The 72,089-nt window shown below is 43.1% G+C and overlaps 1 protein-coding gene and 1 long non-coding RNA gene across 2 annotated transcripts; one reads left to right on the top strand and one right to left on the bottom strand.

Moving 5' to 3' along the window:
• Positions 1–20,921: 20,921 nt before the first annotated feature.
• LOC119088599 lies at positions 20,922–32,809 on the top strand. The gene is made up of 3 exons (XR_005092263.1): positions 20,922–21,102; positions 31,652–31,767; positions 32,719–32,809. It is a non-coding gene; the product is annotated as an uncharacterized LOC119088599 (long non-coding RNA).
• Positions 32,810–48,887: 16,078 nt separating this feature from the next.
• Positions 48,888–51,602, bottom strand: LOC119088598. Its single transcript, XM_037208831.1, has 3 exons — positions 51,224–51,602; positions 50,195–50,375; positions 48,888–49,331 (listed from the first exon to the last, which is right to left on the bottom strand). Exons 1-3 carry the CDS (start codon positions 51,325–51,327, stop codon positions 48,990–48,992), a joined length of 627 nt encoding a protein of 208 aa, XP_037064726.1. The 5' UTR covers positions 51,328–51,602; the 3' UTR covers positions 48,888–48,989.
• Between the last annotated feature and the right edge of the window lie 20,487 nt (positions 51,603–72,089).

Genomic DNA, 72,089 nt, shown 5'->3' with positions numbered 1-72,089 from the left:
TAAAAAATGCAAAATATAAGGCAGAAAACATGGGTTTTTAATTTTTTTAAAACAAATGCTTGCTCTGGAGAGATGGCGCAGAGGTTAAGAGCACTGACTACTCTTCCAGAGGTCCTGAGTTCAATACCCAGCACCCACATGGTGGCTCACAACCATCTGTAACGAGATCTAGCACCCTCTTCTGGCCTGCAGGCATACATGCAGATAGAACGAATAAAGAAATTAAAAACAAAAAAACATGAACTTCGAAGAAAGGTCAACCCCCCGGCAGCCAATATGAATTACCTGGTGAGAAAGGGTCCGGCGTGCTATCCAGAAGATCTAGTGTAAGCAGGAGAGGGCTGGCTCATCAATCGTCTGTCTGTTCTTTTTGTTGAATTCTCATTTTTGCTGAATGATATGTAGCTAATTGAGAACACCAATTGAATGACCAAAGTGGGAGGAAATTGCCTGGAAAAACTAACATTATATAAACTATTTGAGGGGATGGTATGTGAATCATTGTATATAGGATAATAAAACTAAATATAAAAAGAGATTTGTAGTTTGTTGCTAAAACTTTCAGTTTATATATTTCTAATCTCAAGAACATGAGGCTAAAATCTTTTTAGAATATATATTAGCCTATAGAAAAATGTCTGCCATAAATCAAACAGTGAAGGGGAAGATGAACAGGAATCTCACTTACACAACTTAAGTAAAACATATCACTCTGAACAGATGAAGATAAGTTTCTTCTGTATCCCAGAATCTAATCAATATTTATATGTATAATTCAGCTATTATTTGGCTTAAAAGGGCTTACTGGAAAATGTTATCATTTTTACTATTTTCTACAGAGAAAACATATTCCTGTTTCCAATAACCCTGGACTTTTGAATTAAAACCTGTTTTTTATGTAAAAAAAATACAAATTCTCTTTATTTGTATTTTGATATTTATTTGTGGGAATGTGAGGCCACCTTCTCTGTCAACTTGACAAGCTGGAGAGGAGCCTTGACTGAAGAATTACCTCCATCATATTGGCATATAGACCTGTCTATGGGGAATTTTCTTGACTAATGATTGATATAGGAGGGCCTAGTCCACTGTGGGTGTGCCAACCCTAAGCAGGTAAGCCTGGGCTGGCTGTATAAGAAAGGTAGCTGAGTAAGAACATGAACCCTAGTCAGGAAAAAGCACTCCTCCATGGGCTCTGTTTCTGTTCCTGCCTTGAGTTCCTGCCCTGAGTTTCCTCCTGGATTGTGACCTGGGAATTGTAAGATGAAATAAATGCTTTCTTCTCTAATTTGCTTTTGACCAGAGTGTTTAATCACAGCAACATAAAAACAAATTAGATCATTGTATATGTTGGGGCAATGAGAGTCTCTCTCTCTCTCTCTCTCTCTCTCTCTCTCTCTCTCTCTCTCTCTCTTTCTCTCTCTCTCTCTCTCTCTCTCTCTCTGTATACACATCCCATAGCTTACTTACTTATGCTGGCTAATTTTAAGTCCACTTGACACAAGCTAGAGTCATCCAAGAGAAAATAGCCTCAACTGAAAAAAATATCTCAACTGAAAAAAAAAAAAAAAAGATCAGGATGAGGAAAGCCTTTAGGGCATTTTTCTAATTATCTATTGATGTGGAAGGGCCCAGCACATTGTGGGTGGGGTCACACTGGACTGGTCCTGGTTTCTACAAGAAAGCTGGCTGAGCAAGCTGCAGTGATTGAGGCAGAAACTGGACCATCCATGGGCTCTGCATCAGCTTCTGCCTCCAGGATCCTGTCCTGTTTGAATTCTGGTCCTGACTTCCTTTAGTGATGAACAGTGATGTTAAAGTGTAAGTCAGATAAACGCATTCTTTTTCAACTTGCTTTTAGTCAAGGTTCTTCACTGAAGCAACAGAAACCTGACTAGGACACTGTGCATGTCTGAGGACATCATTCAGGAGTTGGCTCTCGCCTTGTACGTGTTGAGACTGGTCTCTCCTGTTTCTAGGATGTACTGTGTATCCTAGTCCAGCTAGCCTTCCAGCTTCCAGGCAATTTCCAGTCTCATCCCCACATTACTCTGCTATGAGTGAAGAAATCACAGTCTATTGTGGGGGTATCTTTGTGGATTTCTGTGGGCCTCTCTAGCACTTTGCTTCTTCCTATTCTCATGTGGTCTTCATTTACCATGGTCTCCTATTCCTTGTTCTCCCTCTCTGTTCTTGATCTAGCTTGGATTTCCCGTTCCCCCAAGCTCTCTTTCCCTCCACACTGGCCCTTCATTACCCCTACTCACATCCAGGCTGTTCATGTAGATCTCATCCATTTCTCCATCATTGGGCGATACCCATATCTTTCTTGGGGTCCTGTTTTCCAGGTAGCCTGCAGGGAGCCGGGATAATCGCCATTATAAGATGGCGCTGACTTCTTTGCATTCTGAAGATTTATTACTTTTAAGACAATGCTTTCGACGAAATACGCGCCTCAGCTTTGCACATGCGCAAGCTATATATTGGTTCCTAACCAATCCTGTGGTGCCTGGTGGTGGCAAGCTAAGTTCAGCCAGCGATTCACGCCTCTTTTCCCTATATAAAGCAGCCGCTTTTACTGCTCGCCCCCTCGCTTCCAGCTCTCCCTTAACCAAAGGCTCTCCAATAAAAGTGTGATCTGAGAAGAATCCTTGAGTGGCGGTCGTTCTTCCTCGCTGGCCGAGGAGCGCGCCGCAGTAGCCTCCCTGGTGATGTGAGTAGCAGTCCAGTCATCCTTATTCCACATCTAGTATCCTCCTCTGAGTGAGTACGTACCATATTTGTCTTTCTGAGTCTGGGTTACCTCACTCAGGATGATTTTTTTCTAGATCCATCCATTTGTCTGCAAACCTCATGATGTCATTGTTATTTTCTGCTGAGTAGTATTCCATTGTGTATATGTAACACATTTTATTTATCCATTCTTCAGTTGAAGGGCATCTAGGTTGTTTCCAGGTTCTGGGAAGACTTGCCCAACTTGGCCCCAGGTTCTGGCCACTGGGCAGGTTCCTTTCTAGCCCTACCAGGAAGGCTCCCCTTCTCCAAGTCCACCTGCAGACCCTGCAATCTCCACGCTCTGCCCCCACGCCCATGTGCCCGAGACCCCAGCCACTTCCTGAGACTTAGAGACTAGCAACTAGCTCCCATCCTGCCCCCCCCCCCGACTTCCCATCTGGACAAGACTCCCATCCTGCCCTGGACTTCCCATCTGGACAAGAGCTCCCATCCTGCCCTGGACTTCCCATCTGGACAAGATAGACTTCCTGAATCTGTCAGCTCTATCTGGACCAAGTGCACTGATAAGACCAAAAATGAACCACAAGGAGATGGGCAGATATCAAGGCAGAAGTATATACAAAAAAATGAAGAGCAATACAGCATCACCAGAACCTAGCCCGCCTCCAGCATCTAGAACTGATCATCAAAAATTTGAAGAAGCAGAAGAAAACACCCTTACGAATAACATCATGAAAAAGGTAGAGGCTTATATAGAGGAAAAGATAAACAAAAATGGGAAGAATGCTATAAACAACTAGAGGAAAGGACAAATAAAGTAGAAGAAAACAATAAAGCCCTGAAAGAAAACAATAAAGCCCTGGAAGAAAATCAAGAAAAAGCAATGAAAAAGATGAAGGAAACAGTCCAAGACCTGAAAAGGTAAATAGAAAAAATGAAGAAGACACAAACAGAGGGAATGCTGGAAATAGAAAATCTGAGTAAACGATCGGGAACTTCAGATGCGAGTATAACCAACAGAATGCAAGAGATGGAAGAGAGGATTTCTGGCATTGAAGATACAGTAGAAGAAATAGTTTCATCAGTCAAAGAAAACACTAAAGCCAACAAAGTCATGACCCAAAATGTCCAAGAAATTTGGGACACCATGAAAAGACCAAACCTAAGAATAATAGGGATAGAAGAAGGAGAAGAATTCCAACTCAAAGGCACAGAATATATATTCAACAAGATTATAGAAGAAACCTTTCCCAACTTAAAGAAAAAAATGCCTATGAAGATACAAGAAGCCTATAGAACACCAAACAGACTAGACCCCAAAAAAGTCCCCTCACCACATAATAATTAAACAACTAAACATACAGAATAAAGAAAGAATATTAAGAGTAGCTAAGGAAAAAGGCCAAGTGACTTATAAAGGCAAACCCATCAGAATAAAACCCTGTTTCTCAATGGAGACTTTGAAAGCCAGAAGGACCTGGACAGATGTAATACAGACACTAAGAGACCATGGATATCAGCCCAGACTAATATACCCAGCAAAACTTTCAATCATCATAGATGGAGTGAACAAGACATCCCAAGACAAAGCCAGATTTAAACAATACTTATCCACAAACCCAGCCTTACAGAAAGCACTAGAAGAAAAATTCCAACCTAAGGAAGTCAGATACACCCTCGAAAACACAGGCAATAAATAAAGCCACAGCAGTAAACTCCAAAGAAGAGAAGTACACACACACTACCACCAAAAAATAACAGAAATGAACAATCACTGGTCATTAATATCCCTTAATATCAAAGGACTTAATTCACCTATAATAAGACATATGCTTACAGAATGGATACGAAAGCAGGACCCATCTTTCTGCTGCATACAAGAAACACATCTCAAATTCAAAGATAGACACTACCTAAGAATAAAAGGCTGGGAAACGACTTTCCAATCAGATGGTCTTAAGAAACAAGTGGGTGTAGCCATCCTGATATCCAGCAAACTAGACTTCAAACTAAAATCAATCAAAAGAGATCAAGAAGGGCATTAAATCCTCATCACAGGAAAGATCCACCAAGATCAAGTTCTAGTGCTTTCTGAACATTTACTCTCCCAATACAAGGGCACCCACATATGTAAAAGAAACATTACTAAAACTCAAACCACAGATAAAACCCTACACATTAATAGTGGGAGACCTTAACACCCCACTTTCACCACTGGACAGATCTCCCATATCAAAACCTAGCAGAGAAATAAAGGACTTAACTGATGTCATGACTCAAATGGACTTAATAGATATCTACAGAACATTCCATCCTAACAAAAAAGAATATACCTTCTTCTCAGCACCCCATGGAACTTTCTCTAAAATCGACCACATACTTGGCCACAAAGCAAACCTCAACAGATACAAAACAATTGGAATAACCTCCTGTGTTCTATCAGACCACCATGGTTTAAAGTTAGATTGCAACAACAACAACAACAAAAAAAAAACTACAGAAAACCTACAATTTCATGAAAACTGAATAATGCTCAACTGAATCACCAATGGGTTAAGGAAGAAATAAAGAAAGAAATTAAAGACATCAACGAAAATGAAGATACAACATACCCAAACATATGGGACACTATGAAAACAAGACATTTTATATAAGCACACTTTAAAAGCATGCTATTAATAAAAAGTGCTATGAGGAACCCAAGAGCAATCCTAAATACATGCAAGACCTTCAAAGCTGATGTTCTGAAAGAACCTAAAGACTTAAAAGAATGGAGGTTTTAAGGGTTTTTGGGATAAGTAGGTAATAAATAAGGTCAATTTTGATAAATTAATAATACTAATGCAATAGATATTGAATTAGAAAATGTGAATACCGTATATCACCCATTTCTGTGGAACTTAATAAGGTGGCCGTAAATGTTCTATTATTGAGCAAAGGATAATTTTTAAAGTGGAACAGGCAGGAATATCCAGAGATAATTGTAAAAGAGTAAAGTAGGGAAGCATGTCATATTAGAGAGAAGCATGACATATGAGATAAAAATAAAAAATACTTTGAGATGTGTCAGTAGTGGGTGTGATTGTTAGAGTTAATGCTGCAACAGATTGCAGCATCCAGAAGTTTGTAATTGTTGAAAAAAGGGGCTACAGTCTGGAAGGAGAAGGATGGATATGACAGCATGCCCTGAGAATACAGCAAGTGTTCTAGTTAGCTTTCTATTGTTGTGATAAAAGTCCAAAGAGACAATCTGGGAAAGTGAAGGGTTTATTCACCTCACAGTTTGCAGATCCTCATCAAGGGAAGCCAAGGCAAGATCTTAAGGGAGGGGCTTGAAACCACAGAGAATGCTGTTTACTGCTCTGCTCGGCTAGCTTTCTTCTGAGGCCCAGGGTCACCTGCCTAGGAATGGCAGTACATACAGAGGGCTGAATCATCCCCCATTGGTTAACAACAAGAAAATGCCAAAGAAGCATGCCTGCAAGCCAGTGTGATGGAGTCAAATCCTCAACTATGTGTCAAGTAGACAGCCAAGTTTAGCCATCACAGTAATCCAGAAGGAGAAAATATAAACCTCAGCTTACTGCAAAGAAAAATGACCTTCCATGAACAGGATTCTATGTCCATAGTGAAATTTCAAGTGTAGGAAGAATAATTTTAAAGGATTTATGTCAGAAATGAAATAATCAGTAAAACAATGAGTGACAATAAGCCCAAGCCAGAAAAGAAAAGTTGGTAAATTTGACTATTGAAGCCTCTTCTGGAGGCTACAGATGGACATGGGAAGGGGCTGTTGGTTGACGGCACCTTTGGCCATTCTTCCAATGTTTTGGTGGAGGAGTTCTTATCAGAAACCCTACCCTTTACTACAGAAGCTAGGTCCCAAATATAAGCCTGAATCATCAACTGCATGTCAGAGCTTAGGTTCTAGAGAAATGGAGGAGTCTATTCTGCTTGATGATTTGGGGAAGGTTCGATCCCATTTTCAGATCCATGGATGTTGAAAGCTTCTAAAGCAGCAACAGGCACATTGTCTATTGTAATTATTCTTGGTGACACACACTGCAGTGCCCATACTCATCATGCTAATGTCAGTGGTGAGCTCTGTAACATTATTTAAATCTGCAGTATGATTTGTTTCCTATTTCTGCTGTCTCCATTCCTGCCTCTTTGACCATCAGAGAAACTTCAAATCTTTTTTTTTTCTTTTTCAGAGCTGAGGAACAAACCCAGGGCCTTGCACTTGCTAGGCAAGTGCTCTACCACTGAGCTAAATCCCCAACCCCGAAACTTCAAATCTTTTTTGAAATTTTATTTTATAATTTAATTTTACATATCAGCCATGGATTCCCTTGTTCTCCCCACTCCAGCCTTCTCCCCAGCCCACCCCCCATTCCCATCTCCTATCTCCTCCAGGGCGAAGACTCCCCTGGGGATTGAGTTCAACCTGGAGCAAGCATCAACCAAGAAAGCATCAGCAAAGGTCAGTTTGGAAAAGTTGGGCAAGACAAATGTTGGGGAGAAATTTCTGTGAGGATTTCCTCTTCTAGGGAAGAAAGTCCATGGTCCCGAGAGACATACATTTATGAGACTGTGATTGCTCCAAACCACAGAGGAGGCACACAAAAAAATGTCTGCAGGGAACCATGACCTGGGTCTTCCAATTTAAACAGGGGTTTTTCCTTTCTGGGAATGCATGGAGTGAGCAAGATGTGTTCTGGAGGAGCAAATTTGAAATCTTCAAAAGGATGATGGGACCCACAAAGATTATTCCACATGGACTGTAAATTGTAAAGCCATTAAGCTGATTAACACCACCAAAATATTGACTTTGGACTACAAACTACTCAGGACAATTTTGAAATGGCTAGCTGAGATAATCCAGCCTGACAGACTACTTGAACAAGGACTTGAAACAAGCCCTGTACTTTCTCATTATGCAGCGACTGGACAATTGATACAGGACTTGACAATTAACCCAAAAATTTTCTTTTCAGGACCCCCTAAAGATGTCTTCACCCCCAGAAAGCAGGAAGTAATTTTAAGAAAACGACGCCCACATTCCAAAGAAGTGGGATGGGAGGTTTTTGGTCATTTAATGAGTTTTGGATATTGTCATTGTTTACAATGGTTGGTTACAAGTTGTTAATTGTTAATGGTCAGGGAAAAAGCTGAAGAAGGATATTAGATTCAGAGTTTTTGTTTGAAAAAGAAGAAGGAAAAAGAAAAAAAGGGAATATAGATATGAGATAGATCATCGAATCTACTCTGAGAAAAAAAGATAAAGAAATAATAGGATAAATGGGTAGATCATTGAATCTACACTAAATCAAAAAAGGGGAAGATATAAAAATGGCAAAAGGTAGATTTCTTTTTTTTTAAATTTATTTTACAACACCATTCAGTTCAACATAATAGCCACAGATTCCCCTGTTCTCCCCCTCTTGCCCCCTCCCCCTCCCCCCAGCCCACCCCCCCATTCCACCTCCTCCAGATCAAGATCTCCCCCGAGGACCGGGGTCGACCTGGTAGACTCAGTCCAGGCAGGTCCAGTCCCCCTCCCAGACCGAGCCAAGCGTCCCTGCATAGGTCCCAGGATTCAAACAGCCAACTCATGCAATGAGCCCAGGACCCGGCAACAACACACAGCTGCCTCCCAAACAGATCAAGCCAAATGACTGTCTCACCTATTCAGGGGGCCTGATCCAGTTGGGGGCCCCTCAGCCTTTGGTTCATAGATCCTGTGCTTCCATTCATTTGGTTATTTGTCCCTGTGCTTTATCCAACCTTGGCTTCAAGAATTCTCGCTCATATAAACCCTCTTCTTTCTCACTAATTAGACTCCCAGTGCTCCACCAGGGGCCCAGCCATGGACAAAAGGTAGATTTCTGAATCTATGATGAAAAGAAAAAGAGAATATGAATATGATAAGATAAAAAAGGAGATTATAGAATCTACTTTGAAAAAGGAACTAATATTTTTAAATAGGATAAGTAATGAATTTTTTTGTCTGAGTTTATCAAATGTTACTGGACTGGACATTCTTAATATATGGAGTTTTTGTCTGAATCTGTCAAATGTTAATGGACTAGACATTGTTAATTTAATCTTGACTGTGTATATTGTATGTACTTATTGGATATAATTTTTCTTGTATTAGTTATAAGCTTTTTTAATTTTAGAAAAAAAGGGGGAAATGTGGAGGTATTGTGTTCCCCAAAATATTGTGCATGCCAATAAACTTGTCTAGGGTCAGAGAATGGAATAGCCACAATATTAAACATAGAGGATAGGCAGTGGTAGCACACACCTTTAATTCTAGCATTCCAGAGGCAGAAATCCATCTGGATCTCTGTGTGCTCAAGGATAGAGCCAAGCATGATGACTCATGCCTTTAATCCCAGAAAATGAGCCTTTAATCCCAGGAAGTGATGGCAGAAAGCAGAACTGTATATAAGGCATGAAAACCAGGAACTAGAAGCATTTGGCTGCTTAAGTTTTAGGCTTTTGAGCAGCAGTTCAGCTGAGATCCATTTGGATGAGGACACAGAGGCTTCCAGTCTGAAGGAAACAGGATCAGCTGAGGAACTGGCAAGGTGAGGTAGCTGTGGCTTGTTCTGCTTCTCTGATCTTCCAGTGTTCACCCCAATACCTGGCTCCAGGTTTGATTTTATTAATAAGAACTTTGAAGATTCCTGCTACACACACCTTTTATTCAAATCTTTAATCCAGATGTAATTTGGACAATTCCTTTTGTTTGAAGGACTTGGAAGAATGAAGCTCTTACTCTTTCTTTGCCTGCTCTTGCCTTGTTAGCACAACCATTCCTTGACTGGCCTTGTTAGCACATCCATTCCTTGACTAGCATTAAAGCCTACTTCTTTAAGATTCCAGCATATACTGCAGACCAGCTGAGACATCCAGTGTTGTGGAGTGAGCATCTACTGGATTCTTGGACTTTCCATTCACAGCCAGATATTGTTGGATTAGATAGAGCACTGCCTGTAAGCCATTCTAACAAATACCCTTTCCATAAAGAATCATTATATTACTTCTGGAGAATGCTGGCTAAGACACCAGGTATGTAGAGAGGACATTCTAGAGCAGTTAGGGTCTCATAACAGTCCCAGCTCACTTACAAATTCCTAATAGTCACCTTCACTTACTTAACCTTAGTCTTCCTCAGGTGCTTGATCACGTCAGAGAACTCAACCCTCCTCCTCAATGATCATGACCAAATTCCTTGGCATGCTTTATTTTTCATATTATTGGGTATGGATGTGAGGAGGATAAGTGCCAATTTTAGGCAGGGTTTGTAAACTGAGACTTCAATTCCCCATGGGTGAATTACTGAAAAAATTCTTATGAAGCAGAGAGAAATCTCTAGCTTTGGAAGGAGGAGGTGCTGAATGACTTCCCCTGTGTCACAAGAGAGACTCCTGAAAAGGAAACCACAGCTTCTGGTCAGTTCATGGAGAACTAATTAGCAAGGAGGCAAAGGCTGTGCCCCATGACATCAGCAGACCCTTTGTTGGACATTCTGTTGTATCCTGGACAGCTCTTGGAATCCCAGTGATGTCACTAGTGTTGTAGCAACACTGACTGCCTTGAGGTCATTTGTTCAGTGACCACAAGCTTGGCCTCTAGACATGCTTTCCAGACTCAGAGGTCTGCTTGGCAGAGGGAATGGACAGCATGGAGAGACCAGAGTGAGGCAGAAGGAAGCTGGTCCTGGGTCTCCCTGTAAAACATGGAGAAAATGGTCCTGAGGAAGAGGCAGTGAGTTTTGGGAAGTGGCTGGGGAGGTTCTGGATGTGGTGGGCTTCAGCTTTCCACAGCGAGGGCTGAAGAACTGGGAACTTCTTGGAAGGAGGCACAGAGGAATTAATGAGATTTCTGTACCATGACTGTGTTTCACAGCCACGGGAGTCCTTTAGATATGTGCCAGTGATAACAGGGAAAGGAGAGTACCCTGGAAAACCCTGAGGTTCTCATACTTGACATCACTGTCACTAGGATGGCAGGAGCCCCCAAGTGTTGCTGTCTTCCAATGACCCCTGAGGTTTCTGAATTTCCAGCTTTTGATGGCACACAGGTCTCCAGTTCAGCCTGAGAGCTGTTAGATTCAGTGGACCTGGACTGAGACTGTCCCCTTCCTGCCAGCTCTGGGTGTCCTGAACTGTTAATGAGGATGACTTTGTGAATCTGTTGACTATGTTTTGCCCCTGCATGGCTTTTATATTAACATGAACTCTGAAGCACAGAGCAAGGGACTTGGGCTTCCCTATACTACCAAAGTGATTATAACAGTAGCAATTACCTCCAGGCTTCTGAAAGTACATGGCTGAGGGCTCTGCAGCCAAAGTGCATCCTCTACAGCTGTAAGTCTTAAGAGGTTGTCCACTGGGTCCTCTTGTGCAGGGAGACAGAGGAAACCAGCTGACTTCTGAGACAGCCACCTCCCTATAGAGAGATGGGAAACTGACACCCACAGAGAAGGAGACTCAAGTCTGAGCTTTCAGAACCTGCCTGGGCAAAGTCTCATCTGTCAGTCACTTTCTGTGCATTCTTCAGTGTGTAAGGATTAACTGATAAGAGGTAGTGTGTAGGGCAGGTGCTATGCTTTGACTTCTAGAATTGGGTATTACTGAGATAACTCACCTTGTCTAGCATGACTTGTCAGTGTGATATGACATCTGAAAAGACAGTTTCCCTCACGTCACTCATTTGTTTTGGGATCCACCAAGTATGCTTCTGAAGCCACAGTCCAGACTTCTGGTGAATTTTCAATCCAGAACAAACAGGGTGTTAGTTCTTCATTTCAGGATTGTCAGTAAATTGAAAAGTATGAAGTGGGGCTCTGGGAATGGTCTATGATAAAGGAGACCTAATAATCCGTCCTCTTGTGTCCTTTGCCTGCCTCTCTCATGCTCTGATGGATGTTGTAATTTAAGCTGGCTGTGTCACCTTTCCTTAGGGCATGTGCACTGTCACAGGAGGCTCCAATCAAAGCATTTGGCTCTTGTGTAGCTCTGGGGTAGCACCACAGCAGTGACACACTGCATACTATCCCCATGACTATGACATATTTGATTTTCTATAAATGCCTTTGCATATCTGTGTGTAGCTTCTCAGTAGCCATTCACCTTTCCTCAAACTCCAGTGCAGGAATGGAGCCTTACACTTGTGCAAGTCTTTGCTCTTGTGTCTGAGGTCTCCCCTGGGGAACTCTGGTTCTTAGTATCCCCAGCTAGACATGTCACTAGGTGATGACACTTTTGGTATTTTATGAGGGCTAGAATGTACTCTGATGATGATTTGGGATAATTTTCCTCATTGACTATGGGACTTATCTTTTTTCTGACAGGGCACCCACAATCTCCTCCCACACCCACATACTGTAACAGCCTTGGGGATTCTCCACAATGTGCTTGTTTACATCAGGGGACTGATCTTTCCTCCCCTCCATCCTGACCTAATACCCTAGCAACCTTTATTTCTTATGTTATTAATTAGAAATCTGAGGAAGTGATGAGCCATTTTGCCAGATGTATTTGGAATAGAGACTTCAAATTCCCATACTTGAAGTAGTAAAAATATTCTAATGAATCAGAGAGAGATCATTGGATTTGAAATGACAATGTACTGAAGTTCTTCCCTTGTGTTTCTGGAAAGGCTCCTGAGAAGGGCAAAATGGCTTTTTGTGCATTGCAGAGGAGCTAGTTAGTAGGTAGGTGAGGGCTGTGGAGGTGACCCTAGTAGTCCTTTCTCTGAAATTCTATCTTGTCCTGTAGAGCCCTTGATATTCTCTGTGATGTTACCAGCATTGTGGCAACACCACATGCCTGTGGGGTATTTGTTCAGTGCCCATAGACATGTTGGCAAGACTGAGTTGGCTGCTTGGGAGAGAGAATAGAGAACATGGAGTGACCAGAGGAAGCCAGAAGGAAGCTGGCCTTTGGTCTTTGTATAAAGCCTGAAGAAATAAATGGTTTTGGAGAAGGCACAATGAGTCCTGAGCAGGGGATTGGGAGCTTCATGGAAGAGGTGAACTTGAGCTGTCCTTCCAGGATGGGGCTCATTTTCTGGGAGCTTCTGGGAAACAATGGGCTTCTTAAGAGCAGACCTAGATTCAAGAGTCTCTGATGGTGAGTTTAGGAGAGCCATGAATTATTCAGGCTGCAGCTGCTTTTCTGGGAACTCATTCATTTCATTCAGACTGGCAAAGAAGGACAGGAGGAACAGATGGACTAATGAACTGTTCCTCAATGAGTAGCGTATTGCTTCACTTCATCCTAGAGTATTCCTACAGTTTCCATGGGAATCTGATGCCAATAATGAATGGAAACACATGAACTATGAACCAAAGGCTGAGGGGTCCCCAGCTGGATCAGGCCCTCTGAATAGGTGTGACAGTTGATTGGCTTGATCAGTTTGGGAGGCAACTAGGCAGTGTGACCAAGTCCTGTGCTCATTGCATGAATTGGCTGTTTGAAACCTGGTGCTTATGCAGGGACACTTGGCTCAGTCTGGGAGGAAGGGACTGGACATGCCTGGACTGAGTCTACCAGGTTGATCGAAGTCCTCGGGGGAAGATTTGCCCTGGAGGAGGTGGGAATGGGGGTTGGACTGGGGGTAAGGGGAGGGAGTGGGGGGGGGAGAATAGGTGAACCCGTGGCTGATATGTAGAACTGAATGGTATTGTAAAATAAAATAAATAAAATTTAAAAAAAAGAAGGGAGGGAAAATCCCCTCGCTATGCACCAAAATCTCAGACATTCAGATGCTTTGGTCCTGGGCAAGTGTGATCAGGCCTTGGTGCTACCAAGTTCTAGGGACAACAGGACTTAGCTGCATCACATCAGATATGAGCTAACACTGTCCTCCAAATCTACATGGCTTGGCTAGCTTATACCTTCCAGGGTCAGGAGACTGCAGTAGGGAGGGAGACACATGCCTAGCCATGGTGCTTGATACTGTAGAGGGGACATTTGGAGTGGCTATTGGCTGCCAGCAGCTTTGACCATCCTTGCGGTGTTGTGGTGGAAAAGTTCCCATCAGAGGCCCTGCCCCTTACTACAGAGGCTAGGTCCCAATACAAGCCTGAGTCAGTCATCTGCATCCCAGATGCTTATGTTCTAAAGAAATGGAGGAGTCCATTCTGCTTGATGGTTTGGAGAAGGCTCCATCCCATTTTCAGAATTATACATGTTGCAAGTTTCTGAAGCAGCACCAGGCACATTGTCCAATGCCAGTATTCTTGGTGACACACACTGCAGTGCCCATGCTCATCATGGTGGTGTCAATGGTGTCATCTCTGGAGTAGGATTTGCATCCTGGTGCTATTGCCTGAAATCCCACTTGTATGACCCTAGAGAAATTTCAAATCTAAATGAATCTTTTTTGCTTTGAAAGCAATAGGATGCATCTAGCTGTTGATGACAATGAAGACCACACAGAACTCATTTTAGTCCTTCCTGTTTTAGGAAGGAGACTTTTTTTTTCCCATCACAGGATGTATGGAGTAAGCAATACATGGTCTGGAGGAGTTCAAGTCAAAATTCACATGACCCGAGACACCCTCCTCTTTCTGACAGGTCCAATGTGCTGTCATTTTAGGGCTTTCTCCTTTTCTTTAAAGAGCACCCATTTTTTTTTTTTTTTTTTTTTTTTTTTTTTTTTTTTTTTTTTTTTTTTTTTTTTACCTATGGACACTTTTTTTTAACCACAGTTACTATCAAACAAAACATAATTATTTGAATTTCAGATCTTCAATTATAGAGAAAGACCAGATTCTTAAAGTATTGGGTTTCTAGCTGTTCTCCTCTTACTCAAGAAACCACAGACTGGTATATCATCCTATTTTAGCCATGCATGGTCATAACACAGCCACTGAGAGTCATCATGACCATGAGATCTACAGCTGATTCCCATGTACCTGTTGATTATTGCCACTCCTTCCTTTCAATCTCTGATGAAGCCATTTGCTCAAGAATGTTAATAGATAGGATTAAGACTTTGATGTCTATTTTTAGTTGTTAACATGATGGTATCTGGGAGTAATATAACCCAAAAATAGAGGGAACAACTGTGGTCTATTTCTGCTTAATTTAATGTAGGAAGGACTACTTTTTGTGGAACATTGAGGAATGCAGTCACACCTTTAATACAGATCTTTAATCCAGATGTAATCTGAACCACTCCTTCTGCTGGAAGCCTATAGAAGGACATGGAAAAGGAAGCTTTTCCTCTTTCTCTGCTTGCTCTCACCTTGTTAGCACATCCATTTGTCACTGACATTAGAGCCTACTTCTTTAACATTACAGCATAATATCGCAGACAGCTGAGACATCCAGTCTTATGGACTGAGAAACTACTGGATTCTTGGATTTCCATTCATAGCCAGCCATTGTTGGATTAGCTAGAGCACAGGCTGTAAGCCATTTTAACAAATCACCTTTCAATATAGAGATTCATCTTATAACTTCTGTTACCCTAGAAGCCTGATAATACACCAGATACGTAGAGAGGACATTCTAGAACACTTTGGGTCTCATAACAGTCTCAGCTTACTTACAAATTCTCAATGGCCATCTTCCCTTAACCTTAGCATTTCTCAGGTACTTTCTCACTTCAGAGAACTCAACGCTCCTCCTCCTCCACATCATCCTGATCTAATTCCTTGGCATGCTTTATTCCTCATATTATTGAGTATGGATGTTAAGGAGAAAAAGTGCCGTTCTTTGGCAGTGCTTATAAAGTGAGTGTTCAACTCTCCATGGGTAAAGTAGTGAAAAGATTCTAATGCAGCAGAGAAAAATTCCCAGCTTTAGAAGGAGGAGGTACTGAATGGCTTCACCTGTGTCACAGGAGAGACTCCTGGAAAAGAAATCTCAGCTTCTGGTCAGTTCAGGGAGAATTTATTAGCAAGGAGGCAAAGGCTGTTCCATGGGACATCAGGAGTCCCTTCTCTGGCAATTCTATTGTATCCTGGAGAGCAGAGCTCTTGGAATCCCCTGTGATGTCAATAGTGTTGTAGCAACACCAAGTGCCTTTAGGATATTCGTTCAATGCCTATACAGTTTGCCTATAGACATGTTGTCAAGACTTAGGCATCTACTTGGGAGAGAGAATGGATTTCATGGAGATACCAGAGCAGGCCAGGAGGAAGCTAACTCTAGATCTCACTGGAAAGAATGGAGAAATCAATGGTCGTGGCGAAGATGCAGTGAGTTCAGGGAATGGTCTAGGGAGCTTTCTGGATGTGATGGGCTTGAGCCTTCCAGGGCCAGTCAGGCACTGGGAGCTTCAGAGAAGCAACAGGCCTATTCTGCTTCTCTGGATTCCTGAAGAGCAGACCCAGATCAAGGGTTCATGATGGTTAATATGACATAGTCAGGAATTGACAAGGATGTAGCCTTTGTGCTGGGGACCCTCTGCTCTCACTCTGAGTGGGGAGGAGACACAGAGGATTTTTTAGATTTCAATACCATCATTGCACTTCACCCCCACTGCAGTCCTTAGGTTGTGTGCCAGCAATAACAGGTACAGGATTGTGCCATGGCAAAGCCTGAGCTTATCTTACTTTATATCATAGACACTAGCAGGGATGAGGCATCAAGTGCTGCTTTCTCTCAGTGACACCCTAAGATTATGACTTCCCAGCTGTAGGTGGCACACAGGTCTCCAGTTCAGTCTGAGAACTGTTAGATTCCTTGGACCTGGACTGAGACTGTCCCCTTCCTGCTAGCTCTAGGTGTCCTGGGCTATTAGTGAGGATGGCATTGTGAATCTGTTGACTATGTTCCACCACTGTATGGCTTCCTGATTAACATGAGACTCTGAAACATCATGCAAGTGATTTGGGCATCCCTAAACTACCTGAGTGCTTGTGAGAGTAGCAATTATCTCCAGGATTATGTCCAGGAAAGGACATGGCCGAGGGCTCTGAAGCTTGTGCATCTTCTGTAGCTGTGAATAAGCCTTAGGAGACTGTCCTCTAGGTCACTCTGTGCAAGGAGACAGGGGAAGCCAGGTATCTTCTGAGACACCCACCTCCCTATAGAAAGACTGGAGAACTGACATCCACGGAGGGAGAGACTCAAGTCTAGTCTTTCAGAACCAGCCAGGGCAAAGTCTCATCTGACAGTCACTTCCCAATCATCATTTAGTGTGTCAGGATTGACTGAGATGAGGTAGTGTGTAGGGTAGGTGTTGTTCATTGATTTCTAGATTTGGGCATTACTGAGATACCTAACCTTGTCTAACATGGTTGTCAGTGCGCTATAACATCTGAATGGACATAGTTTACCCTACATCACTCATTTATTCTGGGGTTCACCACGTACATTTCTAAAGCCACAGTTCAGACTTCCAGTGAATTTTCAATCCAGGCTGAACATGGTGCTAGCTCCTCATTTCAGGACTGTCATGAAATTGAAAAGTGTGAAGTGGGGCTCTGAGAAAGGTCTGGGGCAATGGACCCGAATTATCTCTCATTCTGTGCCCTTTGCCTGCCCTCTCTCATGCTCTGGTGGATGTTGTAATTTGAGCTGGCTGTGCCCCTTTCCTAAGGGCATGCACATTGTCACAGGAGGATCCAGATGACAGAATTTGGCTTTTGTGTAACTCTAGGTGAAGCACCTCAGCAGTGACATACTACATACTCTCCCATTATTATCATAAATTTGATTTTTGTGTTTGGGGATTTAGCTCAGTGGTAGAGCACTTGCAAGTGCAAGGCCCTGGGTTCGGTCCTCAGCTCTGAAAAAAAAGGCAAAAAAATATTAAATTTGATTTTCTGAAAATGCCTTTGCATATCTGTGTGTGGCCTCTCACTAGCCATTCATCTTTTTTCAAACTTGAATGCAGGAATGGCCCATCATTTGCTCTTGTGTTGAGGGCTCCCAAGGGGAACTCTGGTTCTTAGCATCTCCAGCATGAAATGCCATTAGTTTACAACACAGTTGGTATCTTATGATAGCTGGAATGAATTCTGCTGAAGTTCAGGAATTTTCATCAACTACAGGACTTATCTTGTTCTGACAACACACTGAGTATCTCCCACCACACTAACAGCTTTGTGGATCCTCCACAATGTGCTTGTTGTCCTCAGGGGACTGAATTTTCCTCCCTACCATCCTTACTTATTTACCTAGAACCCTTTTTTTTTTCCTTATGTTATTGACTAGAGGTTTCACGAGTTGGATGAGCCATTTCCTGGGATATGTTTGGAAGAGAGTCTTCAACTTCCTATACATAAACTAGTGAATATATTCTAATGAAGCAGAGAGAGATCCCTGGGTTTGTAATGAGGAGGTGATAAAGGTCTTGTCTTGGGTTTTTTGAAGTCTCCTGGGAAGGGCAGTATGGCTTCCAGTGAATTGCAGATGATGAAGTTTGTAGGTAGGTGAGGGATACTGCTGATAAACCCAATAGTACCTTCTCATGACGAGCTATTGTATTCTGGGGAGTCCTTGGCCTTCTCTTGATGTCACCATTGTTGTGGGAACACCAGGTGACTGTGGGGTATTCTTCCACTGCCCATAGACATGTCAGCAAGACTGAGAAGGTTGCTTGGGAGGGAGAATGGAGAACAAGGGAAGACCAGAGAGAGGCAGAAGGAAGCTGGGCTTCAGTCTCAGTGTAAAACATGGAGTAAAAAATTGTTCTGGGGAGGGCACTGTGAGTCCTGAGCAGGGGTGAGGAGCTTTCTGGAGGAGGTGGAGCTTGAGCTGGGCCTTCCAGGATTGGGGCTCAGCATCTGTGAATTTCTGGGAAGCAATGGACTTACCCTGCTTCCCTGGGTTCCCTAAGAGCAGACCCAGTGTAAACGATTTCTGATGGTTAGTTTGAGAGAGCCATGGATTTTCAAGCCTGCAGCGGCTTTTCTGGGGCATCCTTAATCTCATTCTGAGTGGAAAGGAAGGGCCAGCAGGATCAAAGTGGTGACTAATTAGGTGTCCTTCTCTAGGTAGGGTGTTGCTGCACTTCATCCTAGTGGATTCTATCAGTTTCCATGGGATTCTGATGCCAATAAGAAGGGCAAGGGAAACTCCCCTGGCCAAGCACCAAACTTTCAGTCATTCAGATACTTTGGTCCTGGATACATGTGATGAAGACTTTGTACTGCTAAGCTCTAGGGACAATAGGATTTGCCTACACCACATCATATATGAGCTGACACTGTCCTCCAAATCTATATGGCTGGGCTATCTTATGTCTTTCAGGGCCAGGGAACTGCATTAGAGAGAAAGGCACATGCCTATCCATCGTGGTTGAGGACAGATACTTAGCTCATGGGTACCAATTTGAGGATAGCTGGCCTACTCTTTGGGGCCCTCAGTGGGTCCCTGACATTTCCTCTTCCTCGGACTTCCTCTTGGGACTTGCATGGATTCTCCTGGCCCTATGCCATTCAAGTATACAAGTTCACTTTGCTTTGTCTTCCTGCAGGGACTACCAGGAAGACACCAACCCAAGCCTCCACCTCCACTGACCAGGAGAAGCAGATGACAAAGTTGGAGAAACACACACTTCAGCTACAGAGTATAACATACAAGCAGGTTGAACTGCATGGAATCCTGGGCAGTTATATAGACAAGGATTTGCAGAACAGGTAGTCATTATGTGCAGTTCTCTGCTGACCATCTTGACACCACAGTGTCTACCTAAGCTTTCCTGAGGAATAGGAGGCTGAAGCTCCATGGTGTCCTGGTGCTTAAACAAATTTTCCTGAGTGCACAGAATTTGGAACCTCGGTAGGTGTGAGATTGGGACACAGGCTATTCTTATTCATTCAAATGATAAGCAGAGCCTATGGCCTGTATCATAATTTTGGGATAGGGACAGTAGTGTGTGACCTCTCAACATGCATTTCAAGAGGCCTTGGCAGGTGTTGGCTTGTGGGAGATGCTAGGTCCTGTGAGTTTGTGGTGAGTCTTTGTACTTGATCAGCGGATGATTGTGTGCTGAAAACTCCTGGAGGGGCCTGGTCCCATACATCCATCTCAGTTTGTGGCTGGAAGGCCTGGTGCTTATCATTGCTTCTCTTTTGTCCTCCTCCTTATACTCTGAGGCTGTTCCAACTCTTTGCATTTCATGGGCATCCTGACTATATGTGGAATGTTTGTGCATGTGGGAATTAAAGGCCTAAATCTATTCTTGGCTCCTCCTTATACTCTGAGACAGTGCAAACTCTCTGTATTTCATGTGAATCCTGATTTTTATGTGGTGTGTGTGTGTGTGTGTGTGTGTGTGTGTGTGTGTGTGTGTGTGTGTGTGTTAGAGGGCAGGAGGGTGTGTGTGTTTGTTAGAGGGCAGGAGGGTGTATGTGTATACTCCTGGGTTTCTAGGGTCTGTGGCAGGGCCTGAGGATTTGCCATTTTCACATTTTCCAGGGGATGCCAGTGATGACGCCAGAGAGCTTCACTTTGAGAAGCTCACATCTTGGCAACTCTTCTTACTTTGGTGGAACATTGGAATCCCCTGTGAAGTTTATAAAGCCTTCCTGAAGTTGGGAGGAGTCCCAACTTCAGGAACTTGGGAAAGACTGATTCTGCCATCTTTCTCTTTGACTCAAAGTGAGGGCTCTGGTTCTTGCCTGTCTGCCTCTTAGCAAGCAGCCTGACATGTGGTCCTTGGCCTTGTGCCTCTTGGACTCAGTTTTGCTAAGTATGAAAAGACACTGTTCCCCTCCAAGCAATGTCCTGCCAGCTTCAGGAGCCCCTTGATAAAAAACAAATGGTTTGCACCATGAAGGGAGTGTCAGGTATCCTAGTACTTCTGGGGCTCTGACCAGGGCTTCCCAGAGCTGGTTTCCATAGTAGCCATAGACAGAATTGATTCTGGTTGGGGCATCTTCCCTCATGCTGAGAGTGTTTGCCCTCTACCTGCTGATGCTTTCCCAATATCATGAACAGGTAAGCACAGATGTGGGCTGTACCCTGTTCTCAGAGGCACAGGATCCCTTTTGGCATCAGGGTTTTCAGAAGTATTTTGAATCTTTCTGGAATTTGGTTACTCTCTGGATTTGGCTTGCATCTGAGTGATGCTGCTTGGCTACTGAGAACTCCATTCTTGGGCTTTCTGGGGGTCTGGGACTTTTCAGCGCTGGTGGTACTTGGGGGTAGGAATGGCAAAGGAGGCTGACTGGGTCTCACCATGTTTTGGTGTTTGTTCAGTTACCTCCACGGCCAGGTCCTCCGAGATTTGACTGAGCTGAAGGAAAATATACATGTTTTAAGACTGAAGAACAGACTGCTGTGGGAAGAGCAGATTGAAATCCAAGAGTCCTGTGAGGAGCTGAAGAGGCTCTTGAAGGAGGCTCATGAGGTCATCTGTGACCCTTCTGCTGAGCAGCAGCAGGTAAGCTGAGGCAGCAGGGGCAGGTGCCCACCTGTCCAACCATAAACATAGAGACACTCATATACCATCCACACTCATCCAGTCTCCCACCTATATACTATCCAACTGTTGATTTCGGTGATCATTCCCGAGTCTTTCTGGAGAGTTAGCCTCTTGCAAGAATCTGGATAATTGGCAAGCAAACCCTCCTGCTCTGCTAGAAGCTGCAGTACATTCACAGAGATGGGTCAGTCACATATCACACACCTACATGTCATTATGATCAGAGGGCTGCTATGCAGGGAGCTCCTTAGGGAACAGCACAAAGCTTTCATTGATGATATCAGTGGCCTGTGGCTCATTTGCTTTGCAGGGGACATGTGAGATCATAGGTAGGAAGCAGCCTGCAAGGACTAGAGCTCATTGCCAGTGCCAAGTGAGTGGTTCTCATTGTCAATGTCTTGTGTGGCATGTGGTCTTCTCCTTAATTCCTGCATCCCAATGTGTTCTCTTCCTTTTGCCAAGCTCTTGGTTCATAGTGACAGATGCCTGAGTACCACCTTGTCAGTCCTTTTTCTAGGCATGGTGCTGGACAGTTCTCCCATCTTGGAGCTTCCAGTCTGGAGCTGACTGGATGACCATAGATGTGGGAGGCCTTTGACAGGCTGAGGGTTGGGGTGACAGATTTGAAGCTTCAAGAAAACATTTTCTCCTATCAACTCAACATAGCATGAAGAACTTGTGTGCTCTCTTAGGAATTTTTAGTCTCCAAAGGATACACACAACACTGGATAGCAGTGTTGTAGGTCTCAGTTGAAACACCTGATGTGCATATTTTAAATTCAACTGTTCCTACAGCATGATGTCCTTGCCATTGTTTTCTGCTCACTTCCTATTTCTGTGGTCTGTGTGTTATCTATGCAGGCCTGTGTAAATGTGTACATTGGTTTGTAGGTTCCGAGGCTACATAATGAAATCCCATGTTGTCATCTGTTGCTCACTCCCTTATTCCCTTAGAGCCCAGGTTTTCATTGAACCTAAATTTTCTGTTCGGGCTAATGTGGCTCCCAGCTCTCTTTAGATCTCCTGTCCTCCAAGGTAGACCTTCTGTCTTGTTTTGTCTTATCCAATGTTACAAGTTTAAATATACCCAGAAAGAGGAAGGATATATTTGCGTTCTCTTTTGTTTATTTACTTTTATTGTTTTGATACCAATGTGTTTTCTAATAGATAACAAAATCAAACAATACAGCTGTTTTTTTTTTCATTTGTATTTTTTTTGTGATATATATTTTTTATTTTACAGTATCATTCAGTTCTACATATCAGCCATGGGTTCCCCTATTCTCCCCCCTCCCACGCCCTCCCCTTACCCCCAGCCCACCCTCCATTCCCACCTCCTCCAGGACAAGTCCTCCCCCGAGGACTGTGATCAACTTGGTAGACTCAGTCCAGGCATGTCCAGTCCCTTCCTCCCAGACTGAGCCAAGTGTCCCTGCATAAGTTCCAGGTTTCAGACAGCCAACTCATGCAATGAGCACAGGACTTGGTCCCACTGCCTAGTTGCCTCCCAAACTGATCAAGCCAATCAACTGTCTCACCTATTCAGAGGGCCTGATCCAGCTGGGAGCCCCTCAGCCTTTGGTTCATAGTTCATGTGTTTCCATTCATTTGGCTATTTTTTTTCAATAATTGAGTAAAACTGAAATTTATTATATGCCACAGTCGTCCTAGGGACCTCCATGCTATATATATAGCCTCTATGGTTCTATGGGTTGTGGTCTGATTGTTCTTTATTTTATATCTAGAATCCACCAATGAGTGAGTACATACCATAACTGTCTTTCTGGGTTTGGGTTACCTCACTCAGGATGATTTTTTCTAGTTCCATCCATTTGCCTGCAAATTTCATGCTTTCATTGTTTTTCTCTGCTCAGTAGTACTCCATTGTGTATATGTACCACATTTTTTTCATCCATTCTTCCGTTGATGGGCATCTAGGTTGTTTCCAGGTTCTGGCTATTACAAATAGTGCTGCTATGAACATAGCTGAGCATGTATCTTTATGGTATAAATCAGCATTCCTTGGGTAGATGCCCAAGAGTGGGATGGCTGTGTCTTGAGGTAGTTCGATTCCTAATTTTCTGAGAAACCGCCATACTGATTTCCACAGTGGTTGTACAAGTTTACATTCCCACCAACAGTGGAGGAGTGTTCCCTTTGCTCCACATCCTCTCCAACATTGGTTGTCATTGGTGTTTTTGATCGTAGCCATTCTAACAGGTGTAAGGTGGTATCTCAGAGTCGTTTTGATTTGCATTTCTCTGATGATTAAGGATGTTGAGCATTTCTTTAAATGTCTTTCAGCCATTTGTAGTTCTTGTTTTGTGAATTCTCTGTTTAGCTCTTTAGCCCATTTTTTAATTGGACTGTTCAGTGCTTTGATGTCTAGTTTCTTGAGTTCTTTATATATTGTGGAGATCAATCCTCTGTCAGATGTGGGGTTGGTGAAGATCTTTTCCCAATCTGTTGGCTGTCTTTTTGTCTTATTGACTGTGTCTTTTGCCCTGCAAAAGCTTCTCAGTTTCGAGAGGTCCCATTTATTAATGGTTGTGCTCAGGGTCTGTGCTGTCGGTGTTTTATTTAGGAAATGGTCTCCGGTGCCAATGCGTTCAAGAGTGCTTCCTATTTTGTTTTCTATTAAGTTTAGTGTAACTGGATTTATGTTTAGGTCTTTGATCCACTTGGACTTGAGTTTTATGCATGGTGACAGATATGGATCTATTTGTAATCTTTTACATATTGACATCCAGTTATGCCAGCACCATTTGTTGAAGATACTTTCTTTTTTCCATTGTATAGTTTTGGCTCCTTTGTCAAAAACCAGGTGTTCATATGTGCATGGATTAATGTCAGGGTCTTCAATTCGATTCCATTGGTCCGTATGTTGGTTTTTATACCAGTACCAAGCTGTTTTTATTACTATAGCTCTATAGTAGAGTTTGAGGTCCGGGATGGTGATGCCTCCAAGGATTGCTTTATCGTATAAGATTCTTTTAGCTATCCTGGGTCTTTTGTTTTTCCATATAAAGTTGAGTATTTTTCTTTCCAAGTCTGTGAAGAATTGTGCTGGGATTTTGATGGGGATTGCATTGAATCTGTAGATTGCTTTTGGTAAGATTGCCATTTTTACTATGTTAATCCTACCTATCCATGAGCATGGGAGATCCTTCCATTTTCTGATATCTTCTTCAATTTCTTTCTTTAGGGATTTAAAGTTCTTATCAAAAAGGTCTTTCACTTGTTTAGTTAGTGTTATCCCAAGGTATTTTATATTATTTGTGGCTATTGTAAAGGGTGATGTTTCTCTGACTTCTTTCTCAGCCCTTTTATCATTTGTGTATAGGAGGGCTACTGATTTTTTTGAGTTGATCTTGTATCCTGCCACTTTACTGAAGGAGTTTATCAGCTGTAGGAGTTCCCTGGTAGAGTTTTTGGGGTCACTTATGTATACTATCATATCATCTGCAAATAGTGAAAGTTTGACTTCTTCCTTGCCAATTTGTATCCCTTTGATCTCCTTTTGTTGTCTTATTGCTCTAGCTAGAACTTCTAGTACTATATTGAATAAATATGGGGAGAGTGGACAGCCTTGTCTTGTTCCTGAATTTAGTGGTATCGCTTTGAGTTTCTCTCCATTTAATTTGATGTTTGCTGTTGGCTTGCTATAAATTGCTTTTATTATGTTTAGAAATGTTCCTTGTATTCCTATTCTTTCTAAGACCTTTATCATGAAGGGGTGTTGGATTTTGTCAAAGGCTTTTTCAGCATCTAAGGAGATGATCATGTGGTTTTTTTCTTTCAGTTTGTTTATATGGTGTATTACATTGACTGATTTCCGTATGTTGAACCATCCTTGCATCCCTGGGATGAATCCTACTTGGTCGTGATGGATGATTGTTTTGATGTATTCTTGGATTCGGTTTGCCAATATTTTGTTGAGTATTTTTGCATCAATGTTCATGAGGGAGATTGGTCTGTAGTTCTCTTTCTTTGTTGCATCTTTGTGTGGTTTGGGTATCAGGGTAATTGTAGCCTCATACAAAGAGTTTGGTAGTGTTCCTTCTGTTACTATTGTGTGGAACACTTTGAAGAGTATTGGTAGTAGTTCTTCTTTGAAAGTCTGGTAGAATTCTGCACTGAAACCATCTGGTCCTGGGCTTTTTTTGGTTGGGAGACTTTTGATGACTGTTTCTATTTCTTTAGGGCTTATTGGTCTATTTAAATGGTTTATCTGGTCTTGATTTATTTTTGGTATGTGGTATTTATCCAGAAAATTGTCCATTTCTTCCTGGTTTTCCATTTTTGTGGAGTACAGGTTTTTGAAGTATGATCTGATGATTCTCTGGATTTCCTCATTGTCTGTTGTTATGTCTCCCTTTTCATTTCTGATTTTGTGAATTTGAGTGCTCTCTCTTTGCCTTTTGGTTAATTTGGCTAGTGGTTTGTCTATCTTGTTGATTTTTTCAAAGAACCAACTCTTTGTTTCATTGATTTTTGGTATTGTTCTCTTGTTTTCTATTTCGTTGATTTCAGCCCTCAATTTGATTATTTCCTGGCGTCTATTTCTCCTGGGTGAGTTTGTTTCTTTTTGTTCTAGAGCTTTCAGTTGTGCTGTTAATTCATTGGTATGGGATTGCTCCATCTTCTTTATGTGTGCATTTAGAGCTATGAATTTTCCTCTTAGCACTGCTTTCATAGTGTCCCATAAGTTTGGGTATGTTGTACTTTCATTTTCATTGAATTCTAGGAACTCTTTAATTTCTGTTTTTATTTCTTCCTTGACCCATTGATGTTTCAGGTGGGCAGTATTCAGTTTCCATGAGTTTGTGGGTTTTCTATAATTTTTGTTGTTATTGAGTTCTAACTTTAAGGCATGGTGGTCTGATAAGATACAGGAGGTTATTCCAATTTTTTTGTATCTGTTGAGATTTGTTTTGTGTCCAAGCATGTGGTCAATTTTTGAGAAGGTTCCATGGGATGCTGAGAAGAAGGTATATTCTTTTGTGTTAGGATGGAATATTCTGTAGATATCTATTAGGTCCATTTGAGTCATAACATCTGTTAGGTCCTTTATTTCTTTGTTGAGTTTCAGTCTGGTAGATCTATCTTTTGGTGAGAGTGGTGTGTTAAAATCTCCCACTACTAATGTGTGGGGTTTGATGTGCGTTTTAAACTTTAGTAGTGTTTCTTTTATGAATGTGGGTGCTTTTGTATTTGGAGCATAAATGTTTAGAATCGAGACTTCATCTTGGTGGATTTTTCCCGTGATGAATATGTAATGTCCATCTTGGTCTCTTTTGATTGATTTTAGTTTGAAGTCTATTTTATTAGATATTAGGATAGCTACACCAGCTTGTTTCTTAGGTCCATTTGCTTGGAAAACCTTTTCCCAGCCCTTTACTCGGAGGTAGTGTCTGTCTTTGGAGTTAAGGTGTGTTTCTTGTATGCAGCATATGGATGGGTCCTGTTTTCTTATCCATTCTGTTAGCCTGTGTCTTTTTATAGGTGAGTTGAGACCATTGATATTGATGGATATTAATGACCAGTGATTGTTAATTCCTGTTTTTTTTTTGGTTGTGTTGTGTTGTCCTTCTGTGGTGTATGTTGGTGTAGGATTATCTATTGCTTGATTTTTCATGGATGTGTTTAACTTCTTTGGGTTGAATTTTCCCTTCTAGTGCTTTCTGTAGGGCTGGGTTTCTGGACAGGTATTGATTAAATCTGGTTTTATCCTGGAATATTTTGTTTACTCCGCCTATGGTGATTGAGAGTTTTGCTGGGTATAATAGTCTGGGTTGGCATCCGTGGTCTCTTAGTGTCTGCATGAGGTTTGTCCATGATCTTCTAGCTTTCATAGTCTCTATTGAGTAGTTTGGTGTTATTTTGATGAGTTTGCCTTTATATGTTACTTGGTCCTTTTCCTTTGCAGCTCTTAATATTTTTTCTTTATTCTGTGTGTTTAGTGTTTTGATTATTATGTGGCGAGGGGACTTTTTTTTTGGATCCAGCCTATTCGGTGTTCTGTAAGCTTCTTGTATCTTCATAGGTATTTCTTTCATTAGGTTAGGAAAGTTTTCTTCTATGATTTTGTTGAATAAATTTTCTGTGCATTTGAGTTGGTATTCTTCTCCTTCTTCTATCCCTATTATTCTTAGGTTTGGTCTTTTCATGGTGTCCCAAATTTCCTGGACGTTTTGTGTTAGGACTTTTTTGTCTTTATTGTTTTCTTTGACTGACGAATCTATTTTCTCTATCGTGTCTTCAGCGTCAGAGATTCTCTGTTCCATCTCTTGCAATTGGTTGGTTATGTTTGTTTCTGTAGTTCCTGTTCGTTTAGTCAGGATTTCTATTTCCAGCATTCCCTCAGCATGTGTTTTCTTTATTGTCTCAAATTCATTTTTCAGATCTTGGAATGTTTCTTTCATCTGTTTAATTGCTTTTTCTTGGCTTGATTTGATTTCTTCCCATTTTTTGTTCGTTTTTTCTTCCATTTCTTTAAGGGAGTTTTTTATTTCCTCTTTAATGGAGTTTTTCATTTCCTCTTTAAGGGAAGTTTTTATTTCCTCTTTAAGGGAGTTTTTTATTTCCTCTTTAAGGGAGTTTTTTATTTCCTCTTTAAGGAAAGTTTTTATTTCCTCTTTAAGGTAGTTTTTCAATTCCTCTTTAAGGAAAGTTTTTATTTCCTCATTGAGGGAATGTTTTATTTCTTCTTTAAGGGCCTCTATCATCTTCTTAATGTCATTTTTAGGGTTGATTTCTTCTGTTTCTTCTGTCATGGTATGTTTAGGTCTTGCAGGTGTAGAATCACTAGGTTCTGATGTTGCCATATAGGTCTTTATGTTGTTGCTTGTATTTTTGCACTGGCGTCTACTCATCTCTTCCTCTGCTCGGTGCAGGTGGTGTCTGTGTCTGAGAGTGCCTCTCTTGTTCTAATTTTTAGTCTTGGTTTAGTAGTGGTTCTTGGTTAAATTGGTGCTATTGGGCTATTTCTTCAGGGGCAGCTGATTTCGATCGGTGAATTATATACTTATGATTCTGGTGATCTGGTTTGGTGTCTGGGTAGCGCCTTCTTCTGTGTTCCCAGGTCACGTTTTGTTCATTTGTCAGCTCCTCAGCTGATCTTGTTTCTTCAGACTTTAAACTGTAGGGATCTGAATCCTCTCCCAGATGGGTTTCAGCTGAGGAGGGTAGTCTCACCAACACCTCCAAGTTGTTGGGTTTCACAGGATCAGCAGCTGGGCCCTAGGTTGTCCTCAGAAGGAGTGTTCAGATTCGTTCTGGTTCTGACCCACGGAGATAGCTTCTTCCCCAGATGTTGGGGTTAGGGGCGTCCCTGTTCCAAGCTGTGTCTGCTTGTCTCCGTCCCTGGGCCTGTCTACCTCTGTGGTCCGCCGTCGGGCCTGAATGTCTCTGCCAGCTGCAGCCGGGACTGAATGTCCCTGTCGGCCGCTGCCGCCGGGCCCGTTTACCTCAGCGGGCCGCCGCTGGGCCCGTCTACCTCTGTGGGCTGCCGCTGGGCCTGAATGTATCTGCTGGCTACTGCCAGGTCTGAATATCCCTGTCGGCTGCTGCCGCTGGGCCCGTCTACCTCCACGGGCCGCCGGCACAGGCCTACCTGCGTCTGCTTGTCTCCACCGCCGGGCCTGTCTACCTCTGTGGGCCGCCGCTGGGCCTGAATGTCTCTGCCGGCTGCTGCCGGGCCTGAATAGCCCTGTCGGCTGCCACCGCTGGGCCCGTCTACCTCTGCAGGCCGCCGCCGCAGGCCTACCTGCCTCTGCTTGTCTCCGCCGCAGGGCCTGTCTACCTCTGTGGGCCGCCGCTGGGCCTGAGTGTCTCTGCCGGCTGCCGCCGGGTCTGAATATCCCTGTCGGCTGCCGCTGCTGGGCCCGTCTACCTCCACGTGCCGCCGCCACAGGCCTACCTGCGTCTGCTTGTCTCCGCCGCCGGGTCTGTCTACTACAGCTGTTTTTTTAACAATAAACAGTAGGCTTCTTTCCTTTCACTGCACAGAGCTAACACCACAGGAAATGTCTGGTTTGTCTCTGGTTTCTCAATAGAGATTCCACAGTGCATCTCCTTGCTGACATTGTGTTGCTGACTATATCATGTGTATGGCTGTGTCTCAGAACAGATTCCCTCTCATAGTTGTGCAGAGTGCTGGGTTCCTGAAAAGCACTGCAGGTGATGTCACTGGGCTCCTTCTGACTGACATTGGGCTGAGTTCATATCATATGCACTGTCTTCTGTTGAAAACTTCCTGGTGTTGACCATGTGTCACTTTCTTTTTCTTGTGTTATCAAGGTCATCTGTGGAGGAGCAAGGATAAGTTTAGTGAAGAGACTATGATGGGTTAACTTGGAAAATGTGGAGTCAGGGGGTTTTCTGATGGATAAAGTTTATTCAAGGAAACGTTAAGTGCAGGCCAGGGCAGCAGTGCCTTGCTGAGTCTAAGAGCCTTGTAAACAGCATAGAGGACCCACGACCTCTATACGCATCAGAAAAGGTGCTGCAAGGCAACAGTCCTCTCTCACTGACAATTCTAGGTTCAGGAAGTATGTGTGTGTGTGTGTGTGTGTGTGTGTATCTGTGTGTGTGTGTGTTGGGGTGTTGTATGTTGTGTGTTGTGATTTTCTGTGCATCTCTGTATGTGTTTGTGAACTTCTATATGTGTGTTTGTGTGTGAATACTGTCTATTGCTTGCACAGTAGTGCTCCTTTGGGTGTGTGTATGTGACCATGTGTGGGTGAGTGTGTATGTGTGTATGTGCCCATGTTCCCTGTATGTATAGGGGTAAGTATTTGAGTGTGTTTGAAAGTAAAGGTGCTTATATGTGCAATTGTGTTTGTATGTGTGGATTTGTAACATCGTGTGTGTGTGTGTGTGTGTGTGTGTGTGTGTGTGTTTATCTATATTTGTATGTTCATTTACTCATTTTTAATGATGATGGAACCAACTTTGCTGGAAAAGTACTGTGCCCCCTCACTTGGCATCCATCAAATATTGTATGCTGCTGCCCATCTTTCCGCATGTCCTCCTAACTCACTAGAACAAAGGGACACAAAAACTACTATAACTCAGTGGTTTTCAGGTATTTGTAGAGACAAAAATATATATCTGAAAAGAAATCCTTGGAGCAAACCAAAGGAATGTGGTACATGGAGGTTAGGAGGAGACCACTGTGGCAAATCAAGGTGTCTGAGAGGCAGGATAGGCTGGCTGAGGGTTTGTGTCTCTTCTCTGCTCTGGGTGAATGGTGACTGCACACTCAATGGTCACGTGACTTGCTGTGTCTTCTCTGTATCCTGTTTTGTCCTCATCCACATTGTCTGCTACCACTTGCTTTTCCCCTTTCCCTAACTTTGGCTCAGTTAACCTTGGCCTTGGAACTTAGGCTGGATGTTAGTCATTGAGAGATTCTGACTTGCAGTGTGCTTCCAGCTGCATCTCAATCCATAGGAAGTTCCCTAGCCATGATGTGGCATGAGAATGGGGCTGTCTCAGTGCACCCCACTTAGATTCCTGAGGGTATAGGACATGCCATATGCTGTGTCTGCAGCACTCAGTAACTGCTTTTCTCCAAAGTTGTTCATTCTGAGTTAAAATCAGCCTCATGGAGGGTTTGGAGAAATGAGGACCCTCAGACATTGCTGGTTCTGTAAAATGGTATAGCACAGTAAGAAGCTACACACAAGTCTTCAGAAATTTGAACTGCATTCCCAGGTGACCCAGTGATGCCAGAACATGAAGTCAGTGTCCACAGAGAAGCTAGGGGACCTCAGGGATTTATCAGCTTTCCTGAGTGTAGCTTCATGATGCCCATCATTCAAAGAGTGAAAAAGTACAATGTGGTCAGGCTCTTCCATGGAATATTGTTCAGCACAAAATAATACATAAAATAATTTGGCACTGACTTAGTCAGCCATTTGTTACTCAAACACATCCCTGGCACAATCACCTCAAAGGAAGGAACTGTTTCTTTTGGATGCTGGTTATGGAGATTTTCTAGTTTCCTGAGATTCTTTGCTTTTGGTCCAAAGTGAGGCAACCTGTGGTACAGGGAGCCCCTTTTGAAGGAAGTTGCTCACTTTGGGAGAACTGGGAAACAGTGAACAAGACCAGTGGGGTTGTCCACGACCATCCAGTAGTCCTTTGCTGGGGAACATTCCTATACTGCACAGCCTGGGGAACTTCCTAAGCAGGGTTAGTTAACAGACGAGGACCCCTGAGGGCCACTTGTCTATGCATTACATTGCAAATAGGCTCTTCACTGACTGAACTGCCTCTCTCCCATGTTCACTGTCTTCTCTCTTCCAACAGATTTACCTTGTTTTCATTAGTATCCCTGGTGGTTGCTCCTTATGTTAGTATTAACTGTGAAGTTAAACATGTTACTGCATTATAGTGTGCTTGTATGTGTGCATACATGTACTTGTGTGTGTTCATGAAATTATGTGTGTGCATATGAGTGAGCAAGCCTCCACTGAGAACACAATCTTCTAATGAACAGGAGCAAGAGAGCCTGGATGAAAGACTGAAGGACCTGCTGAAGCAGAAGGAGCTGGTCACCCAGCAAGAGGACTTGGCAGAAAAGCTGCAACATCACTTCAGTGTCTCCGAGATAAGGTGGGAGCCCAAGCTGGGAGAGAAGTTAGAACCATGTATGTTACCTGTCCCTGGATCTCTGTCCTTTGGGGATTCCCACCATCTGAATAGCTCCAAGCCACAACAAGAGAAAGAACGCCTCAGGATAGTGTATTGGCCTGGCCAACAAGAACCTCTCCAGGAAACACTATGTTTGATCCTTAGTGTTTCTGGGGGGTGTCTACCCCTTACTCCTGTCTGAGATCTCTGGAATCTTCTCAGTGTCCCCTGTGTCTCCCCACAAATCTCCCTATGGCAGGCCTCAACCTAGCAGGAGGAGGGTAGTTGTGGAGGACAGTGTGTGCTCCTGCCACTTGATTTTCCTTCTAGAACATCACCTTTAGAGAGAAGTTCCTACCTTTGGGCATATCTGCATGCAGCACACTCCTGCAGATTACAGGCTCTCTGCAGTGTGCATTTGCTTCCTGTGAGGAGATTTTTTCCATTGTAAGAAGATTTAGGAGTTGAGGAGTTGAACCGAGGCCAGTTTCTGTTCTTTAGCAATAATCAGATCCTTCACTGCTTTTCTTTTGTAGGCTCCCCTAGAGGGTCTACATTCAGTTTCTCAGGTTGCTCACATTCATTGCCTGTATCTAATCAGATTCATTTAGATACGCCCTCTACTGTTACTCAGATATTGCTACTTTGTTTTTTTTTTTCTGTCAAAATAATTTATCTAGACAACTGGAGAAATGTCCTGATTTTCTTGCCCAGCACAGTGTAGTTCTCAGTTCATCTTCTGGTAGATTTTAAAAGCTGAGAATCAAATCCTGGTCCAGGTCCATTCTGATCCTCCTCCCTTAGGAAATGCAGGAAATGACCTCAGCTGAAAGGTCACGCTGGACTCTCCAGCTGACTAGAGCTGGTTCAGGCTCAATAGCTGACATAGCAGGTCCCCACCAGGCCTGTTCCCTAACTGCCTTCCTCCTCTAGGTTAGACCATCACCAATATGAGTTTGAACAGGCCACAGCCCAGGATGAGAGCCTCCTGCAGACAGAGCTGCTGCACCAGGAGCACTAAGTCTCACAGGCAAGTGAGCCATCAATGCATCCACACTCAGCAAAGATGGCATTGGTGGGAGACTGGGGGCTCTTGACCTTGGCTTCCAGTGTGAATAGGTCTTGATTTTTTTCTAGCCTGTGGCCCAGTCAGGCTCCTTCTGTGTCTGAATGCCTTTCCTTCTCATATAGCAGATCTTGGGAGAACTGAGGAGGCCAAAGAAACCACAGATGCCTTGAACCTATGACCTGCTATACTCTCAGATCAAGGCCTCCTCCTCAGAAGACACTCCTTTAGAGCTGTGAACTCAAAAGCTTCCCAAGGGTACAACGAATGCTCTAGAAAGGTCTCATTCTTAGTCTCTGTGAGAACTTGACCTACAAACCCGAAGGAGCTATGGCTATAGTAGTTTTTAAAACACTTTTTACAATCGCTGTCTGCCTTCCTACCAGGTTTCCAAGGCCAGCCACAGACTGTAGGTCTCTGCTGCAAAAGGTGCACCAAAAGAATGCTTGTGACCTTAATTTTTTGTTTGGTTTTGTTTGCTTTGGGTTTTTTTTTTTTTTGGTTTTCTTTGTTATGGTTTGAGCTTTTGCTATTTATTTGTTCTTTCTTATGTTCTTGTTATTTAGGTATTTTGCTAAAGATATTCACTGTTTATTGACTAATTTCTTTAAGCTCATATTGAGTAATATTACTGTATTTTTATTAATAATAAAGTGATTTTGAACTTTTCTGACTTAGAAGCAATTTCTTTGGTCAGGTGTGATGTCTCACTCTAGTAAGCCCCAGAATCTCTTGTAACATCAGATCACTTGTGTGCCCAGCTTAACTTACAATAGTGGGTTCTCAGGAAGCTATGGCTACACAGGGTTTTGGATGCGGATGGTGTTGTCAACTCCGTGGATTCCCATTGTGTAATGGAAAAAGTATCCATACTGTATCCTTGTGGTCATATATTTATCCACCCTAGCTATAGCATTCTGTATACCTATTTCAGGATGTGATCGTGTGCACCACATTAATTAGAAAAACAACAGTATTGCTATAAAGCCTCTCAGGAAATGAAAACATTTACTATAGGATTATGAAAGAAATCCATAGACTGCTTGCCACCTGGGGCCATGATGATATCCATGACTGGTCTGCTGCCAAGGGCCATATCATGTCCATGGCCCTGACAAACTGTTGGAGTCTGTGTTGATACCCATGAATCCTCTGCCAGTGAGGGCCTGGCAGCCACCTGCAGTCTTGGCCACCACCTATGACCATGTTGTTGTCAAAGGGATATGCCCCCAAGTGGACAGATGTGTCTTAGAAGCCTGTACCGCAACCTAGGACCATAATGACATCAGGACCAGGGCTGTAACTGAGGGGCATGTCTGGATCCATGGCCCTGCTGTAGCCAGGGTTGGTGTTGATATCTCAGGCCGCTGTTGCCATCAAAGACAGTGCCTAGAATCTGAGCTACCACCATGGGACGTGGTACTGCTGGGTCCCTGCCAATCTGTGTCACCTTCATTGCCAAGCAGAGCCATGGTGGCATCCAGGCATGGGCTACAACTTTGGAACATATCTGTATGCATGTTGCAAACACAACCAGGATCTGTGTTCATATCTACGGCATGTACAGCCACCAAGGCTCACGCAGATGTAGGGAGGGGTCTGGGCTGTCACCTAGGACCATGGTAGTTTCTAAGGCCTGTGTTCTCTTTGGGGCCATATAGATCTGAGTGGCCTGTGCTGCCACCAGGAACCCTGGTGTCCTCCAGGCATAGGCTGCTGTCAAAGGCCTTGTCTGGTCCATTGCCCTGCCACAGACTTGGGCTATGTTGATGTGAGTGGCTCCTTTTACTGCTGAAGACAGGATAGGGATGCAAAGAGTTAACCCTACTCGTCACTGGTCTTAGCACTAGTGAGAATTGGACCTGCCCCTCACCCACTGCAGTACTGTGGAGAGTGGGTTCTGCACCTGGACTGAGCTGCACAGTAGAACTGACCCTGTTGTTTGTGGTGTCAGTGAGCTGGCCCTGAGTCTCTGAGAGCAGAAGAACTCAGTCCACACTCTTCTGCTTTGTGTAGGCAAGGGCAAGGAAAGATGCCCTCCTCACCTGAGCAAATGGCACCTGCAGCTGGCAGGAGAGTGGGAATCTGGGGCTTGAGAACAGAAGAGCTGGGTCAGCCTCTCAGCAGCTGCAGCAATTGGGTTTGTGGACTTGGCACATCATCTCACAAAACTCGAGAGCTGTTCTTTTGCTCTGAGTGTTGGTAAGTCAGATTCGAGTGCATGAGGAAAGGACAATTGGCCTCTCTCCATTCTGCCCATTGCATGGGGTGAGGTAGGTGGGACAGTGCTGGAGAGCTTGCCTGGGTGCAGAAGATGAAGGAAACCTGGCAGTCTGATCATCCCAGGTAACCCCAGCCCAGAACCATGACTATGAATTATCCCACCCTAACATCTTCTTTATCCATGGACTGCTGGAGCAGGTAAAGGGCCCAGTTCTGAAGAGCTAAAGCTGCTGGATCTCTATGACACAAGACATCACTAGGATATCCAAGAGTAGGACCACAAGTGAAGGCCCATCATCTATAGTGTAGAGAAGCCAGAGAGGCCTGAAACACTTAAAGAAAAGATGTATGTACTAAAGGGTACACTGTGTGACTCACTGGGTCACACTAAAACTTCCTTGCCAAGACGTTGTTTGTTTTTAAATTTGGGTTTTTAGTTTTCCTTTTAATTCTTTTTTGGGTGGGTGTTTTAAAGGCAGAGCTCAGGTGTGAAAGAATGGATAAGGGGAAAAGTTGGATTGGGTTGCATGATGTGAAACCAACAGCGAATAATAAAATATTTAAAATAATTTGATGTTGGCTGTTGGTTTGCTATATATTGCATTTATTATGTTTAGGTATGTTCCCTGTATTCCTGATCGCTCCAAGACTTTTATCATGAAGGGGTGTTGGATTTTGTCAAATGCCTTTTCGGCATCTAGTGAGATGATCATGTGGTTTTTTTCTTTGAGTTTGTTTATATGGTGTATTACATTGATGGACTTTCATATGTTGAACCACCCTTGCATCCCTGGGATGAAGCCTACTTGATCATGGTGGATAATTGTTCTGATGTGTTCTTGGAGTCTGTTTGCCAGTATTTTATTGAGTATTTTTGCATCAATGTTCATGAGGGAGATCGGTCTGTAGTTCTCTTTCTTTATTGCATTTTTGTTAGGTTTAGGAATCAGGGTAATTGTCGCCTCATAGAAGGAGTTTGGTAATGTTCCTTCTGTTTCTATTATGTGGAACAATTTAGAGAGTATTGGTATTAACTCTTCTTTGAAGATCTGGTAGAATTCTGCGCTGAAACCATCTGGTCCTGGGCTTTTTTTGGTTGGGAGACTTTTAATGACTGTTTCTATTTCCTTAGGGTTTATTGGACTGTTTAAATAGTTTATCTGGTCTTGATTTAACTTAGGTATGTGGTACCTATCCAGAAAAATGTCCATTTCTTTTAGGTTTTCCAGTTTTGTGGAGTAGAGGTTTTTTCCTGGAGCTCACTTGGTAGCCCAGGCTGGCCTCAAACTCACAGAGATCCGCCTGGCTCTGCCTCCCAAGTGCTGGGATTAAAGGCGTGCGCCACCACCGCCCGGCTGAGTAGAGGTTTTTGAAATATGACCTGATAATTCTCTGGATTTCCTCAATGTCTGTTGTTATGTCCCCCTTTTCATTTCTGATTTTGTTGATTTGGATTCTCTCTCTCTGTCTTTTGGTTAGTTTGGATAAGGGCTTGTCTATCTTGTTGATTTTCTCAAAGAACCAACTCTTTGTTTCATTAATTTTTTGTATTATTCTCTTAGTTTCTAATTTATTAATTTCACCTCTCACTTTGATAATTTCCTGGCGTCTATTCTTCCTGGGAGACTTTGCTTCTTCTTGTTCTAGAGCTTTCAGGTGTGCTGTTAAGTCACTAGTATGGGATTTCTCCAGCTTCTTTATGTGGGCATTTAGTGCTATGAATTTCCCTCTTAGCACTGCTTTCATAGTGTCCCATAAGTTTGGGTATGTGGTGTCTTCATTTTCATTGATCTCTAGGAAGTCTTTAATTTCTTTCTTTATTTCTTCCTTAACCATTGGTGATTCAGGTGAGCATTATTCAGTTTCCATGAGATTGTAGGTTTTCTGTAGTTTTTGTTGTTGTTGAAATCTAACTTTAAACCATGGTGGTCTGATAGAACACAGGAGGTTATTCTAATTGTTTTGTATCTGTTGAGATTTGCTTTGTGGCCAAGTATGTGGTCGATTTTAGAGAAAGTTCCATGGGGTGCTGAGAAGAAGGTATATTCTTTCTTGTTAGGATGGAATGTTCTGTAGACATCTATTAGGTCCAATTGGGTCATGACATCAGTTAAGTCCTTTATTTCTCTGCTAAGTTTCGATTTGGGAGATCTGTCCAGTGGTGAAAGTGGGGTGTTGAGATCTCCCACTATTAACGTGTGGGGTTTTATATGTGGTTTAAGCTTTAGTAATGTTTCTTTTACATATGTGGGTGCCCTTGTGTTTGGGGCATAAATGTTCAGAATTGAAACTTCATCTTGGTGGATCTTTCCTGTGATGAGTATGTAATGACCTTCTTGATCTCTTTTGATTGATTTTAGTTTGAAGTCTATTTTGTTGGATATCAGGATGGCTACCCCTGCTTGTTTCTTAAGACCATTTGATTGGAAAGTCTTTTCCCAGCCTTTTATTCTTAGGTAGTGTCTGTCTTTGAATTTGAGATGTGTTTCTTGTTTGCAGCAGAAAGATGGGTCCTGCTTTCGTATCCATTCTGTAAGTCTATGCCTTTTTATAGGTGAATTAAGTCCGTTGATATTAAGGGATATTAATGACCAGTGATTCTTCATCCCTGTTATTTTGGTGGTAGTGTGTGTGTACTTCCCTTCTTTGGGGTTTACTGTTGTGGTTTTATCTATTGCCTGTGTTTTCGAGGGTGTATCTGACTTCCTTCGGTTGGAATTTTCCTTCTAGTGCTTTCTGTAGGGCTGGGTTTGTGGATAGGTACTGTTTAAATCTGGCTTTGTCTTCGAATGTCTTGTTCCTTCCATCTATGATGATTGAAAGTTTTGCTGGGTATATTAGTCTGGGCTGACATCCATGGTCTCTTAGTGTCTGCATTACATCTGTCCAGGTCCTTCTGGCTTTCAAAGTCTCCATTGAGAAATCGGGTGTTATTCTGATGGGTTTACCTTTATAGGTCACTTGGCCTTTTTCCTTGGTTGCTCTTAATATTCTTTCTTTATTCTGTTCATTTAGTTGTTTAATTATTATGTGTCGAGGGACTTTTTTTGGGGTCTAGTCTGTTTGGTGTTCTATAGGCTTCTTGTATCTTCATAGGCATTTCCTTCTTTAAGTTGGGAAAGTTTTCTTCTATAATTTTGTTGAATATATTTTCTGTGCCTTTGAGTTGGTATTCTTCACCTTCTTCTATCCCTATAATTCGTAGGTTTGGTCTTTTCATGGTGTCCCAAATTTCTTGGACATTTTGGTTCATGACTTTGTTGGCTTTAGTGTTTCCTTCGACTGATGAAACTATTTCTTCTACTGTATCTTCAATGCCAGAAATCCTCTCTTCCATCTCTTGCATTCTGTTGGTTATACTTGCATCTGAAGTTCCCGATCTTTTACTCAGGTTTTCTATTTCCAGCATCCCCTCTGTTTGTGTCTTCTTTATTTTTTCAATTTCCCTTTTCAGTTCTTGGACTGTTTCCTTGCTTTTTCATGATTTTCTTTCAGTGCTTTATTGTTTTCTTCCAGGACTTTATTGTTTTCTTCTAATTTGTTTGCCCTTTCCTCTAGTTGTTTACAGCGTTCTTCCAATTTTCTTGTCTTTTCCTCTACACAAGCCTCTACCTTCTTCATGAGGTTACTCATAAGGCTACTTTCTTCTGCTTCTTCCAATTTTTGGTGTTCAGGTCTAGATGTTGGAGGCAGGCTAGGTTCTGGTGATGCTGTATTGCTCTTCATTTTGTTGTATGTACTTCTGCCTTGACGTCTGCCCATCTCTTTGTGGTTCCTTCTTGATCTTATCAGTGTACTTGTTTCAGAAAGAGCTGACAGATTCAGGAAGTCTCTCTCTCTTGTCCAAAAGGGAGTTCTCTTGTCCAACTCTGGTCCAGAAGGGAAGTCGGGGGCAGGATGGGAGCTGGGGCCAGTCTCTAAGTCTCAGGAAGTGGCTGGGGTCTCGGGCAGATGGGCATGGGGGCAGGGCGAGGAGATTGCAGGGCTGCCGGGGGGGGGGGGGGTGGGGGGGGTTGGAAAAGGGGATCCCTCCCGGTGGGGCTAGAAGGGGACCTGCCCGGTGGCCAGAGCCTGGGGCCTAGTAGGAGTCAACAATTTCTAACAGTTAGTTTGGGAGAGCCATGAATTTTCAAACCTGAAGTGGCTTTTCTGTGAGATCCTTAATCTCTTTCTGAGTGGAAAGCAAGATCATCAGGAGGAAAGTGGTGATGAATTAGGTGTCCTTCTCTGGGTAGCGTGTTGCTGCTCTTCATCCTACTGGATTCCATCAGTTTCCATGGGAATAGGATGTCAATAAGAAGGGAGGGAAAATCCCCTGACCATCCACCAAACTCTCAGACATTCAGATACTTTTGTCCTGGATACATGTGATGAGGACTTAGTACTGCTAAGCTCTAGGGACAATAGGACTTACCTGCACCACATCAGATATAAGGTGACACTGTCCTCCAAATCTACATGGTTGGGCTATCTTTTGCTTTCCAGGGCTGGTGGACTGCATTAGAGAGGGAGACACATGCCTACCCATGGTGGTTGACGACAGATACATAGCTCGTGGGTACCAATTTGAGGATAATTGTCCTACTCTGTGGGGCCCTCAGTGTGTCCCTAGCATTTCCTCTTCCTGGGGCTTCCTCTTGGGACTAGCATGGATTCTCTTGGCCCTATGCCATTCAAGTGTACAAGTTCACTTTGCTTTGTCTTCCTGCAGGGACTACTGGGAAGACACCAACCCAAACCTCCACCTACACTGAGCAGGAGCAGCAGATGACAAAGTTGGAGAAACTCACCCTTCAGCTACAGAGTATAACATACGAGTGAATTGAACTGCATGGAATCCTGGGCAGTTATATAGACAAGGATTTGCAGAACAGGTAGTCATTATGTGCAGGTCTCTGCTGACCATCTTGACCCCACAAAGTGTAGCTAAACTTTCCTGAGGAACAGGAGGCTGAACCTCCAGGGTGTCCTGGTGCCTAAACGAATTTTCCTGAGTGCACAGAATTTGGAACCTGGGTACGTGTGAGATGGGGACACAGGCTATTCTTTTTTTTTTCTTAATTTTTTATTAAGAATTTTTTTTTCATTTTACATAACAATCAAAGATCACTCTCTTCCCTCTTCCTGCCCCTCCAGCCCCCTATTCCCTCCTACAAGATGGTATACGGCCTCCCATGGGGAGGTACATTTAGTAGAGGCAGATCCAAGTCCCTCCCCCTGCCTCAAGGCCGTGTGAGGCGTCCCATCATAGGTAGTGAGCTCCAAAAATTCTGCTCATGCACCAGGGATGGATTCTGATCCTACTGCCAGGGGGCCCCTTAAACAGATCGAACTACCCAACTGTCTCGCTATGCAGAGGGAAGGCAACTTTTTAATTCATGTTTAATTTCTTTATCTTAACATCAAAATCACTCATATCATGGACCCTTCCAATAGCTCTTCGAATGGTGCAAAATCAGGATAATACTGTATTAAACAGGTGCCCATGCTTTATAATCTTCCAGCTATTGATTGGTTCTGAAAGCTGCTACTGGATCATTCCTCAGCTCCCCTCTAGGGAATGTTACATTAGAAAGATAACAGCAGGCTTGTAAATTAGTACAGTTTACAAACTCACAAACATTTGTCACCCTCTCCCTTCTCACAGGACAGCAGAAGGGGAGTAAGCAGTCTTTCCTCGCTGCCTCCTGCCTCATGATTTGTTTGGCATAAATTGCTAGCTGCCTTGTGGCTAGGCAGTTAGCTAATTTAAAGGCTGAGTGGGAGAGCTCTGAGTAGAGCTAGCATGCTCTATTGAAGTGGACAGCCAGTCAATAGGGAAAGGGGAGATAAGCTGATTAATGATGGAATCAAGAATACACTCTGAAAAGGATCCTCATGTTTTGCCAGGCTGCTTTATGCGGTCTCGTTTTGCTGGTCACCTGCTGCCCTTCCACTGTTTCTGATTGTTGCTGTAGACACTTCCCAGGAAACCACTATTAAATCATGACCTATGCTTCCTTCAGGTGAACAGTTCTTACATAATTGTGACTTAGCATCTTTATATTATCAATTTTGAAATCACTTTACCTGGGAAACAAAATTACAATTAAATAAAGACTTGCACAGTTATATTTGTATTTAAAACAATACCAACAACAATATAAAAGCAACCTAGACTTTAAGATTAAAACAAAGTGGCAAGGGCACGAGTTGTGTTTGGTTATGTGGCGTTCATCTCTCAGGTTTGCCTTTTTTTCTCACTTTTAAGACAGAAATGATATTAATATTCCCCTTTCATAAGGCAGTTACTGGAATTCAGTGGAGAAAATACCTGAAAAAACACTTTTAGTATTCCTGCTGTACTGAGAACTGTTGATAAGGAGTCACTTTCCAGCTGTCTGGAGGAGACTGTGCTGGAAACAGTTCTCCACCATGTGTGAGCCAACTGGCTGTGGATGAATCAGATCAACAGAGCTCACCCTTCACTTACTCAAGCTTGTATTTTACCAGCATGTTTCTCTCTCAAGCGTTTAGAATGGGTTATCAGGAGGCCTAGAGGCAGCTGATTCTTTTAGGACCTTCATCTACTCCCTTGTGCTGTGCAGGCTTAAGGTTCAGACACAGGCTATTCTTATTCATCCAAATGAATAGCAGAGCCTATGGCCTGTATCACAGTTTTGGGATAGGGACAGTAGTGTGTGAGCTCTCAACATGCATTTTAAGAGGCCTTGGCAGGTGTTGGCTTGTGGGAGATGCTAGGTCCTGTGAGTTTGTGGTGAGTCTTTGTACTTGACCAGCAGATGATTGTGACCAGCAGCTGAACAGACCTTGTCCCATTCATCCATCTCAGTTTGTGGCTGGAAGGTCTGATGCTTATCACTGCTTCTCCCTTGTCCTGCTCCTCATACTTTGAGGCAGTTCCACCTACCTGCATTTCATGGGCAACCTGAATATATGTGGTGTGTTTGTGTGTGTAGGAAGTAATAATAACCTGATAGTTTTCTTGGCTCCTCCCTTTAATTTGAGACAGTGAAAACTGTCTGTATTTCATGGGCATTCTGAATATATGTGGTGTGTGTGTGTGCATGTGTGTATGTATGTGTGTTGGTATGTGTGTGTGTTTACACGTTCGTGTGTTCGTGCATGCATGCGTGTGTGCACGCATGTGTGTGTGTGTGTATGTGTATATGTGTGTGTGTGTGTGTGTGTGTGTGTGTGTGTGTTAGAGGGCAGGAGGGTGTGTGTGTATACTCCTGGGTTTCTAGGGTCTGTGGCAGGGCCTAAGGATTTGCCATTTTCACATTTTCCAGGGGATGCCAATGATGATGCCAGAGAGCTCCACTTTGAGAAGCTCGGGTCTTGGCCACTGTTCTCACTTTGGTGGAACATTGGAATCCCCTGTGGAGTTTATAACGCCTTCCTGAAGTTGGGACTCATCCCTGGAACTACTCAACGTATACTCTTTTCCTCTGTGTATAAGGAGGAGTACCCAGGCATGATAATTCCTGTTGTAAAGACAGGAAAATGTCACCATAGGTTTCTGGTGGCACCAGATGTGCGGCACAGATTCCTGGGGTCTTCTTGGAGAGATCATCTATAGCTCCAAGTCCAGTGAGGGTACTCATGCAGTCCTGGATAACTCCTTCTTCTTCTGGCCTGGGGACATGATAGGAAGTTGTTTAATACGCACCAGGAGGTCCCAGTGTATAAGTGCCAGGCTGTGGCTTCCATGGCACTGAGGAGTCCAGAGCATAGCCTGATTCCATATGATCCTTGTGGCCTGTGTTCATGGTGTCCTTTTCTCCTGGGTCATGCCCTACCACAGGCTGAATTCTTTTGAGATGATGAAAAAGGAGCATAAGCAGGTGATGCTGGACTTACAGAAAATGCCCATGGAGATCAGTGACGGTGTGAACAAGGTCAAACAGCTGATTGAGGAGAATGTATCCTACAGGTATGTGCCTGATTTATCTTGGGAGAGACTGATTCTGCCATTTTTCTCTTTCACCCAATGTGAGGGCTCTGGTTCTTGCCTGTCTGCCTCTTAGCAAGCAGCCTGACATGTGGTCCTTGGCCTTGTGCCTCTTGGACTCAGTTTTGCTAAGTGTGAAAAGACACTGTTCCCCTCCAAGCAATGTCCTGCCAGCTTCAGGAGCCCCTTGATAAAAACAAATGGTTTGCACCATGAAGGGAATGTCAGGTATCCTAGTACTTCTTGGGCTCTGACCAGGGCTTCCCAGAGCTTGTTTCCATGGGAGCCAAGGACAGAATTGATTCTGGTTGGGGCATCTTCCCTCATGCTGAGAGTGTTTTCCCTCTACCTGCTGGTGTTTTCCCAATATCATGAACAGGTAAGCACAGGTTTGGGTTGCACCCTGTTCTCAGGGGGACAGTACCCCTTTTGGAATCAGGGTTTTCAGAAGTATTTTGAATATTTCTGGAATTTGGTTACTCTCTGGATTTGGCCTGTATCTAAGTGATGCTGGCTTGGCTAATGAGAACTCTATTTGTGGGCTGTCTGTGAGTTTGGGACTTTTCAGTGCTGGTGGCACTTGGAGGTAGGAATGGAAAAGGAGGCTGGCTGATGCTCACCATGTTTTGGTGTTTGTTCAGTTACCACCACAGCCAGGTCCTCCGAGATTATACTCAGCTGAAGGAGAACGTACATTTGTTGAGACTGAAGAACAGACTGCTGTGGAAGGAGTGGATTGAACTACAAGAGTCCTGTGAGGAGCTGAAGAGGCTCTTAAAGGAGGCTCATGAGATGATCTGTGACCCTTCTGCTGAGCAGCAGCAGGTAAGCTGAGGCAGCGGGGGCAGGTGCCCATCTGTCCAACCATGAACATAGAGACACCCATATACCATCCACACTCATCCAGACTCCCACCTACATACCATCCAATTGTTCATTTCTATGATCACTCCCAAGTCTTTCTGGTGAGTTAGCCTCTTTCAAGAATCTGGATAATTGTCAAGCAAACCCTCCTGCTCTGCCAGAAGCTGCAGTACATTCACAGAGATGGGTCAGTAACATATCACACACATACATGTCATTATGATCAGAGGGCTGCTATGCAGGGAGGTACTTTGGCAACAACACAAAGCTTTCATTGATGATGTCAGTGGCCTGTGGCTCATTTGCTTTGCAAGGGTCATGTGAGATCACAGGTAGGAAGCAGCCTTTAAGGACTAGATCCCAGTGCCAGTGCCAAGTGAGTGGTTCTCATTGTCAATGTTTTGGGTGGCATGTGGTCTTCTCCTGAATTCACGCATCCCAATGGGTTCTCTTCCTTTTGCCAAGCTCTTGGTTCATAGTAACAGATGTCTGAATAGCACCTTCTCATTCCTTTGTCTGGGCATGGTACTTGACTGGTCTCCCATCCTGGAGCTTCCAGTCTGGAGATGACTGGATGACCATAGATGTGGGAAGACTTTGACAGGCTGAGGGTTGGAATGACAGATTTGTATCTGCAAGAAAATATTTTTTTCCAATCCCCTCAACATAGTCTGACTAAGCTGTGTGATCTAGCTCTGCTAGGAATTTTCTAGGCCCCCAAGGGATGGATAGTCGTGTTTGGGTTCTCAGTTGAAACACATGATATGCATATTTTAAATTCAACTGTTCATTCAGCATTATGTGCTCTTCACTTTTTTCTGCTCACTTCCTATTTCTGTGCTCTGTGTGTGACCTATGCAGTCGTGTATAAATGTGTACATTGGTTGGTGTGTTCAGAGACTATATAATGAAATTCCGTGTTGTCATCTGTTGCTCACTCCCTTGTTCCCTTGGTCGCACTGGAATTTACAAGGATAATTGCTTCCATATTAACTCTCTGACTTACTGTGAGTCTCAGGTCAGATCCATTCCAGGAGAACTTCAGAAGAATAAAGCCCACATCTGAAAGAAACCTTTCCTCAATACACTGTGACTTCTGCTGTGGTGAAAGAGTAGCATCAACCATCCCTCTCCCTTTCAAGCCTTGCAGAGATACACTCTCCGCGAGAGGCATGTGGCTTTTGCTGCAGATACCATCCACCCAGACAAATGTGAAGTTTCTACTTAACACTGCCTAGCTGGTGCATCACAGGTATATCTTATCCCATCTCCATCCCCAGGCGGGTCTTAAAAGTCTGCATTTCATCTATGGGCCTACTCTGCATTGTCATCTAGATGAGAGGTGACATAACTGCTCTAACTCTGACTTAAGAGATGCTGAGCGATGATCCCGAACCCGGGAGCACTCTGCTTGAATGCCTGGCATCCCAAGTAATCTCCCATGCCTACCTCATGGTCCTGTCCCTACAATTCTCCAGAAATATCTCTCTTCGATTAGGTGTAATCCAGTCCAACTAATACACTAGAGAGGCTGGAAGGACAAAAGTCAAGTGCATGGGCTGGAGAGATCACTCATTCTTTAAGAGGATGTGTAGTTCTCCCAGAGGACCCAGATTTCAGCTAACAATCTTCTGTGACTCCAGTTCCATGTGGAATCCATTGCCCTTTCTGGCAAACTGATTTCTTGTGGTGCATAGAAAACAGGCAAAATACCCATATTCATAAATTCAAATAAATGAATCTCAAAAAATTCCATGCAAAATGAATGGTCTAGGCAGGAGGAGTGGGGGGAATGTGGTAGGCAGGAGAGGGAGGACCAATGAGAGGTGGATATGTGGTTGGTAAGTAACTTCAATAAAAAATTTAAAGGAAAGTATGAAGAGTTGGAAGTAATTTTTTATTTGTGAAATTACAGAAATTTGACTGAATAGGGAGGGCCTTAAAGGGGTGCTTAGTATATCCAGTGTATAGATTTAGCAAAATATAAAATAAGAGAAAGAACAAAGAACCAAAAAATAAAAAATAAACAGCAAAACAAAACAAAGAACAACAAAACCTAAATTCATGAAAACCCCAAAACAAACCAAAACTATTACATAAGAAGTTTATTCTTCATGCAGATATCCTATGCTCTGTGGCTGGCTTTGGACACAAGTTGAAAGAGAACCCTGCACTGAAATAACCTCCTCCAGACAAGTGCAGTCATGCCACTTTGGGGGCTTCTAGGTTAAGTCCTTGCCAAAGTTGATCTTATGCCATGTTGCCACTATATGATTCTGTCTGCCAACATGTGTCTGTGTGCCCATTCAAGAGTAAAAAATGACACAGGGAGCATCTCTTACCAAAAGACATAAAAGCTCATGGTGATATCCTTCCTAAATCATCTCTCAGAACAATTCTCTTCACCATCACATGTGCATGAAATTGAGTAGGTCCAGCACTGTACTGGAGTGAGAATATGATGCTTCCCTTGTGTGTTCTGTCTGGATAGCAGCATGACATCAACACAGTCTCCGTTGACATATCTCCCTCCACATATGAAGGGCTCAGGACTCAGCCAGCTACCAAAAGTTTGTAGCAATAAACTTTCAGAGTAACTATGAGTGGAATCATATTGTCTCTCCTTGTTGTTGTGGCCTTCACTGGGAACACTTGCTGGTAGATGTCAGCTTTTTCTGCATAATTCTTGGTGTTTACTTTTTTGAATCTCACGCATCTTCTTGATGGTTTCTTTATTCCATTACTAGTGAGTCAACAGACACATGGATGAGATTATGGATGGACGACCTGCAGGGCAGATGATATTTGCCTCACTGGTGGATTTCACAACTTGTAGTACATATCTTGTTCTGAGGAGGCCTTGATCATAGAGTGGAGAATGTCAGTGTTTCTAGTTGACTATGGATTCCTTCAGTCTCCTCAGTTCTCATAAAGGGTGCTGTGAGAGAAGAAAGGGCAATCAGTTCTAAAACACCCTTGCTGGGTCACTAGCTAGATAAATTCAGGGCCTATTCACACACAGGAAACCATAATCAAGGAAGAACTCCACCCATAAATGCCATGTTGCTGGGGATGGGATGTCATGGTGGCTCACTTACTTATGACATTTAGTGCTCCTGCTGCAGCAGCTCTGTGGTCAGGAGGCTCTCATCCTGAGCTGTGGATTGTTCCAGCTCATGTTGGAGACTTTCTGACCTAGAGGAGGAAGTTAGTAAGGGCAGAGTCCTGGTGGGGATCCACCATGTCACCAGTCATTCAGTGATATCACAAAAACTCAATTGGGCTGGACAGTCAACACTGATCTTTGGCAGCAGTCATTGTATATACTCCTAAGGAATAAGTGTCACACAATAGCTGGGCCTTGAATTATTTTCTGCCCTTAACAAGTATCAGATGTTGGTATGAGTACTGTATGTACTGTGCTCTAATGAGAAAGAACTCAGCTTTTTCCTACAGTATAGAGACACCATTTAAACAAAAGGAGTAGCATATTAAAGTCATATATAATCGCACAGAGGAGATACACAGACCGTTCATGATGATTTTCTCATCAACTACATCATTGTTTTCTTTTCCAATTTCTGTTTATTTCTTTCTAGGCAGGGTTACAATATGCATCTCTGGCTGACTTGATCCATATTCTAGGATGGCTACAAGAGGCCAGAGATTTCCTGCCTGTGCTCCCAAAGAGCTTGAATTAAAGTCATGCACCATCACATACACCTGTCCTTATTCCTGATTTTAATTGATATTATTTTATTTTCCTCTCCATGTTATACAATGCTCTCACAGGTTTGATAGAGAAAACCTTAAAATTCCAAGCTGTGTTCCTTCTTGTTGTTTTTAGAGGGATTACATGAGCAAGGGTGGTAAAGATCGTGTTGGGGAAATCTACAGAAACAACTGAACCAAGCCCAAAGGAACTCAGGAAATTTAGACTGACAGTTGTGACCCTCTACATATGGGGGACAGTTGTGACCCTCTGCATATGGGGGACAGTTGTGACCTTCTGCATATGGGGGACAGTTGTGACCCTCTGCATATGGGGGACAGTTGTGACCCTCTGCATATGGGGGACAGTTGTGACCCTCTGCATATGGGGACAGTTGTGACCCTCTGCATATGGGGGACCGTTGTGACCCTCTGCATATGGGGGACAGTTGTGACCCTCTGCATATGGGGAACCGTTGTGACCCTCTGCATATGGGGGACAGTTGTGGAGCTGGTTGTGTTTGAGGGGCCCCTGGCAGTGTGATCAGGATCTATTCCTGGTGCATGAGCTCTCTTTCTGGATCCCATTACCTCTGGCCAGACACCTTGCTCTTGATTGATAAAGTGGGGAGAGGCTTGGTCTTGCCTCAACAGAATGTATCAGGATTAACTGTCCTACCATGGGAGAATTTACCCTGCAGGAGGAGGGGATGAAGGGTCAGGGAAGAAGGTAAGTGGGGAGTGGGAGGAGGGAAGAAAGGGGGATCTGTGGTTGGTATGTAAAATGAATAAAAAATAATTTTAAAAAGACCACCTCATTTTTATACATAGACTTAATACAACTTTGAAAACTAGACAGCTGAATAAGGTCATGTAAAAAGATCAGGCCTCCTGCCCAGAAGGCACCTTGCACCCAGGTAATACACAAGGTGGAGCCTGTCATGCTAAAGTAGCATTTCTTGACCATGTGTCTGAGAACATTGTCACTGCATGGTCTCTGGCAATAAACAAAAAGAGCTGTGTTATCCTTAGGCCTACAGCTGGAAATCTACATCCTGGTACTCTAGAGGAGTCTGTTATACAACACTCAGTGAAGGTTCTGAAAAATCCTCAGCAGACACATCTACCTGGGTTCATCCTGCCAATGACTAAACTTATTATATACCCAGTACACTTTACATGGGAAATGCTCAAACAATGAAGAGAGCCAGTGTTACATCAAATAGTTACAAGGGTGTGAATCTCATCTTAGAGGTGCTAATCCTGTATAAAAATGTAGTTTCAGTCAGATATGGTGAGGCAAACTTTTAAATCCCATCACTTGGGAGGCATAAGCAGGCAGATCTCTGAGTTCAAGGAAAGCCTGCTGAGAACATACCAGAGAAATCAGAAGGGAGGGATGGGACACAAGTCTATAGACCCAGGGAGTATCAAACATATTGTTTGCTGGACAGAAGTTCTTGTTGACGGGACCAGCATAATTCTCTGAGTTCTGAGTTGGTCTACCCATGCTTGGAGAAGGGAGTCTTGCTGATAAGCAAAAGCCCACAAAGGACAGAGAGCCCTGGTACAGGGGACCCAATTGGCTCCATACCCCAACTTCAGCCTGGGTCTCATCTGAGAGACAGTCAAATGATGCTGCAGCTTTAATGCCAGCTGTTTTTGTTGTGTGACCAGCTCCCTCTGCTTCAGCAAGCTCTGGAGTCTCTCTTCCATTCTTTGCTGCTCCTGTTCATTACAAGATTGTGTCCTTATTGGAGGGTTGAGTATCGTATAGACAATACATTCTCACACAAGTACAAGCACACACAGAGAATCCCAAGAGCTTGCTGGTCAGTCAATCTCATGAAATTCCAAGCTCCTGGGGACATGAGAAAGCCTGCTTCAAGTTCATAAGACAGAGACTGACAAAGAGAGAAACCCAGTCTTCTCCTCTAGCTGTCATCACATGAAATATGCACTGCACTCCCACATGCCTCCATTACACACACACACACACACACACACACACACACACACACACACCACACACACACACACACACACACACACACACACACACACACACACTAGAGAGTGAGAGAAAATTAGAGAAAGGGATAAGACGAAAACAACAAAGTGATAGAGGAGCAGTTATCTTTAGAATAAGCGCACCAGCCTTTAGGAAAAGTCCCAAAATTCAGCTTTCCATTTTTGGGTACTAAAATGGCCTAGGGGAGCACACTGCTTGGTCAGTCTAAGTGGAGATGGATAGAGAATTTTTTACTCATAAACTCAAGTCTATGTATAGCAATCCTGCCATCATAATGACATGTAGCTGTGTGATGAGTGATTGATCTGTTTCTCCCCATTGACTACAGGTTCAAGAAGAGTATCAGGGATTACATGTCAATGACAAAGATTCTCAGAGGAGACTCACTTCCCAGAAATACTAATGCACAGATACAGAATGAAAAATTTTATGTCATGAAGTGGTTGGCTGGATGAGAAAAGTGATGAGATAGAGCACAGGTGTCTGGATGGGTAGATTTGGCAAGGATACATAAGTAAATGATGCTGGACTTAACTGTGACTCAGCTGCCTGTCCCTACCTCCTGCTGCTGGTTCTGGAGGTCACTGCTCTCTTCTTGATCCTTACTGAGCACTTGCAAGTCACCCAAGTGTTGCTTCAGCAGGACCCAATCCTCTAGTAGGTTCTCCTTCTCTTGCCTCAACATATCCAATTTCTTTTTGAGCTGACTCTGCTCCATCAGGAGCCGGCTCTGCAGATCACTGGAAACACACTCCAAATAGTAAGACCATGTCAGCCACCTCTGGTCACCCACATCACCATGCCTCAACAACCCAGCCCTATCCTACGTTCACAAGAAGATGTAAACAAGAACATTCAACAGCAATGACAGTGGCACTCAAGGCCAAACGCAGAGAACAGTTATTTCCTGCAAGAATCAAACTATTTCTGACTCCACCCCCCAAATAACAGAAATTCGTGCACTTCCATAAACTGGAGGAGTACCCCACCTGTCCCAATCAGTCCACTGTCATGAGGAAACACCAGCAGGTAATGTGCAAGTACACTTGGGGAAGTAGGAGACCCAGAGGGTGCATAGATCCCAGAGCAGTCAGCCCCTGCCTGACAACCCTCTTGTGATGCCAATTGCTCTTCTGAACAAGTGGTTCTCAGTATGTGGGTTGTGAACCCTTTGGGATCTAAGGAGCCTTTCACAAGGGACACATATTTGATGTCCTATATAGACATTTACATTAAAATTATTAACAGTAGCAAAATAAACTTAAGACAATGCTACAAAATAATTTTATGGTTTGGGGTCATCAAAACAAAGAAGCAATGTATTAAAGTATCCCAGCATTGGGAAGGTTAATAACCACTGATCTGGAGGCTACTGAATGACAATATAGTGCTTGGAAGAGCTAATAGTCTCTTTAAACCTTAGCAAAACTGAGTAAAGAGGCATAAGTCCAAAGGCTGCTTGCTAATGCTGCTGGCTAAGAAGCAGAAAAACCAGAAGTAGATCTAGAGACCCTGCACTTCAGAGACAAAGAAAATTGGAGTTGGCTATTGTACAACAGTTGGGGTCCCTGCCAAGATAAGCACTTACCAAAGGAAGACTTTCTCTTTGGTCAGCTCACTGAGCTTCTGTGAGGCCTCCCAATTCTCATTTTCAAAATTCTGCAGGTCTGACATGACCTGCTGATGTTCCATCTTGAGCTTTTCATAGAAAGGATTTGGCCTGTGGTAGGGCCTGGACTCAGAAGCAAAGAATTCTATGAATACAGGCCTCAAGGATCACATGAATTCAGTGTGTTCTATATTACTGGATTTAATGAGATGTCACAGCCTGGCTCCTATGTACTGGGACCTCTGGCTGCTTATTACAGTTGCTCTTCTGGTCCCAGGCCAGCAGAGGCAGGGTGTTAAGAGGGATGCAGCTGGGACTGAATGAGCTCCCTCAGGAGTCCTGCACAGCTTGCTATGGAGTTCCCACGAGTCTATCACAGGTCTGGGCCCACCAGATACTGTGATGTTGCTGCTCTCTTCAAATAAGAGATTCTCATTCCAGGGTGCCTATATTGACATAGAGGCTAAAATCACATCATGAATATTTCTGAGGATGGGACTCAATATTATGACAGCTTCATAAATTCCCCCAGAGCATTCCCAGTTGACACCAAGGTGAACACACTGGCAAAGGGCTATGCTGCTCAAAATGGTGCTCCCAGTATACGATGTAGACAACACCTAGATACTGAGACAAGCAACACTTCATGCTCAACCATAGGCAGTTGATTGCAGGGTGAGGAGGGATACATATGCACAAACACACAAACACACAGATACAGAAAGATGGAAGAGAGAGAGAGAGAGAGAGAGAGAGAGAGAGAGAGAGAGAGAGAGGAGAGAAACTGAGAGAGGGGAAGGTGATAGATGACAAATTAATGCATGCAATTTTGTCACCTTAGAGAGGACCAAGAGCAGCAGACATCAGTACCAAGCCTTGCTGCCACATATTAGGATGTGGTACAAAAACCCTTCAGCTGTTACTAGAAGCATCCAGCACACAATGTCTTTCCAGGCAAGTAAAAAAAAACAGCATTCTCACACTAGCCACCAGTTTACAGGATCTCTCCAAATGCATGCTGGGAAGTCACACACTACTGCCTTGATTCCTGAGTCATGTGATTCAGGCCATAGGCTATGGTTTTCATTTGGAGGAAGCAGAACCGTCTATGTCCCTATCTCATCCTGCCCAGGTTTGCTTCAGGGAAGCATTTAGAGAAATGGTGTTGGGCAAAGGGACACCTTGAAGGTGCACCCAACCTCCCAGAAGTCCATTTCTTAGACAAAATAAAATAAGGGTGAAATTGTGGAACTGAGACAGTCACCATGGATTTTGAAACAGTAACCACCTGTTGTCCAAGGATCCTTCGGTTACTAATATGAGGTGGTCTCTCAGATCATTAAGTTGGGCGGTCATCACCTGGAGCTGAGTGGTCAGGCTCTCCACCTTCTGCTTCACTTGCCTCTTTGAGAGCCTGGTTGGAGTGGGTGGTGGTTCCTTGGAGGCCCCTGTGGATAGATGAATGAACACAAGTGAACATGCTTTGTGACAAGACATAGAGAGCAGGTCACCCTGAGCCCTGAGAAGGTGTTTGAGAAAGGATGTAAGCAAGCAATTCAGTGACACCCCAAAGAATTTTGCCCTGGATTGAGATGCCGCCTTGGGCATCTTAGGTCTCCCATCTCTGTGTCGGGAGATAGGTGTCTCAGCCAGCTTGTTTCCTCTGATCCTTTAGCACATGCTTTAAGTAACTAAGGCGCAAGCCTCCTCAGGCTTATTAACAGCTCTGGACTCTGCATTCAACTTGGCTGCAGGGTTCACTAGTCTGTGGCTTTCAAATACAAGATAAAATTGACACAGTCCACAAGCACTCAGATCATTAAAAATGCAAAAATATCCTGACAGGTCACTCTAAGCACATGGCAAAAATGGAGAATCCACACAGGGGCAGAACATGGTCATCAACCTCACCAAGACGCCTCAGTGACAAAGGAGGGTGCATAGAGCTGATGGGCTGTAAATTAATGAAGACACTGAGGTTGAAGTACATTGATGACCTGCTTTTTGCTGGATGCAGTTCACTTGAACTTCATACCCTAATGCTGGCCTTTTTGTTCCCTCTCAACCCCTACCTTCCTGTAGGATTGAAAGGCAAGAGCTCACAGCACAACAGCTTTGGCCTTACTCTCTCCTGATTTCTGGGACAGACAAATTACTCTTCTGGAATCCTTGAATTTCAGGAGCCATGACAAGCAGGGAAGTCCAATTGGTTCCCAGAGACTCCTACCTCCTGTGTCCCATTACTGGAAGTTTCAGCTCAAGCCCATGTCCTGCAGGAACATCCCAATTTCCTGCTCACAACTTACTGTACCATCTTCTGGACCATTTCCTTCTTCTTTTAAATGGAAGCTGAAGGCCAGCTTGTGTCTGCCTCTCTCTGGTCTCTTTTCCTTCTCCTTTCTCTCTACCCAATAGACTTCTGAGTCTTCCCAACATGTTCATGGCTGAACTGTAAGGGCACTGAACCAACTGTCCAAGGGCAGTTGGTGTTGCTACAACACAGGTGACATCAGATAACATTCTAAAGTCTCCAGGATACAATAGAATGTCCAGGCATGAGACACCCCTGATGTCATGAGGAACTGTCATTTCCTCCCTGCTAACCAGATTTCCTCATAAGTCTCCAGAAGTCAGGTTTCCCATTCCAGGAATCTCTCTTGGCTCTCAAGAGAAATGCTTCAGTACCCTTTTCTCCCATAGCCAGAGATTGCTCTCTGATTGTTTGGAAATGCCTCAGTACTTCCATGTGGGAACAAAAGTGAATGTTCATCTCCTATTAAAGTATATGTCCAGGAGGCAACAGTATTATAGATATTTATGTGAGGTATGACTTTCCACAAGTATCTGCATCTCCTTATTATCAAGAAATGATAGACTTAATGATAATGGAAAGGACAATTTTTAAACAACTTCCTGGTATGGAGCCTACAGAAATTACTGCCAGTAGATAATATGCAGCTTATTTGATTTAAATTGATGAGCACTGGCAGATTGCATTAGCATGTTACATGGGATCTATAGATAATCACTACCCAGTACATCAGCTTTTTAGTGTTTCTGAAAATGCTGAATGAGTATTACCCAAAATTATATCTAAAAGTCCTGGAGAGTTTGCTCTTAGTGATTTTACAGATTGTTCTTTGAAAAGACAAGGACCATTTATTTTATACACAAATTCTTCACATTCCTCAAAAATGGTTAGTACCTTCCCTGACTGTACAGCTCAACAGTCAAAACTTATTATATTCCATTAGTTTTATTAGATATTGCTCAGTAATAGGTTACTTTTAACTCACTTCATGTATATATTTGCACATGAAGGATAGAGTTATACTAAAAATGGAAACTGTAGTTGTTTATATTGTTCTTCCCTTTTTTTGTCTTTTCCTCTACAAAAGCCTCTACCTTCTTTATGATATTATTGATAAGGCTGTTTTATTCTGCTTCTTCCAATTTTTGATGTTCAGGTCTAGATGTTGGAGGCAGGCTAGGTTCTGGTGATGCTGTATTGCTCTTCATTTTGTTGTATGTACTTCTGACTTGATGTCTGCCCATCTCTTTGTGGTACGTTTTTGGTCTTATCAGCACACTTGGTTCAGACAGAGCTGACAGATTCACGAAGTCTCTCTCTCTCTTGTCCAGATGGGAACTCTCTTGTCCAAATGGGACAGGATGGAAACTCTTATCTAGACGGGAAGTCTGCAGCAGGATGGGAGCTCTTGTCCAGACAGGGGGAGGGACTTAGTACTTCCTCAACTGAATGTGCCAGGCTCTGCTTACTCCCCATGGGAGGAGCTCTGACACTTTTGGAGGAGGGTGGATCGAGGGTAAACCTGGAGGAGAAGCAGAAGGAGGGATGAGACAGGGATCTATGGTTGGCATGTAAAGGAATACAAAAATGTCTTTAGAAAAAGACTTAAAAAAAAGAAAAGCCAGAGAAAAAAGATTCAAGAACAGGAAAATGCTGGAGTGTTCAGTGTTACTTCCCTGCAGGGTCAGGGACAGAAAACTCCAAGTTCAAGTCAGAGATGAAACAGGAGCCAGATCTATCTGTGTCAGGAGACACTGGCAGGTACTGTGAGTGGAACTGGAGGCAAGTGGGTTCTTGGTGAGGAACAGCAGTCTGACTTCTGTGTGGATGAATTTCTCTAACAACAGGCCAAGGCAATGGGTTTCCCTCACATTTGCCAGCTGTGATGATTGTATTTGTATAACACTGCTTTCCATGTAAGTAGAAATGGGATCCAACTGTATAAATGATTGTGATACTGAGAAATGCCTGACTATGGCCTTGAGTATAAACCCATCACAAGAAAATATGTTCATCATGAATGTTAGCCCAAAAGAGAATTTGTTTTGTACGTCAGACATGATTATCTATTTTCAACACATGTCACAGTCTTACTTATTCTTTTCTCCTTTCTCCTTAATAACAGAATCCTAGCTGTGAGTATGCCCATTGTGTCTTTGTAGAGTGGGTTCATTTACCTTGTGCTACAGCAGTAGTAACAACAGCTGTAAAGGCATGCAGCAGAAGCAGCTGCAAGAGAGCCAGGAGCCTCTGGAGAGGAAGCCCAAGCATGAGAAGCAGAAACAGCAGAAGCAGGAGCAACAGCAACAGATGTGGAAGTGGAAACAGAGTCAGAAGCAACAGTTGAAGTGTTTCTGTGACAGAGTTCTCTAGTGTGACCTCTGGTTCCTGGAGTCAGTACTTACTCTCTTCTTGAGCCTTAAGGACAATTTGAGATGTCTTATTTTTCATAAAAAGGGAATGTTACACTGTCATTCATGTTATCACTTGTCAATGCCATGGTCTCCATTTTCGTCCACAAATATCTGTATATTCCTTTCAATTTTATCATTAGAGACCACTAACAATTTTTAACCTCTGCTTCATTTCCACTTGAGTAAAAGACCCATGGTTTCATAAATCTCAAAAGCAGATATAACCAACTGGTTTAAAAAAATCTGCACTTTGTTACCTAACACATTCATTTCCAACAAGATTGGAAGAAGTAAACAGAAAAGGTCAAAATGTGTCCTCTCCATTCTGCACGACCTGGTTGTTTAACAGCCAGATTGAGAGAATGTGACAATGAAGGGCTTCTAGAAGGAAAGGAACCTCTCCCTTCTGCACTCCATTAATCCTTTCCCATAGCCTTTCACAATTGCCCATTGGGATCCTGGGATAGCATGAGTGAAGGTGAACTCAAAATCCATGAACAAAGTGTGCCACCAGCTGCTGAGCTGCAAGTATGGATTCTGCAGATGCCTTCTGGGTTCTCAATCCTTTTCCATGACAGTGAAACCTGTGAGATGTAGAGTAATGGCCTGCTCCAGCAAGATCGTCTACTTTGAGTAGGAATATTGTGAACAAAGTCTCAAGAATTCATTCAAAGCTCTGAAATGGTGCTACCCATCCATTTATGTCACAAAAGAGTTGATAAAATTTCCACAAGGCCGACTCACATAGGTTACCCAGAGACCCATTCTACCTGCTAAATTGAAGAGGTGTGTTCTCAGGTCTTAGAGAGATCACTTGGTATTTAAGATTCCTTGAATTCAGTTCCTGACACCCAGCAGGGGCCTCATATCTGCCTAAAACTCCAGTCTTAGGGGATCCAGTTCTTTCTTCTGTCCTCAGGGTGCACAGACATACATACAGGGAAATCCTTCACACACAAGCATGCATAACAGTAAAATCAAGTGGGCGTTTTACAAACTGACTCAATGCTACTTGGTACATGAGCAGTCTCCTCTGCTTTTACATAATGTCTCTAGATTTTTGTCAGTCTTTACAACCCAGTCAACGTCAGAATTCAGGATCCTATTTTGGCATCAAATACCAAATTTGCTCATTTAATATGCTGCCTAAAGTTTAAAACAATTACAAAACTTGCCTAAATAATATAGCCTAAAATGGTTATAAAGACAAAAAAATAAGACAGATTATTCCTAAAATAAACACATGGAAGTGTATATACTTGTTAAAAGTACTTAAAGTGGTCATGGTGAATGATCTCAAAGATCCTAATTAGAGATAAACTTAAACCACCATGGACACGTGAATGTGATGGTAGATTTGTCAACCTTCGATTCATTTTTATAGTTCTCTGAGTTGTTATTTCTTCTTTATTATGCAATTATTCATAAGACAACAAAAAGGAAACCCCTATATTTATAACACTTTTTGCATCTCCCTCTAGTATTTAGACAGGAGAGACCACAGTACAGACCTCTAGTTACTTCACGATTCCATACACCAGTTGGAAAACAGAAACAACGAAGTCAATCAAGAAATATTTTCCTCAACTCCTGTGTGGAGGTCCATGCCTTTAATATTAGCACTAGCAAGGCAGAGGCAGGTCGCAATTTTAGAGTTCAAGGACAACCTATACTATATAGCAAATTCCAGACTACTTAGGGCTATATAACAAAAGGATATTTCAAAAACAAAGAAATCTATCTCTAGACATAATTTCTTGAACAGATAAAGTCGTGATTTCTGTAAGCAGAATACAGTTGACAGAGAAAATCCAGGACCAGCTGTTCCACCAATACAAGTGAACTTTCTCTTTCCCAGAGCTAGGAACCATCCTTACAATCATCCTGTGTCGCTGTCAACTTGGTCTGTCTTGCTGTAATCCTTAATGAAGACAAACATTTGATTCCTTGTTAGAGTTCAGTGGAGAAGAACTGACCGTGTCTGTCTTGGTCCATCAGTTTACACTTTGCACGCTGCCTATACCAGGTAAACCTTGCTACTCCAAATCTTGTATTGGTCTGGGCTTAAATGTGTTGAACTGCAGAAATATGGTTACTTTTATATCATTGTCATGATACCTTTACAAAGTGAGTAAACCACTGCCATTTTGGTTTACTAGAATATATAATACATATATATTCACTATCTACATTTCAATTAGTGATATTTTGGTATGATGATTTATACTTTGGATAATTTTTAAAAGAAAACTTCAATGGGGGAAAACCACCAAATATTAACAATATCTTGAGAGGAGTCACAATTTGTAGTCAACTGATTTGCCTTTCCCAAGGCAAAGACATATTGTTATGGGAGGCCACACATCTGGTTGCTTAAGGGGCACCACGGAGTTACAGCAGGTTGGGGGTGCCCAGGGAGGTAAGTTCACTGAAATGGAGCAGAAGGAAGAGGTAGATTTGAACCAGGATAAATCCAAGGAGGATGAGCTTGGCGGTGGCATGCATGAAGTAGGTCTTTCTAGCAACATGGGCAATTCCATATCCCTAGGCAGATTCATTCTGGATGAGGGCTGAGAGGCATCCAGTCTGAGGAAACAGGATCAGCTGAGGAACTGGCAAGGTGAGTGGCTGTGGCTTGTTCTGCTTCTCTGATCTTCCAGTGGTCACCCCCAATACCTGGCTCCAGATTTGTTTTTATTAATAAGACCTTTTAAGAATCATACTACATATCACTGCTTGCTCTTGCCTTGTTAGCACAACCATTCCTTGGCTGGCCTTATTAGCACAACCATTCCTTGACCGGCATTAAAGCCTACTTCTTTAAGATTCCAGCATATACTGCAGACCAGCTGAGACATCCAGTCTTGATGTGTGTGCATCTACTGCATTATTGGGCTTTCCATTCACAGCCAGATATTGTTGGATTAGATAGAGCACGGCCTGTAAGCCATTCTAACAAATACCCTTTCCATGGAGAATCATTGTATTACTTCTGGAGAATGCTGGCTAAGACACCAGGCATGTAAAGAGGACATTCTAGAGCAGTTAGGGTCTCATAACAGTCCCAGCTCACTTACAAATTCCCAATAGTCACCTTATAGCCTTCCTCAGGTGCTTAATCACTTCAGAGAATTCAAGCCTCCTCCTCAATGATCATGACCAAATTCCTTGGCATGATTTATTTTTCATATTATTGAGTATGGATGTGAGGAGGGTAAGTGCCAATATTAGGCAGTGTTTATAAAGTGAGTGTTCAACTCCACATGGGTGAATTACGGAAAAAATCTTATGAAGCAGAGAGAAATCTCTAGCTTTGGAAGGAGGGGGTGCTGAATGACTTCCCCTGTGTCACAGGAGAGACTCCTGAAAAGGAAACCACAGCTTCCGGTCAGTTCATGGAGAATTAATTAGCAAAGAGGCAAAGGCTGTGCCCCATGACATCAGTACATGCTTTGCTGGGCATTCTATTGTATCCTGGACAGCTCTTGGAATCCCAGTGATGTCACTAGTGTTGTAGCAACACTGACTGCCTTGAGGTCATTTGTTCAGTGACCACAAGCTTGGCCTCTAGACATGTTATCCAGACTCAGAGTTCTTTTTAGGAGAGAGAATGGACAGCATGGAGAGACCAGAGTGAGGCAGAAGGAATCTGGTCCTAGGTCTCCCTGGAAAACAAGAAAAAAATGGTCCTGGGGAAGAGGCAGTGAGTTTTGGAAGGGGCTGGGGAGCTTTGTGGATGTGGTGGGCTTCAGCTTTCCAGGGCTAGGACTAAAGAACTGGGAACTTCTTGGAAGGAGGCACAGAGGAATTAATGAAATTTCTGTACCATGACTAGATTTCACTGCCACTGGAGTCCTTTAGTTATGTGCCAATGATAATAGGGAAAGGAGAGTACCCTGGAAAACCCTGAGGTTCTCATAAATGACATCATAGCCACTAGCAGGGCAGGAGCCCCCAAATGCTGCTGTCTTCCAATGACCCCCGAGGTTTCTGAATTACCAGCTGTTGATAGCACACAGGTCTCCAGTTCAGCCTGAGAGCTGTTAGATTCAGTGGACCTGGACTGAGACAGTCCCCTTCCTGCCAGCTCTGGGTGTCCTGGACTGTCAGTGAGGATGACTTTGTGAATCTGTTGACTATGTTTTGTCCCTGAATGACTTTTCCATTAACATGAGACTCTGAAGCACAGAGCAAGTGACTTGGGCATCCCAACACTATCCAAGTGATTATAACAGTAGCAATTACCACCATGCATCTGAAAGCACATGGCTGATGGCTCTGCAGCCAAGGAGCATCCTTTACAGTGTGAGTAAGCCTTAAGAGGTTGTCCACTGATTCCCCTTGTGCAGGGAAACAGAGATAAATAACGGACTTCTAAGATATCCACCTCCCTATAGAGAGATGGGAAACTGACATCCACAGAGGGGAGACTCAAGTCTGGGCTTTCAGAACGTGCCTGGGCAAAGTCTCGTCTGTCGCTGTGTATCCTTCAATTTGTAAGGATTAATTGAGATGAGGTAGTGTATAGGAACGGTGCTGTGCTTTGACTTCTAGAATTGGGCATTACTGAGATAGCTCACCTTGTCTAGCATGACTTGTCAGTGTGATATAACATCTGAAAGGACACAGTTTTCCTCACATCATTCATTTGTTCTGGGATTCACCAAGTATACTTCTGAAGCCACAGTCCAGACTTCTGGTGAATTTTCAATCCAGACCAAACATGGTGCTAGTTCTTCATTTCAGGACTGTCAGTAAGTTGTAAAGTGTGAAATGGGGCTCTGGGAAAGTTCTATGGTAAAGGAGGCCTAATAATCTGTCCTCTTGTGTCCTTTTCCTACTTCTCTCATGCTCTGAAGGATGTTGTAATTTAAGCTGGCTGTGTCACCTTTCCTAAGGGCATGTGCATTGTCACAGGTGGCTCCAATGAAAGAATTTGGCTTTTGTGTAGCTCTGGGGTTAGCACCACCGCAGTGACATGGCATACTATCCCCATGACTATGACACATTTGATTTTCTGTGAATGCCTTTGCATATCTGTGTGTAGCCTCTCACTAGCCATTCATCTTTCCTCAAACCCCAGTGTAGAATTGGAGCCTTACACTTGTGGGAGTGTTTGCTCTTGTGTCTGAGGTCTCCCCTGGGGAACTCTGGTTCTTAGTATCCCTAGGCAGACATGTCACTAGTTAATCACCTTTTGGTATTTTATGAGGGCTAGAATGTATTCTGCTGATGATTCGGGGTAATTCTCCTCATTGATTATGGGACTTATCTTTGTTCTGACAGGACACCCACAATCTCCCACCACATCTCCATACTATAATAGGCTTGTGGACACTCTACAATGTGGTTGTTTACATCTGGGGACTGATCTTTCCTCCCCACCATCCTGACCTAATACCCTAGCAACCTTTATTTCTCATTTATTAGAGATCTGAAGAAGTGATGAGCCATTTCACCAGATGTGTTTGGAATACAGACTTCAAATTCCCATATTTGAAGTAGTAAAAATATTCTAACGAAGCAGAGAGAGAGATCACTGGCTTTGTAAAGAGGAGGTACTCAAGTTGTTTCCTTATGTTTCTGGAAATGCTCCTGAGAAGGGCACCATGGCTTTTTGTGCATTGCAGAAGAACTAGTTAGTAGGTAGGTGAGGGCTGTGGAGGTGACCCTAGTAGTCTCTTTTCTGAAATTCTATCTTATCCTGTAGAGCCCTTGATATTCTCTGTGATGTTACCAGTGTTGTGGCAACACCACATGCCTGTGGGTTATTTGTTCAGTGCCCATAGACACGTTGGCAAGATTGAACTGGCTGCTTGGGAGAGAGAATAGAGAACATGGAGTGACCAGAGGAAGGCATAAGGAAGCTGACCTTTGGTCTGAGTGTAAAGTCTGGAGAAACAAATGGTTTTGGAGAAGGCACAGTGAGTCCTGAGCAGGGGATTGGGAGTTTCATGGAGGAGGTGAACTTAAGCTGGGCCTTCCAGTATGGGGCTCAGCATGTGGGAGCTTCTGGGAAACAATGGGGCTATTTTGCTTCTCAGGGCTTCTTAAGAACAGACCTAGATTCAAGAGTCTCTGATGGTGAGTTCAGGAGAGCCATGCATTATTCAGGTTGCAGCTCCTTTCTAGGAACTCCTTCATTTCATTTAGACTGGCAAAGAGGGCCAGGAGGAACAGATGGACTAATGAGCTGTCCCTCTCTGGGTAGGGTGTTGCCCCACTTTATCCTAGTGGATTCCTACAGTTTCCATGGGAATCTAACGCAAATAAGAAGGGAGGGAAACTCCCCTGGCCATCTACCACAACCTCAGTCATTCAGATGCTTTGGTCCTGGGTAAGTGTGATCAGGACATGGTGCTGCTAAGTTCTAGGCACAACAGGACTTACCTGCATCACATCAGATATGAGCTGACACTGTCCTTCAAATCTACATGGTTGGACTAGCTTATGCCTTCCAGAATCAGGGAACTGCATTAGGGAGGGAGACACATGCCTAGCCATGGTTTTTGATACTGTAGCAGGGACATTTGGAGTGGCTGTTGGCTGCCAGCAGCTTTGACCATCCTTGAAGTGTTGTGGTGGAAAAGTTCCCATCAGAGGCCCTGCCCCTTACTACAGAGGCTAGGTCCCAATACAAGCCTGAGTCAGTCATCTGCATCCCAGAGCTTATGTTCTAAAGAAATGGAGGAGTCCATTCTGCTTGATGGTTTGGAGAAGGCTCCATCCCATTTTCAGAGCCATACATGTTACAAGTTTCTTTTTTTTTGCCCCCTGTGGAAATTTGTTTCTTTTTTTAATTATTATTTATTTTACAATACTATTCAGTTCTACATAATAGCCACAGACAAGTTTCTGAAGCAGCACCAGGCACATTGACCAGTTCCAGTTTTCTTGGTGACACACACTGCAGTGCCGATGTTCATCATGGTGGTGTTAATGGTGTCTATTGTTTAAAATATTAAGGCAACTCCATGTAGTTAAAAGGGAGGTTTATTTTGTGGGGTAATTTACAAGTGAAGGGATAGGTTACAGGGTCTGGGAAAGGTGTAGCATAGTCTGGCGGTGTTCTTGGGAGAACTCTGCTTGGTCTACCTCCAGCATTCAGGGTCCAGGAGCCAAGAGAGCCAGCCCGTCTGGATCTGGGGTCTTCACGTGTCCTCTCTCGCTCTGCCTTGTAGGTGTGACAGTTTCCAAAGCCTCAGTGAGGGTGGTACTTCCAGATCAAAGCTGGAACAGCTACCAACTACAGGTGTCATCTCAGGAATAGAATTTGTATATTGGTGCTGTTGTCTGAAATCCCACTTGTATGACTCCAGGGAAATTTCAAATCTAAATGAATCCTTTTTGCTTTGATGACAATGAAGACCACACAGTCGTCATCCCAGTCCTTCTTGATTTAGGAAGGAGGATTTTTTTCCATATCACAGGATGTACGGAGTAAGCAATACACAGTCTGGAGGAGTTCAAGTCAAATGACCCCAGACACCATCCTCTGTATTACAGGTCCAATGTGCTGTTGTTTTAGGCCTTTCTCTTTTTCTTTGAAGAGCACCTTTTTTTTATTTTTTACCTAGGGACACTTTTTTTAACCACAGTTACTTTCAAACAAAACAATTATTTGAATTCTGAATCTTCAATTATAGAGAAAGACCAGATTATTAAAGTACTGGGTTCCTAGGTGCTCTCCTCTTACTCAAAAAACCACAGTATGGTATTTCATTCTATTTCAGCCATGCATAGACATAAAGCAGCCACTGAAAGTCATCATGACGATGAGATCTACAGCTGATTCCCATGTACCTCTTGATTATTGCCACTCCTTCCTTTCAATCTCTGATTGAGCCATTTGCTCAAGAATGTTAGTAGATAGGATTAGGACTTTGATGGCTATTTTTAGTTGTCAACATCATGACATCTGGGAATAATATAACCTAAAGATGGAGGGAATACCTGTGGTCTATTTCTGCTTAGTTAAAGTAGGAAGAACTACTTTATTGTGGAACTTTGAGGAATGAAGTCACACCATTAATTCAGATCTTTAATCTAGATGTAATCTGAACTACTCCTGCTGGAAGCCTATAGAAGGACATGGAAGAAGGAAGCTTCTACTCTTTCTCTGCTTGCTCTCACCTTGTTAGCACATCCACTTCTTTACTGACATTAGAGCCTATTACTTTTAGGTTACAGCATAATATCAGAGACAACTGAGACATCCAGTGTTTAGGACTGAGAAACTACTGGATTCTTGAACTTCCCATTCATTTCCAGCCATTGTCGGATTAGCTAAGGCACAGGCTGTAAGCTACTCTAACAAATCCCCTTTTAATATAAAGATTCATTTTTATAACTTCTGTTACTCTAGAGGCCTGATAATACACCAGGCACATAGAGAGGACATTCTAGAACAGTTTGGGTCTCATAACAGTCTCAGCTCATTTACAAATTCTCAGTAGTCACTTTCCATTAACCTAAGCATTCCTCAGGTGCTTGCTCATTTCAGAGAACTCAACCCTCCCCCTCCACCTCATCCTGATCTAATTCCTTGGCATGCTTTATTTCTCATATTATTGAGTATGGATGTTAAGGAGAGGAAGGGCCATTCTTGGGCAGTGCTTATAAAGTGAGTGTTCAACTCTCCATGGGTAAAGTAGTGAAAAGATTCTAAGAAAACAGAAAATTTCCCAGCTTTAGAAGGAGGAGGTACTGAATGGCTTCACCTGTGTCACAGGAGAGACTCCTGGAAAAGAAATCTCAGCTTCTGGTCAGTTCAGGGAGAATTTATTAGCAAGGAGGCAAAGGCAGTTCCATGTGACATCAGGAGTCCCTTCTCTGGCAATTCTATTGTATCCTGGAGAGCAGAGCTCTTGGAATCCCCTGTGATGTCAATAGTGTTGTATCAACACCAAGTGCCTTTAGGATGTTTTTTTTTAATGCATATACAGTTTGCCTATAGACATGTCAAGACGTAGGCATCTACTTGGGAGAGAGAATGGATTTTGTAGTGATACCAGAGCAAGGCAGAAGGAAACTGACCCTAGGTCTCACTGGTAAGAATGGAGAAGTCAATGGTCCTGGGGAAGATACAGTGAGTTCAAGGGAGCTTCACTTTGAGAAGCTCACATCTTGGACACTGTTCTCTCGCTTTGGTGGAACTTTGGAATCCTTTATAAAGTTTATAAATTCTTCCTGAAGTTGGAACTCCTCCCTGGAACTACTCAATGTATGCTCTGGTCCTCTGAGTAGCAATAGGCAGCCAGACATGAGAATCCCTGTGGGAAAGACAAGAAAAATGTCACTATAGATTTCCAGTGGCACCAGATATGCGGCACAGACTCCTGGGGTCTTCTTAGATCATCTATAGCTCCAAGTCCACTGAGGGTGCTCATGCAGCTCTGGATAACTCTCTTGGACAACCTTCTTCTTCTTGCCTGAGGACATGATAGGAAGTTTAATAAGCGCCAGGAGGTCCCAGTATGTAAGTGCCAGGCTGTGGCATCCATGGGGCTGAGGAGTCCAGAACATAGCCTGATTCCATATGATCCTTGTGGCCTGTGTTCATGGAGTCCTTTTCTTCTGGGGCCATGCCCTACCACAGGCTGAATTCTTTTGGGATGCTGAAAAAGGAGCATAAACAGGTGATGTAGGACTTGCAGAAATTGCCCATGGAGATCAGTGATGGTGTGAACAAGGTCAAACAGCTGATTGAGGAGAATGTATCCTACAGGTATGTGCCTGATTTATCTTGGGAGAGACTGAATCTTCTTTCTCTTTCACCCAAAGTAAGGGCTCTGGTTCTTGCCTGTCTGCCTCTTAGCAAGCAGTCTGACATTTGGTCCTTGGCCTTGTGCCACTTGGACTCAGTTTTGCTAAGTGTGAAAAGACGCTGCGTCCCTCCAAGAGATGTCCTGTCATTCTTGGGATACCCTTGACAGAAAAAGGGTTTGCACCATGAAGGGAGTGTCAGGTATCCTAGTACCTCTGGAGCTCTGACCAAGGCTTCACAGAGCTGGTTTCCATGGTAGCCATAGACAGAACTGATTCTGGTTGGGGATTTTCCCCTCCTTTTGAGAGGGTTTTCCCTCTATCTGCTGCTGCTTTCCCAATATCATGAACAGTTAAGAACAGGTGTGGACTGCATGCTGTTCTCAGAGGCACTGGATCCCTTTTGGCATCAGGGTTTTCAGAAGTACTTTGAATCTTTCTGGAATTTGGTTACTCTCTGGATTTGACCTGTATCTAAGTGATGCTGACTTGGCTATTTGTGGGCTGTCTGTGAGTCTGGGACTCTTCAACACTGGTGTTACTTGAACGCAGGAAGGGCAAATGGAGGCTGGCTGGGACCCAACGTGTTTCGGTGAATTTTCATTTACCTCCATGGCCAGATCCTCCAAGATTGGACTCAGCTGAAGGAGAATGTACATGTGTTGAGACTCAAGAACAGACTGCTGTGGAAGGAGCAGATTGAACTGAAAGAGTCCTATGAGGAGTTGAAGAGGCTACTGATGGAGGCCCATGAGATGATCTGTGACCCTTCTGCTGAGCAGCAGCAGGTAGGCTGAGACAGCATTGGCAGGTGCCCACCTGTGCAACCATAAACAAAGAGACACTCATATACCATCCACACTCATCCAGACCCCCACCTACATACCCACCAAGTGTTGATTTCTGTGATCATTCCCGAGTCTTTCTGGAGAGTTAGCCTCTTGCAAGAATCTGGATAATTGGCAAGCAATCCCTCCTTCTCTGCTAGAAGCTGCAGTACATTGAGAGATCTGGGTAAGTCACATATCACACACCTACAAGTCATTGTGATCAGAGGGCTGCTATGCAGGGAGCTACTTTGGAAACAGCACAAAGCTTTTATTCTTGAGGTCAGTAGCCAGTGGCTCATTTGCTTTGCAGGGGTCATGTGAGATCACAGGTAGGAAGCAGCCTACAAGGCCTAGAGTCCAGCCCCAGTGCCAAGTGAGTGGTTCTCATTGTCAATATTTTGGGTGGCATGTGGTCTTCTCCTTTTCCTACATCCCAATGGGTTCTCTTCCTCTTGACAAGTGCTTGGTTCATAGTGACAGATGGCTGAGTACCACCTTGTCAGCACTTTTTCTGTGCCTGGTTCTGGACAGTTTTTCTATCCTGGAGCTTCCAGTCTGGAGATGACTGAATGCCCATAGATGTGGGAGGACTTTGACAAGTTGATTGCTAGCTTGACTGATTTGAGGCTATATGAGTACATTTTCTGCTATCACCACAACAGAGTCTGAATAACTTGTGTGCTCTCCTGTAGCATGAATCTTAAAGGTTCTTATTAATAAAATCAAACCTGAGGCCAGTTATTGTGGTCAATGCTGGTAGATCAGAGAGACAGAACAAGCCACAGCTATCTCACCTTGCCTGTTCCCCAGCTGGTCCTGTTTCCTCAGACTGGAAGCCTCTGAGTCCTCATCCAGAATGAATCTCAGCTGAACTGTGTTGCTCCAAAGCCTGAAAGCTTAACCAGCCCAATGCTTAACCAGCCAAATGCCTCTAGTTTCTGGTCCTCACGCCTTATATATCTTTCTGCTTTCTACCACCACTCCCTGGGATTAAAGGCTGGCTTTCTGGGATTAAAGGTGTGTGTCACCATGCTTTGCTATTTCCAATGTGCTCTTGAACTCACAGAGATCCAGAGGGATTTCTATCTCTGGAATGCTAGGATTAAAGGTGTGAGTGCCACCATTTTCTAGCCTTTGTATTTAGTGGCTGTCTGTTCTCTGACCCCAGATAAATTTATTAGAGTACACAATATTTTGGGGAACGCAATACCACCACACTCTCCTATGAATTTTTAGTCCCCAAGGGATCCATAGCCATGTAGTGGGTCTCAGTTGAAACACCTGATGTGAATATTTTATTCAACTGTTCATACAACATGATGTCCTCGCCATTTTTTTCTGCTCACTTCCTATTTCTGCGGTCTGTGTGATCTATGCAGGCCTGTATAAATGTGTACATCGGTTTGTAGGTTCAGAAGCTACATAATGAAATTCGTGTTGTCATCTGTTGCTCACTCCCTTATTCCCTTAGAGCCCAGGTTTTCACTGAACCTGAAATTTTCTCTTTGGGCTAATCTGGCTGGCCAGCACTCTTGGGATCTCCTGTCCTCCAAGGTAGACCTTCTGTCTTGTTTTGTCTCATCCAATGTTACACATTTAAATTGCCCAGAAAGAGGAAGGACACATTTGCTTTCTCTTTTGTCTATTTACTTTAATGTATTGATGCTAATGTGTTCTCTAGTACATAACAAAAATCAAACAATACAGCTATTTTTTTTTTAAATAGGCTTCTTTCCTTTCAGTTCACAGAGCTAACACCACAGGAAATGTCTGGTTTGTCTCTGACTTCTCAACAGAGAATCCCACAGTGCATCTCCTTGCTGACATTGTGTTGCTGACTATATCATATGCATGGCTATGTCTCAGAACAGATTCCCTCTCATAGTTGTGCAGAGTGCTGGGTTCCTGAAAAGCAGTGCAGGGGATGTCACTGGACTCCTTCTGACTGACGTTGGGCTGAATTCATACCATATGCACTGTCATCTGTTGAAAAGTTACTGGGTATTGACCATGGGTCACTTTCTTTCTCTTGGGTTATCAAGGTCATCTGTGGAGGAGCCAGGATGAGTTTAGTGAAGAGACTATGACGGGTGAACTTGGAACCTGTGGGGTCAGAGGGTTTTGTGATGGATAAAGTTCGTTCAAGGAAAAGTAAGTGCAGGTAGCAGTGCATTGCTGGCTCTAAGAGCCTTGTAGAGAGCATAGAGGACCCACGACCTTACCTTACATCAGAAAAGGTACAGCAGTCTTCTCACTGACCATTCTAGGTTCAGCACATATTTTTTTTTTGTGTGTGTGTGTTATGCTTTTCTGTGCATGTCTGTGTGTATGTGTGTGTGTGAACTTCTCCTCTGTGTGTGTTTTTGTGTGAATAATGTCTATTGCTTGACAGTAGTGTTCCTTTCTGTGTGTATGTGATCATGTGTGGATGAGTGTATATATGTGTGTGTGTCCAGGTTTCCTGTATGTATAGGGATAAGTATTTGTGTGTGTTTGTGAGTATAAGTGCTTATAGGTCCAAGTGTGTGTTTGTACTGTGGATTTTAAACTCTCTTGGTTTTTTTTTTTTTAAGCACAGGATATGTATTTATTTCTTTTTTTATTTTTTCCTTTTATTTTACAATACCATTCAGTTCTACATATCAGCCACAGGTTACCCTGTTCTCCCCCCTCCCACCCCCTCCCCTTACCCCCAGGCCACCCACCATTCCCACCTCCTCCAGGGCAAAGCCTCCCCTGAGCACTGAGATCAACCTGGTAGACTCAGTCCAGGCAGGTCCAGTTCCCTCCTCCCAGACTGAGCCAAGCGTCCCTGCATAAGCCCCAGGTTTCAAACAGCCAACTCATGCAATGAGCACAGGACTCATTCCTACTGCCTAGATGCCTCCCAAACAGATCAAGCCAATCAACTGTCTCACCTATTCAGAGGGCCTGATCTATCTTGGGGCCCCTCAGCCTTTGGTTCATAGTTCATGTGTTTCCATTCGTTTGGCTATTTTTTTTTTTCAGTAATTGAGTAAAACCAAAATTTATTATAAGCCGCAGTCATCCTAGGTACCTCCATGCTATATATATAGCCTCCATGGTTCTATGGGTTGTGGTCTAATTGTTCTTTATTTTATATCTAGAATCCACTTATGAGTGAGTACATACCATAACTGTCTTTCTGGGTTTGGGTTACCTCACTCAGGATGATTTTTTCTAGTTCCATCCATTTGCCTGCAAATTTCATGCTTTCATTGTTTTTCTCTGCTGAGTAGTACCCAATTGTGTATATGTACCACAATTTTGTCATCCATTCCTCCGTTGACGGGCATCTAGGTTTTTTCCAGGTTCTGGCTATTACAAATAGTGCTGCTATGAACATAGCTGAGCATGTATCTTTATGGTATGAATCAGCATTCCTTGGGTATATACCCAAGAGTCGGGTAGTTCGATTCCTAATTTTCCTAATTTTCTGAGAAATCGCCATACTGATTTCCACAGTGGTTGTACAAGCTTACATGCCCACCAACAGGGGAGGAATGTTCCCTTTGCTCCACATCCTCTCCAACATTGACTGTCATTGGTGTTTTTGATCATAGCCATTCTGACAGGTGTAAGGTGGTATCTCAGAGTCGTTTTGATTTGCATTTCTCTGATGATTAAGGATGTTGAGCATTTCTTTAAATGTCTTTTAGCCATTTGTAGTTCTTGTTTTGTGAATTCTCTGTTTAGCTCTTTAGCCCATTTTTTAATTGGACTGTTGAGTATTTTGATGTCTAGTTTCTTGAGTTCTTTATATACTGTGGAGATCAATCCTCTGTCAGATGTGGGGTTGGTGAAGATCTTTTCCCAATCTGTTGGCTGTCTTTTTGTCTTATTGACTGTGTCTTTTGCCCTGCAAAAGCTTCTCAGTTTTGAGAGGTCCCATTTATTAATTGTTGTGCTCAGGGTCTGAGCTGTTGGTGTTTTATTTAGGAAATGGTCTCCAGTGCCAATGCGTTCAAGAGTGCTTCCTACTTTCTTTTCTATTAAGTTTAGTGTAACTTGATTTATGTTCAGGTCTTTGATCCACTTGGACTTGAGTTTTGTGCATGGTGACAGATATGGATCTGTTTGTAATCTTTTACATATTGATATCCAGTTATGCCAGCACCATTTGTTGAAGATACTTTCTTTTTTCCATTGTATAGTTTTGGCTCCTTTGTCAAAAACCAGGTGTTCATATGCGCATGGATTAATGTCAGGTTCTTCAATTCGATTCCATTGGTCCGTATGTCGGTTTTTATACCAGTACCAAGCTGTTTTTATTACTATAGCTTTATAGTAGAGTTTGAGGTCAGGGATGGTGATGCCTCCAAAGGTTGCTTTATCGTATAGGATTCTTTTAGCTATCCTGGGTCTTTTGTTTTTCCATATGAAGTTGAGTATTTTTCTTTCCAAGTCTGTGAAGAATTGTGTTGGGATTTTGATGGGGATTGCGTTGAATCTGTAGATTCCTTTTGGTAAGATTGCCATTTTTACTATATTAATCCTGCCTATCCATGAGCATGGGAGATCCTTCCATTTTCTGATATCTTCTTCAATTTCTTTCTTTAGAGATTTAAAGTTCTTATCAAAAGGCCTTCACTTGTTTAGTTAGTGTTATCCCAAGGTATTTTATATTATTTGTGGCTATTGTAAAGCGTGATGTTTCTCTGACTTCTTTCTCAACCTTCTTATCATTTGTGTATAGGAGGGTTACTGATTTTTTTGAGTTGATCTTGTATCCTGCCACTTTACTGAAGGAGTTTATCAGCTGTAGGAGTTCCCTGGTAGAGCTTTTGGGGTCACTTATGTATACTATCATATCATCTGCAAATAGTGAAAGTTTGACTTCTTCCTTGCCAATTTGTATCCCTTTGATCTCCTTTTGTTGTCTTATTGCTCTAGCTAGAACTTCTAGTACTATATTGAATGAATATGGGGAGAGTGGACAGCCTTGTCTTGTTCCTGAATTTAGTGGTATCGCTTTGAGTTTCTCTCCATTTAATTTGATGTTTGCTGTTGGCTTGCTATAAATTGTGTTTATTATGTTTAGAAATGTTCCTTGTATTCCTGATCTTTCTAAGATCTTTGTCATGAAGGGGTTTTGGATTTTGTCAAAGGCTTTTTTCAGCATCTAATGAGATGATCATGTGGTTTTTTTCTTTCAGTTTGTTTATATGGTGTATTACATTGACTGATTTTTGTATGTTGAACCATCCTTGCATTCCTGGGATGAATCCTACTTGGTTGTGATGGATAATTTTTTGATGTATTCTTGGTTTCGGTTTGCTAATATTTTGTTGAGTATTTTTGTATCAATGTTCATGAGGGAGATTGGTATGTAGTTCTCTTTCTTTGTTGCATCTTTGTGTGGTTTGGGTATCAGGGTAATTGTAGCCTCATAAAAAGAGTTTGGTAGTGTTCCTTCTGTTTCTATTGTGTGGAACACTTTGAAGAGTATTGGTATTAGTTCTTCTTTGAAAGTCTGGTAGAATTCTGCACTGAAACCATGTGGT

The sequence above is a fragment of the Peromyscus leucopus genome, chromosome 9 (assembly GCF_004664715.2).
Source record: "Peromyscus leucopus breed LL Stock chromosome 9, UCI_PerLeu_2.1, whole genome shotgun sequence".
NCBI lineage: Eukaryota > Metazoa > Chordata > Mammalia > Rodentia > Cricetidae > Peromyscus > Peromyscus leucopus.
The sequence above is the reverse complement of the archived record's forward strand: the minus strand, read 5'-3'. Positions and strand labels throughout refer to the sequence as shown.

Excerpts from the sequence above, each read along its gene's own strand:
- LOC119088598 (XM_037208831.1), bottom strand. The coding sequence starts at position 51,327 with ATGGAACATCAGCAGGTCATGTCAGACCTGCAGAATTTTGAAAATGAG. Across the intron at positions 50,376-51,223 it reads AAAGAGAAAGTCTTCCTTTG|TGATCTGCAGAGCCGGCTCC; the intron begins GTAAGTGCTTAT and ends GTGTGTTTCCAG. Across the intron at positions 49,332-50,194 it reads TCCAGAACCAGCAGCAGGAG|GAGCAGCAAAGAATGGAAGA; the intron begins GTAGGGACAGGC and ends TGTAATGAACAG.